Source organism: Onychomys torridus, chromosome 20, assembly GCF_903995425.1.
Source record: "Onychomys torridus chromosome 20, mOncTor1.1, whole genome shotgun sequence".
In the NCBI taxonomy this organism is placed as follows: domain Eukaryota; kingdom Metazoa; phylum Chordata; class Mammalia; order Rodentia; family Cricetidae; genus Onychomys; species Onychomys torridus.
The window spans coordinates 45618669-45687703 of NC_050462.1; the positions used below are offsets into that span (position 1 = coordinate 45618669).

The following is a 69035-nucleotide window of genomic DNA, read 5'->3' on the forward strand; positions in this document are numbered from 1 at the left end:
TGGAGCGACGAGCACCTCAACCTCTGCCTTCCTCTGGGGCTGTGGAGAGTCCTCCACTTTTTTACAGAGAATATTTTAAGCCTTAATGACATTCCCCCCCTCCTCTTCGCGAGGCCTGCCCTCCTACCCTCCCGTTTCTCTACACTAAAGGGTGGGTACCTCTGTCTCCTTCCCTCCCTCATTTATATTGGGATCTTTTTTATACAGCCAAACAAGACAAAGAAATACGGCCTTCTTTTTTCTTTAATGTTTTCCTGGTTGGCTTTGCCTTTGGGAGACTGAGAGCCTGCTTGAAAGGTTCCCTGCCTCATCTGAAGACTCACACAGTTCCTAGACAGGCAGTTCAGCTCTGGCTGACAGGATGGAAAAGGCCCTTTCAATTCCTTTCTGAATACTCAGTTAAAATGGCTTTAGTTTTAAGGTTGCTGCCTCCCTCCAGGTCTTGCCTTGACAAGACTTCTGGGTGGGGCTGGGACTATAGTTCAGTGGTGGAAAACACTTGCCTAGCATGTGTTTCCCTGGGCTGTAGCCCCGGAACCCCCACCCCCGACCCCCAAGAAAGTTGTTTCCCTTTGGTACTTTGTGATCTGTCCTTGGAGCCAGGTTAAGGTGTCAGTCCAAAGGAGGGTAAAGAGTTATGAAAGGCTCCCAGCCCTTGTCCATGCTTCTAGGAGTATATTCTTCTCCTAGGGAGAGGTATAAGGTTCTTCTTTCTAAGTCTTGTCCCATCAAAATATGTAAAGACAAAAAAACCTAACCACTTACTTGATCAGTTTTGGTAAATGAGGCACGCGACCCCCTTTTTTAAAAAACAAAACAAAAACCAGATGTTGGGATTGGGGGGGGGGCTAGGTTTTCAAGAATTTAGGGAATTAAAAAAGCTGGGAGAGCAAAACCAAGTCAGAAGGATCTGGAGACTTGTTGAGTGTGGTGACACACACCTGTAATCACACCACTTGGACACTGTGGCAGGGGGATCCAGAATTCAACGTCATCCTTGGCTACATAGCAAGTTGGAAGCCAGCCTGGGATTCAAAGATCCTATCTGGAAGATCACAAGTCTCATAGGAAGGCACTGGGGTTTGCTCGGGGGTCTTTTTGATTCCGGAATCTCATTGCCAGCCAAACACCAAGGATCTACAGGAAAGAGAGAGAGCAAGTTATTTTTGAGTCTTGGGGTTTAAGGCTTATGGGTGTCTACATGCAGGAAATGGGAATAATTACTTCTGTGAAGCTGAAGAAAAGGCCAACACCACCTAGGATTTTCAGGGCTTTGTCCGAATGTTTAAGGAACTTCTCACCACACAACTGGCATGCAGAACTCCTGGTCTTGCACACCTGAGGATGAATAACAACAATGCAAAGCTGCTAGTCTGCCCCATCCAGGTAGCTACAGTGGATGTCCCCAGGAATTACTAATTGAACAGTTCCGAGGCTGGAGTCCCACTTGGCCCCTATTTCTTTAGCACAGCCCAGTTCAAGACCGACAGCTCACTAAGGCCACGTATTTGGGCATGGCCTTTACCCCATTTCCTCCTAACTATTCTCTGCCCTTCAACTTACTGCACCGCAGGAAGTATCGTCTTGAAGGTATGGCGCTGTAAGGTTGAACAAGCCACAGCAGTCAAAACTTCTCTCCAATTCATGCTGGGTACTGTTGCTCATGACCCACCAGGATGCATTGATGACATCTATCTAGAGCATACAGGCAGAGCAATGTCAGTCTCCCTACATCTTGCTGTCAGTTCACATGCTTCAATATCTCTATTCTAGCAAGGGCAATCAGCATCCCACAGGAACAGGATGGCATGTCAGGATCACAGACAATGTCACCTGTCTCAGATTCTGACTACCTCTTGGGGAATTTATACACGTCAGAGGAAACATCTCTGAAGTAGTGGACCTAGGGATGAAGGGTATGAAAGGGTCAGATTAGTAGAGCTTTAAAGGTACATGGAAGAGCATCATCGCCTTACCTGTTTGTTTCGGTTAATAGCCAGACAGGAGCAAGAGATCCCAAACTGGAAGATGAAGACCAAACCAAGGATGACCATGTACTAATAAGTTAGGGCAAAAAGACCTGGTTCCCATTTAAGATATCTCACCCAGGGAGACAGGCAGGCAGGCCTCAGTATGAGGGCCAGCCTGCTGTGAGTTCCAGGCTAGTCAGGATTATGTAGCATGAGGCCATTTTTCGTTCTTAAAATCTCACCTAGTGAGTTCAAGGCCCTTCTCTGTCCATAAAACTAGTTTTACCAAGTTGAGAACAAAAACATCAACTTCTGTGAGTTACAGAAGAAGAACAAAGCCTGTCCGAGGTCCCCTGCCCTTTTAGGAAAAGCCTGCCCAGGGACCCCAACCCCTCCAGGTCAGGATACAAAGAAGAGCAGCACTTGGTGGTGCTTAACAGCCCCCACGAGCCCAGCCACCGCGATGAGGAGAAGGAAGACCCCCACGGCGATGACTCCTCCAATGATGTGAATGCTGGACACCAGACCCAGGCCCTTGCCCCAGGCGGCCACGCCAATGAGCAGTAAGCCCACAAGCTGCAAGAAAACACAAAGTAGCATCCACTTCAGCCCGATGTGGTTCACACCTGTAATCCCTGCAACCGCAGCACAGCGAAGCTCCAGGCTAGCCTGTGCTCGCTACAAAGACCTTGTCATCGCCAAAGAACTCTAGCATGCAGCACAGCCAAAGGGGACGTGGACTAAACAGGGTAAGCAACGGAGATGTGCTTTCAGAACTAGTCATCCCTGGGAAGAGCTGGCCTCGCGGGGCAATGGCAGTAGCGTCTCAAGATACAAACTCCCTAGGATTGTCCAGCATCTCTATTGTGGGAAGAAACTAGAGCCTAAGTGAAGACTGGAACTCTAGGCCTGCGGTCTTCGACCCACCCCTCCCCACCACTAAACAATCCCCCTCATATCACCGGAAGTCTCCCCTCTTCCACGGAAGGTTCTGGGAAGCTTCCCGGAACCCCCAGTAAACCCCTCTCCCCACCGGAAGTCCCCTAGAAAGTCTCCCCCATTCTTTCCGCCCCGGAGCTTTCCCCACCTCCAAAACCTCACCATATAAACCACGTTGAGAGCGCACAGCGCATTCTTGGAACAGGCAAATCCGCCGCAAACCATCTCCCCAGTTCTGGGGACCCAAATGGTCCCAAGGACTTGAGGGGAGGGTATTGGGGACCGTCTCGTAGGACTCCTAACAGCTTCTATCGCTTTAAATCCAAGCCAGTCAAGCCAAGTCTCTGCGCCTGCACTGTCCCACCCCCGTCTCTGGATTGGCGAGACTCGTGGCTAATCCAGGCCATCCAGTATTTCAGTGCCAATCAATCTGCATTACGTCACCAGCCCGCCTCCCAGTCCTTCCCTCAGTTTCTTCATTGGACAAAACTTAAAAAAAACTGAAGACAGCGTTCTAGACAGTTTCTTAGGGATCAGAGCCTAAACTTCAAAAGCCTGGATTCCTGTGCTCCGAGTTGCGAAATGAGGAATCCGAGGGGAGACTCAGGGGACTCAGGTGAACAGACAAGAAAGGGCTTGTAGGGATGGGAGGAAGGGGCTCCGCCCCTCCAAGGATAACCCTTCCCCGCCGCTTACCCCCTCACCCCCCCCCCCCCGTGTTTCACGATGATCTCATGATGATGCCATCCTTTTTGTTGTTCGTGCGTCATACTCTGGAAAACCAAGAGGAGCCAAATATTGAACTGTGTAGCTCAGCTAGGGAGGATCCAAGCCAGGCGTAGCAACAGCCGGCAGGTCCTCACGCATCTGTTAAATGTGTCTACTAGTACGCATGTTCTGTTCTGCATTCTTTCCTCTGCAGTGTGAACATGCCAGAAAGTCGAGTGCAAACAGTGACTGGAGGCCAGTGCATTCCTGTTTGAGACAAAGCCGCAGGCGCAGACCCCGGTGTACTCTACATCTTTAGAACACACACGTACCTGATCCTGGGCTGGCACAAAAGGACACAAGGTGTGGGGGCGGCCCTGGAATGTGAATAAATAAGAGTATCCATACTTTCTTTTTAAAATTTATTTTTACTTCATGTGCATTGGCGTTTTGCCTGCATGTATGTCTGTGCGAGGGAGTTGGATCCTCTGGGACTGGAGTGGCAGACAGTTGTGAGCTGTCGTGAGGGTGCAGGGGATTGAACCGGGCTCTGTCCTCTGGAAGAGCAGTCAGTGCTCTTAACCACTGAGCCATCTCCCCTGCCCTGACTCTTTATATTTTCACTTCAAATGGGGGAAATGGCCGGGCGGTGGTGGCTCATGCCTTTAATCCCAGCACTTGGGAGGCAGAGGCAAGCGGATCTCTGTGAGTTTGAGGCCAGCCTGGGCTACAGAGTGAGTTCCAGGAAAGGCACAAAGCTACACTGAGAAACCCTGTCTTAAAAAACAAAAAGGGGGGGAGGGGGATGGATGGCTAGTCAATAACGGTATTGCATAAGCGTTTGGACATATGCCCTTTGAATGGGAGTGAGAAATGGCACAATCCTTCCTTTCCTCCTGGACAAAGAAGTGGCCTCAGTAGGAACAAACCCAGAGCCCCTCCCCCTATCGAGTCCACGTGGTGATTTGAGTCTATGTGTTCACATCCCGGGACTGCCCACAGCCTAGTTTTGCTTCTGGAGTCAAACTGCATGGGTTTTAACTGTGTGACTACTATCTGTATGGACCAGGTAGTTAAACCCTTCTGTACTTACTTCTTCAACCATAAAATGGGCATAGATGACAATGCATTTACCTCCAACAATACTTCTCTAACAACTTATGTATTGTTGTGAGCACTGAATGAGCTAGACTATACAAAATGCTTGAGTCCGTACCCAGTACCTAGCAGGACTCAGTTATTACTGTTTAGTCCATTTTCTATGGAGTCCAGTAATAATCCAAATTCAACCCCTTTATCTCCAAATATAAAATTGTTCACGAAGTTACCCTTCATACCAGCCTGGTATACAGAGTGAGATCCAGGACAGGGACCAAAACTACACAGAGAAACCCTGTCTCGAAAAAGTAAAATAAAAACAAAAATTAATGAATGAATAAATAAATAAGTAAATGCTAAAAAAAAAAAAAAAAAAAAAAAAAAAGCTGGGCGGTGGTGGCCACGCCCTTATTCCCAGAACTTGGGAGGCAGAGGCAGGTGGATCTCTGTGAGTTCGAGGCCAGCTTGGGCTACAGAGTGAGATCCAGGAAAGGCACAAAGCTACACAGAGAAACCCTGTCTTGAAAAACCAAAGAAAAAAAATATTTTTGTTTTTGTTTTTTTTAAAGAAGCTATACAAAAGAAGATAATTTGGTATCTCCAGATAGGTCCAATCTGATTTGAAACAAAACAGTTAGGCCAAAGCTGCAGAGACGGGCTTGGGATAAGGTACTTGCTCTGCAATTGTGAGGACCAGAATTTGGACCCCAGAGTGTGCATAAAGGCCAGGCAGGTGTGCTGCTGCCTGTAACCCTAGCACTCTGCAGGTGGAGACAGGAGGTCTGCAAGGCAAGGAGGTCTAGCTAGTTTAGCCTGCCAGAAAGTTCTGGGCTTGCTGAGTAAGCCCTCGATGAGTAAGCGTGGAGAGGAATCAAGGAAGACACACAATGTCAACTCTGGAGTAACCCCCACAAAGGCACAATGTCCACACGCACCCATGCACACATGTTGTGATGGGTGGGTAGTTTTAACTGTCTCGACAGGGTTTAGAATCATCCGGGGAGAGGCTCTCAATGAAAGATTTCTGTCTACATGGGGTTGGCTTGTGGGCATGTCTCTGTAGGGGTGTCTTAATTAAATTAATTGATGTGAAAAGCACCAGTCCACTGTGAGTGGCCCCATTCCCTAGGCAGGAAGTCATGAACTGTGTAAGAGTGGCGGTGGAGGGCTGAACACAAGCAAACAGGTGAGCCTATGACGCTCCCACAGCACCAGGCTATCACGCAGAACTGTAAACTGAGATAATCCTTGTGTTGACTTAAGTTTGGTTTTTTTTGTTTGTTTGTTTTTGTTTTTGGCCAGGGAATTGTATCACAGTGAAAGAAATGAAGCCAGAACACACGGGAGCACACACACCTCTGCACACCATACACACATACACGTGCCAAAAATATAATAATTGAGCCAACTACCCCTTACCTACGACCCCCTCCAACTTAATCTCCATTTTCTCCTTGAAATCCTCATCCCTCTTCTATATCAGGTCATGAATCAAGAGCAGAACCATGGTACCAAGGAACTAGCTGGCAAGTGCCTTCGCTGTGTGTGTGCATTAAATTAAAAGTACAATCAGATCTTTGTTCACCTGTTATGGGCCTTTCTGAGTAACAGTAATATAATCGTGGTAAATTCTCCTACCCTTTGGGCTTGTCATTAATATATATGAAAGCATGTCGTCAATGATTAAGTGTTATACACATGCTAATTACTAGGACAGAAACTGAACTTGGAGCACATAGCTTGATCTGGCTATAGGTTGTTTTCCTCTCCTGTAACCCACTCTTCCCATAACTACTTGGGTCCTCTAAACAGGAGCTGGTTATAGTGAATAACCCACTAAGGGCAGAGAGAGGGGCAAAAAGTGGGACTTGAACTCTTGATGTTCAGAAGTATGAGCCTTAGCTTTAATGGCTGAGCTATCGCTGCAGTCCAAAGTAGTGAATGCCCAACCGTACACTAGCGTGCAGGCCTCTGTGGGGATAGGCCAAGGGCAGGTGGATTTCTTTGTGTGATCCTGAGACAAATTTGCAAATCACCAAGAGTATGGGATCCTACCTGTGATCTCTGCTGGCCACATTCTCCCAGAACCAACGCCCATCTTAATTAGCTCCCACAGAGGCTGTGAGAACCCTTATCACCTGACAGGAATCATACCTGGGGCTGGCTGGCAGAGCTGAAAGACCAACGCTAGAGGGGGCAGGAGGTGTAAGAGGTAGTACTGTGTGGGTTGTGGGTTTGAAACTCACCAGTCAGGAAGTGAGGCCGACAGACGGAAGGGCGGGCGGGCAGGGTTGAGGAGTTCTGGGGCACAGCAGTAGAGGCCTTCTGGAGTCTGGGGGCTGTGGGGTCATGGGCTTCAGGGCCAGAGGTGGTTGTTAGTCTGGGAAGGCAGGTCTTTGCAACATGCATGCCCAGAGGCAGCTGGCTCTCGCCACAGTAAGAGCAGAAATCAGACGACATGAGGTGGCCAAGCAGGCTCTAAGCCGACTCAGGAAGCTGGCGGAGAGAGTGGGTGACCCTGATCTCCGAGATGGGATCCAGGCCTCACTGGACAACATACGAGGTAAGAGCTGCATCTCGGTCCCCAACTTGGCTGTTTTGGGGACCAGCCGGGGACACAGAAAGGCTTAACTGTGTTATAACATAACTGCTTGCTGTTCAAGCAGCCACTTCCTAGTTCTTAAGATGGAACCGAGACCCATGAAAGGACATTGGGGAGGATGGGAAAAGACCTGGAGGAGGGTATTATTTTTATTCCTCTTTCTAAAATCACCTCTAAACAGAATTCCAGTCACTGTGGAGCTGACCTCCTTGGCAGCCGAGTGTGGATAAAGACAGATCTTAACAGACCCATTAGATGCTAGTCCCTGTCTGGGGAGTCCAGAGCAGGAAGCAGTCTGGGGCAGAGGTTCTGGGACTTGATAATGTGTTCATTCCCAGGACCCACTAAAGATCAGTGACCTCTTGTTCTCCAGCTGAGAAACACACACACACACACACACACACACACACACACACACACACGAGGGGGCGTGATATGTCAGGTTCCCAAGCACACTAACCCTTACAACTCCACACTTGCTTTGTATAGCTGCCTTGCAGCAAGGTCCCCAGGTCTTGCCTCAGTCCCCTCCCCTCCTGTGCTCCGGTTCTTGTCTTCCCCCCACCTCCACAGTGCCTTTCCGTTCTACCTCCTTGGTGCCATTAGAGTAAGCAATGGCAACACAGAGAGGAAGTGCTGCCATGGCAACACCATCCGCCACATCCTCCTGGCCCACTGTAGCCTTGGATCCTGTGGTGGGGCCCTGGCAAGCCTGTCCTTCATCCCCGAGGCCCACCACTGAGGAACTGGGGGAGTTGTTACAGTTCATCCATCGGTGGGTGCCCAAGAGACTCACATAAGTAGGCTCCCGTCTTCCCTCGCCCCCTGATCATACCGGTCATCAGTCCTCTCTGCTCTTAGCTACTTCTCCAGGAAGGGAAATGTCAAAAAAGAAAATTTTTCCATCAAGGGCACCTCCTGACACCAGGGCATGATTTAGAGGAAGGATCGGTTGGTTTAGGTTATTAGTAGAATGGTCCCATTGCCTTCCCATGTCCCTCTCTTCTCCTTGCTCCTTCGAGGCTAGTTCTCTTGAGTCCTGCGCCCAACCCTTTGAGAGAAGAACCACAGCAGTGTCTTCCTTGATATCCTAAGTGATGACAATGGGGACTTTGTAGGGAAGAACTCTAGATCCCGTTTTCTGAGTAGAGTGGAGTTGGGACCAAGCAAAGAAACTCCCCTTAGATCTAGAAAGGGGGAGAGAGCTGGTGTGGTGGAGCACACCAGTAATCCTAGCACTATATCCCCACAATTCAGGAGAACGGAGCAGGGTTGAGAGTTCTAGGGCAGCCTGGATCACATAGCAAGTCCTCAACCAGCCTCAGACTCAACTATATAATGAACAGGGTTTTGTTTTTTTTTTTTTTTTAAAGTCTCAAAAAGGAGGGTAAGAAGAGAATGGTTGGAGGCAGAGTAGACCTTTTCTCCATATTTGTGTGTGTGGTGTGTGTTGCTGGAGATGTCGGAACCTAGGGCCTCCAAACCACCTCTGTGCGGGCATGCTCTACCATTCACACCTCAGCCCAATGCTGCTTTGTTGTTGTTGTTTTGAGACTGGGTTTGGAGCCTACTGTCTACCTCAGGCTGGCCTTGAACTCACTGTGTAGCTCAGGCTGGCCTTGAACTTTCAGCAATCCTCCTGCCTCAGCTTCCTCAAAGAGGTGCACCACTTCACCTGGCAAAGCTTTACTCTAAGTAGTTTGTTGTACTCTGAGACAGAATTCTGTTCCCACTGAACACGAAGGAAAACTGAGACAGCCTCTCGGAATATTAAAAAGCTAACAATTCCCCCTTATCAAGAGTGTGTTTCCTGTCCTGATGTGCCATCCTAGTTCTGAAGGGCACTCCCTAAGAAACCACTGACCTCCAAGATAGGATCTGGGAGAGAGTGGGTAGGGGCCTCTGGAAAACAAAGGGCTCACGGCATCCCGGTTCAGCCCCCAACCCTTACCCCCGACCGGGCGGAACACTGCTGGCTCCTGCCTCCAAGAGCCGCCCACGGCCCGCACTTATTATAGTCTCAGCTGCGTCAAGAGGGTGGAAAGCCGAATCAAAGGACCGCCGAGGCTCTCCAAATCCCGGGCAGGGGTCTCCAAGGCTTCAGAGAGACTTTCTTCCTTCCAGCCCACCACCCCCCTCCAAGGGGACTCAGCCTGTCTTCTGCACCGACTTAACTGCTCATGTTTCTCTGCCCCTCTGGAGGACAAAGCCTTGAACTCCAAAGCCCCTAAAGGGGTGGGGACACAGCGCACATCCTGTCCATTCGCTCTTGCCTCTCCCTTTAACCTGCTCTGAGAGCCCAGCTACACAGACCTCAGGAGACTGAAGGGACACACCTAAGAGGCCGGCTCCCGCTGCCTCAACTGAGGGGTTCCTTGTGTCCAGGGAGCCAGACCCCCCGCAGGTGGGTAACCAGGTGTGAGAGTAGTGCTTTCACTAGCCCAGCATCCCCTGATTGGTCCCCCACCCATCCTACACACTGATCCCTCCTCTCCGCTCATCCCCGCCGCAGCTTCTGAGGCACTCTTGGAGCTACGGTTGCTATGGAGACTAGATGCATTTTGGAATAGGGGGGTGTCAATTGGTAGATGTATTTCTTCCACCTTGAGCTGGGGCCTTTGACTCACGCTGTAGCTTGGGCTCAGGAGCTCTCTCCAGTCTCTCTCCTCTAGCGGCAACCCCCCACCCCCACCCTACTAAGTTCCTTGTTTGTCCCCATCCCTGGGGAGCAATTTCCAAGTTCACTTTGGGACAATCAGTCCCAGTCGCTGTGCAGCGAAAGTACTCAGTATGGGGTGGGAGTTGGGGTGGAAGGGGGAGCTGGGTGATGAGAAAGGAAACTCATCCAGGTACCCCGAGAAAGGAAAGAAAAGGGGTCCCGAGAAGGAATGTCAGCTTCTCACATTTCCATTTCAGTTCCCCAGAATTGACAGAGACCAAAAGAGTTCTGTTCCCTGTACCTGTCCAGCCAATAGATCAGTGTTTTGCCTTTGTCCCTAAATGTCACACTCCACATTCGTGGTCCCTAACCTTGGCGTGAGAAAGGAGGGGGGCGCCAGGTAGTTGGCGGAGGTGAATCCAAGCCCCAGGAAATCCAGTCCGGGTTTTGGAAGGGAAATCCGGTCCTGGATTTTGTTCCGCCCTAGCAGACAGCGGTGCTGGTGGAGGGGGGGGGAGATGGACTGGGGGGGCCCGCGGGCCGCCTCCTCCTCAATGTGAGGGGAGCGCCCGGACACAACGCGCATCCGGACCGAGCCGATCCCGGGCGAGGCCCCCCGGACTCTTCGCCAGGATCCACGCCCCTCCCCTCCCAGACCCCAGACCCGTGGGCTCCTACCCCCTCCCGTCCCCTCCTTCCTCCCCCACCGCCTCCAATATCTCCATCCCTAGCATCCTCCCCGTGCTCCTGCGAATCCCCCGCACAGACAGCCCCACTAGTCTCCTACCCTCAAGACCCCCCTTTCCCACTGCATCCGCGGCCTCTGCCCACTGAGTCCGCATTCCCGCCCCTGCCTCCCCCGCTCCCCTGCTTCTCCCCGAGTCCTCTGTCCCCCTTTTCCTGCCCCCTTTCCCTTCTTCCCTACTTGCCCCCACGACTGTCCTCCCCACCCTCCTCCGCCCATCTCAGCGCCCCCACCCAGGCCGGGGTGCACGGTCCGGCGCGCCTCCCTGGAGCAGCACCAAGGTCCCGGGGCTCCAAGGGGGTGGGGGCGCAGGGCGGGGAGCATGGGGAGGGGGCGCCCCATGTGATGGGAGGGGGGCGCAAGAGGAGGCGGCGGAGGCGGCGGCGACAGCGGAGCCGGGCTGGGGGCTCAGCGGGGTCCGGGGGCTGGGGGCAGCGAGCAGGGCGGCCCCATGGCCGGGCCCCCCTGAGGCAGTCCCGGGGAGTCCCCTCCCCTCCCCAGCTCGGGGGTCTCCGGGCCCCATGAGCCGGGGCGCGGGCGCGCTTCAGCGCCGGACAACGACCTACCTCATCTCGCTGACCCTGGTCAAGCTCGAGTCGGTACCTCCGCCGCCGCCTTCTCCGTCTGCAGCCGCGGCCGGCGCCCCCGGGGCCAGAGGCCCCGAGCCCCGAGATCCTGGCAGCCCCCGAGGCGCGGAGGAACCCGGCAAGAAGCGGCACGAGCGTCTCTTTCACCGGCAGGATGCGCTGTGGATCAGCACCAGCAGCGCGGGCGCCGGGGGCGCGGAGCCCCCGACGCTGTCCCCGGCTCCGGCCAGTCCGGCTCGCCCGGTCTCCCCGGCTCCGGGCCGCCGACTGTCCCTCTGGGCCGCCCCTCCGGGACCCCCGCTCTCCGGGGGGCTGAGCCCGGACTCTAAGCCGGGGGGCGCCCCCTCTTCCTCCCGACGCCCTCTACTCAGCAGCCCGAGCTGGGGGGGTCCGGAACCCGAAGGCCGGACGGGAGGCGGCGTCCCGGGCTCGTCCTCCCCGCATCCTGGCACCGGTAGCCGAAGGCTCAAGGTGGCGCCTCCTCCGCCGGCTCCCAAGCCTTTCAAGACCGTGACCACGAGCGGAGCCAAAGCTGGCGGGGGCAAGGGCGCGGGTAGCCGCCTGTCATGGCCCGAAAGCGAGGGCAAGCCCAGGGTCAAGGGGTCAAAGAGCAGCGCCGGGACGGGAGCTTCTGCCACTGCGGCCGGCGGGGGAGGGGGCGCTGCAGTCACGACCTCCGGTGGGGTCGGGGCTGGGGCTGGAGCGAGAGGGAAGCTGTCCCCTCGGAAAGGCAAGAGTAAGACCTTGGACAATAGTGACTTGCACCCAGGACCCACTGCCGGCTCTCCTCCTCCGCTCACCGTGCCAGCAACCCCAGTGCCAGCCACTTCGGTCACCACCGCCTCCACGCAGCCCCTCGGGCCTGCGCCCCCTATCACTCTGGAGCCACCAGCTCCAGGGCTGAAAAGGGGCCGGGAGGGCGGCCGAGCGTCCACTCGTGACCGCAAGATGCTCAAGTTTATCAGCGGTATCTTCACCAAGAGCACAGGGGGGCCTCCTGGCCCCGGTCCCCTTCCCGGACCCCCAGGCTTGTCTTCCAGCAGCGGGTCCAGGGAGCTGCTGGGCGCAGAGCTACGCGCCTCCCCTAGTGAGTAGGGAGGGTCAGGGCCGGAGACACCTGGACAGTTTATTTGGGAGGGTGGGGGACGCTGTGCAAGAACCAGGGAAGCTTTTTCTCTTGGGTGGATGGAGGAGCTAGGCTCGCTCCTCGACCCGGGGCTGGGGCAAAAGAGGTCCTGAGGCCGTGAGACGTGACAGGAGTGTTTTTGGTACTTCCTGGGGAATGGTGGCCTTGGTGGATGCTTTACTGTAGGAAATCATCCCAGAGAAGCCTCAGACCCCAATCTCGGCCCTGGTTGGAGTCTAGAAGCCAGGCGATAGGGGCTTTGCCTTGTGTGGAGGGACCCTGGAGGTGCAGGGGATGGGGAAGCCTCAGTTTCCCCAGAGTAATCGGCACAGGTGGTGGTGTGGCAGTGACCTTGCAGCCGGCTCCTCGCCAGAGACAGGTTTCCTGGGCTGAGAGCCGGCTGGTGGTTTTTCCATGCACTGAAGGGGGATTGGGCGTTCTTGAGTGAGCGGGGGCTGGCACGCGCAGATTTAAATGTGAACTGCGAGGGGGCAGATAGGAAGCCTGGCTTCCCGCACTACCCACCCCCGCCCCACAGCGGCGTCGAAACCCGCTCGGGGCTGACCCCGGAGTGAGTTAGGGGGCGGAACTGCTGGAAAGACAATTCTTAGCCGTGGAGACTTGGGAGGCCATACAGGGAGGGAGCTTTATTTATTTAATTTTTTTTTTTTCCTTCCCGAGGGGTGCTTTTATTATTTGCTAACTGGTAGAGACAGGCGCGCGGGGGTGGGGGGTGGGTAGCGACCCACGACTCGGTTCCGTTCACATTCCCCGGAGGGGAGGCGGGTCTGGAAGCGGGGGCGGCCCCGGGGGGTTTGGCTCCTGAGCGGGTGGGAGCAGATGGCTCCGGATCCCCGAGTTCCCGCCGCAGCTGCGGCGCCCCGGGAACGTCCGGCCGGTGTCAGGCGCGGGGGCTGGACCCGACAGGCGCAAGGAGAACCTTTTCTCCCTAGGCCTGTGGTTTCTCTCTGCCTGGGGATGGAGCCTTATAACCCCGCGGTTCTTTTGGAGGCCATGGTGATCTAGGCAGAGGAAAATCCAAGTTCTGTCCCCCCTGGGCGATGGACAGGAGTTAGAACTACCTGTGCCACTGACCTTGAAAAAGGGCAGGAAAGCCCTGTTCTTTGCTCCTGTAAAATGAAGGTTGAGGAAGACCCACTCCATCCCAGGACTCAGGCCTTCCCCTTTGGCTCTGCCCTGAGAATGTCAGGGGGACCCTCTGTTCTCTGGTGGGAGGACAGTCATTACTAGTTAAGTTCTCCTGATCTGGTCTGGGGCAAGGACCCGTGTTTGAGGATGTGTTTTAAAGGGAGATGCCAACTGAAGTATTTTCGTCTTGCTAGCTCTGTTGCTAAGCAACCACTGAGCGGTGGCAACAGCTGTGGAGAGAGTGGCTGGGATGGGGACTGGGGACCACTCTCCAGGGCAGGCAGGGTCTTACAGGTTAGGTGAACCCCTCAGAAGAGAGTGGCTGAGGGCTGGGAGTCCTCCTAGGCCACATTCTCCCTTCTTACTGCACTTTTCCCTTTGCAGAGGCTGTGGTCAATAGCCAGGAATGGACTTTGAGCCGCTCAATTCCCGAACTGCGCCTGGTAGGTAACCCAGGCCCTTGGCTTGCAGGCAAGCTTTACCTCCCGCCAGCCCGCCCCATTCTCTCCCTTCACCTCTCTCTCCTCTTTGAGAGCCAAGAATGCTCCGGGTTTAGCATCTTAGCGTCATGGCAGGATTGGGGGTGTGTGTGTTGCTCAGTTGTTCTTAGGACTTGAGCCTTCATTCCGTCTCTTTCCATTTGTCCAGGCTTCCCATTTCTAGCATCTTAAGGTTTTATTTTATGTGAATGAACGCTCTACTTGCATGTACTCCTTTATTCCAGAAGAGGGCATCAGATCCCCACTATAGATGGTTGTGAGCCACCATGCCGTTGCTAGGAATTGAACTCACGACCTCTGGAAGAGCAAGCTAGTACTCTTGACCGCTGAGCCATTTTTTAAAAACTCTTGGTGTTCTGTTGCTTAGTATGGTGTAAAACTTTCAACTGATGCCTTGGCCTGTGCTCTACTACACACACAGGTTTAATGTGTTTACTAAACAACACACACACACACACACACAAATGAGCATTACTTACTTTGTGCTCTGTTCCAGCTTTGGGATCATTTCTTACCATACCATGCCCTGCTCCTCCCCTGGAGGACCTTTTTGGGTAGCTTGACACTCCAGTCCCTGTGGGTTCTCTGGCATGAGCAGACCCAGCATCTTGCCCTTTCTTAACTCTTCTATCTCTGCTCACATCTCTCCTTTCTCACATCTCTCCTTTAGGGTGTGCTGGGTGATGTCAGGAGTGGGAAGTCATCCCTCATTCACAGATTCCTCACAGGTTCATACCAGGTGCTGGAGAAGACCGAGAGTGAGTTCCCGGGAGCCACAGTAAGCTAAGACTGGGGGCCAGGGACCCACCAGGAAGATCAGTGCCTGGGCAGGCACCAGGATGGGACTCGGGGCACAAGAGCTAACGTTCAGGGAATGTGGAGAGGTTTGGTGACCTGGCACCTCTGACCTATTAAACTTTTTAACTCTTCTGGACAGGTGAGCAGTACAAAAAAGAGATGTTGGTGGATGGGCAGACTCATCTGGTTCTGATCCGGGAGGAAGCAGGAGCACCCGATGCCAAGGTGAGCAATGGAGGCGGTGCTAGGTTGGCTAGGGTCAGGTCAGTATTGGACATGGAAGCAACCTCTGGCTTGTTCGGACACCCTCTGAATGGTATCCAGAGTGGTGGGGGCCTGTATGACCCTGTCTGCCCTCTCATCCCCTGCAAGTTCTCAGGCTGGGCGGATGCCGTGATCCTCGTCTTCAGCCTGGAGGATGAAAGCAGCTTCCAGGCTGTGAGCCGTCTCCACGGGCAGCTGAGCTCCCTCCGGGGGGAAGGACGAGGAGGTCTGGCCCTGGCTCTGGTTGGGACCCAAGGTAAGGAGGGGATATGGAAGCTTTTAGGGGAGGGTGAAGGGTGCCTATAAGTATTGCCCACTGTGGTTGATAATTTGGCAAGGTGTCGAACTGGCTATTCCGATTCCAGCAACCCTCTAGAGGGAGCCTGATGTCCAAATAAGGAAATAATGAGCCAAACTAACTTCCCAAGGTCTCAGCAGAGGAAAGAGGACAGCCTGGGAGGAAAGGACAGCTGTAATGACCATCTCTGGAGATGTTGGCTACCTTGTGTTCACTCTGCCATTCCTGACGCCACTACTGTAGGAAACACAGAGAATGTCAGGTCCTAGTGTGGATAGAAAGCCTTTCCCTTCAGCTGGGTCAGGCTGACACTGTTAGAGAGGAATTTCCCTACAAACAGAGGAAACGGGGATACTGGAGAAATAAGGAGAGAGCGGAAAACTTCTAGTTCTTCTGGTAGGAGCCCAGAAGCACTGAGACTGTACCGTGACAGGAGGAGATAGTCACTACCATCTTTGTCCAGCTGGCAGGGTGCTCTATGTGGCTGCACATGCTGCTGCAGGTGCAAGCCTCCACCTGTCTTGCCTCCTGGTTTCTCTGACTGTAGAATGAGCAGCCCACCTGTTACATTCCAGGCATTCAACTGTTCCCTACTTCACAGCCCGGGTCTCTTCCCATACACAGCTCTCAGGTTCAGTGAGTTTTCAGGGTTTTTTTTTTTTTTTTGTCATCAGGGAGTCACAGCCATTGTCAGGAACCTCCACTCAACTTCGGGAGTATTGCCTGAAAACACAGACAGACAGACAGACAGACACACACACAGATAGACACAGAGACAGACACACACAGACAGACACACACACGCTCGGAGACAGACACAGAGAGGCAGACAGAAACATACAGACAGACAGACACACACACACACAAAGACAGACACAGGCAAACAGACAGACACACAGAGAGGCAGACGGACAGAAACATACAGACAGACACAGAGAGGCAGATAGTCAGAAACAGACAGACAGACACACAGAGAGGCAGACAGACAGAAACAGACAGACAGACACACACACAAAGACAGACACAGACAGACACACACACAGACTTCACTGGGCCCAGTACTCACAAAGGGGCCTATACAGCCAACAGTCCACTTGAGGACAGATATTCTCCCATACTCCAGGAGGTCTAGCCTGGGCTCCAAACACGCGGTAACGGGAATCGTGGAACACTGGAGGAAGGGCACCCCTCCAGGCCTGCCCCTTTCCTGTGCCCTCAGACAGGATCAGTGCTTCCTCTCCTCGGGTGGTGGGCGATGCTCGAGCCAGGGCGCTGTGCGCAGAGATGAGACGCTGCAGCTACTATGAAACCTGTGCTACATATGGGCTCAATGTGGACCGGGTCTTCCAGGAGGGTGAGTGTGGCAGCCCCCAGCAGGCAGAAAGCCAGAGGTCCTATGAAACTGGCCTCTGGGAGGGAGGAGGGGTCTGGGAGCCTCTGGAAGGTTTGGTTAATTCAGGTGGTTTCTGGGCTGCCGGATCTGGCTAGGCCATAGGTGGCCTGGAGGCTCTGGTGACGAGGAAGTTGGGGCTTTATTATCTCCGGGGGCTCCTCAGAATAGGTCTTGGGTATCTTTCCTGCTCCTGACTCCTCCAACTCCCCTTCCCTCCAGTGGCCCAGAAAGTGGTGACTTTACGCAAACAGCAGCAACTCTTGGCTGCCTGCAAGTCCCTGCCCAGCTCACCTAGCCATTCGGCCGCTTCTACTCCCGTAGCCGGGCAGGTGAGTTTGGGGTGTCAGAGACTGATGTCCGGCTCATCGGGAGGGGATTAGAAAGCAGTGTTGAGGCCGGGCGGCGGTGGTGGCGGTGGTGGTGGTGGTGGTGCAGGCCTTTAATCCCAGCACTCTGGAGGCAGAGGCAGGCGGATCTCTGAGTTCGAGGACAGCCTGGTTTACAGGGTGAGTTCCAGGACAGGCAGGGCTACACAAGAAAAAAAAAAAGAGAGAAAGAAAGTAACCTCGAAGTGGAAATTGGCCAGGCATGAGGTGGCATTTGTAATGTCTCTAAGCAGGTTACCTTCCCTCCTTGCACTGCCGTATGGCCGTCGGTCCTCAGGGAGTCAAACTTGGGAAAACTTAAAGCATCTGGGGGCAGAGTGCTAGGGGAGACTTGGGTTGCTGATGGCAATGAACGAATAATAATAACAGTAGGGAATGTCCCATCCTGGATGTCAGCCTAGCTTGCTGGGTGTCGATGCTGAGCTCTGCTGACTCCTCTGTATGCCTCCAGGCTAGTAACGGGGGCCACACTAGTGACTACTCTTCCTCCCTTCCATCTTCACCCAACGTCGGACACCGGGAGCTCCGAGCTGAGGCGGCCGCCGTGGCTGGGTTAAGCACCCCAGGGTCCCTACACCGGGCAGCCAAGCGAAGGACCAGCCTTTTTGCGGTATGGGACACACCGGCCCCCTTTTTCTCCTGTCCTGTGGCCTGCCTGTCGTCCTTAGTCCCTAGACTTCTCTGTGGGGCTCTTCCTCTGTCTTTTCACTATTTCCCATCATTCTATCCTACTGGTCCTCTGGCTAATTCCAACAATCATTCCAGAACCGACGTGGCAGTGATTCTGAGAAGCGGAGCTTAGACAGTCGGGCAGAGACAACGGGGAGTGGCCGAGCCATCCCCATTAAACAGGTAAGGGGCTCAGGAGCTGAAGAAAGGTCTGCAGTGGCTTTCTTAGCTGACTTTTCCTCCCACACATTTTCCTGATCTTCCAGAGCTTCCTGCTAAAGAGAAGTGGTAACTCATTGAACAAAGAATGGAAGAAAAAATATGTGACTCTTTCCAGCAATGGCTTTCTACTGTACCACCCCAGCATTAATGTGAGTAGCAGAGATGGTCCACTCTGAAAAACCTTGGACATCCTTCTCTCTCTCTTTTTTTTTTTCCCCTTGTCTCCGACAAAGTCCTGGCATCATTTCTGGGGAGCTTTAGTCCTTTTCTCTTAGGCTGATGAAGTTTGTCTGTCCTGGGGACAGGAAGGTATCCCTTGCCCCAGGAACCTGCAGTACCATGGATGGGCCTGTCCCCGGCCTGCCTCTCGGGGAATGCTTCTTGGCCAACTCTGGCAGGTCTGCTCCCTACAGGGTCTTCCCAGTCCAGTCAGCTCTCAGGACCCCTCTGTATCCTGTTATTACTGCCTACTTCTCAGCACTCTCAAAGACCAGAGGGCCCCTCCTGCCCCCCCACACCCATTCTCTCAACCCTGTACTTCTACAGGATTACATCCACAGTACACATGGCAAAGAGATGGACTTGTTACGAACCACTGTCAAAGTCCCAGGCAAGCGGCCCCCAAGGGCTATCTCTGCTTTTGGCCCCTCAGCCAGCATCAATGGGTTGGTCAAGGACATGAGCACCGTCCAGATGGGTGAAGGCCCTGGTAAGTGGGCAGGGAAGGAGACCGGGATAGAGGAAAGGGCTGAGGAGAGGAAGGAGTTGGTGCTACCCTGGCTGTGTGGGGATGGGGGCTGATAAAGAGAGGACTGGAGATGGACTCCCTGATACCTCTCCCTCTCCTTCCTACAGAAGCCACTACTCCTATGCCCAGCCCCAGCCCCAGCCCCAGCTCCCTTCAGCTTCCGCCAGACCAGACATCCAAGCACCTGCTGAAGCCAGACCGGAATTTGGCCCGGGCCCTCAGCACTGGTTAGCGGGGCTACCCTCCATCTCCTGGCTTCCAGACCCAAATGGGATATGGGTGGGAAGTGTAAGAAAGCAGAGGCTTGCAGCAGGAACAGATGTCTGAGGGAACACAGGGGTGTCTGCTGGTGACTGGCACCGAGCTCCTATGCTGTGTCTGCAGTGAAGACAGCTAGACTCCAGAGCCAATCTGTCTGCCTGAGCCAGGATTCTAGCGTGCCTTGCAACATGGGCAAGTGACTTGTCCTCTCTATGCCTCAGTTTCCACCCTATAGGAAATTTCTCCAAGATTTAATTTAACAAGCTGGGGGCCTTGACCAGCACACCGTCAACAACCATCAGTGTTTGAAATGTTTGGCTATATAAAAATTATGTCATTTATATATTACACAGACATACACATGAACAGAAAGTAACACTGTAATAGATGCTCTGACAACAACTTACCAGGTCAAGATTATTATCCCCACTTTAGGGCTGGAAAAAAAAAAAATGAGGCTCAGAAAAGAAATCAGCTTGCTCAAGGTCTCCAGGCCAGAAAGTTGCAGAGACCAGAGCTGAGTAGAGATCTGGATTCTAAAGCCCTCCTCTGCCCACTTCCCAGGAATGATCCAGGGGTGCCTTTTAGACAGGGACAGCTAAGGAGGGATACCCTAGAATGTCAGTTAGTTCAGGGCAGGGTGCAAGTCATAAGGAGTCTATGGAAGGGCAACTGAGGCACCATGTACCCCTCCCTAAGACTGTACCCCATCTGGAGACCTGAGTCCCCTGAGTCGGGAACCCCCACCTTCTCCCATGGTGAAGAAGCAGAGGAGGAAAAAGTTGACCACACCATCCAAGACGGAAGGCTCAACTGTGCAGGCTGAAGGTGAGGCTGTGGTGGGGGTTCCACTCCCACTCCAGACCCTCACCCCCTGTATCCCAACCCCTGACTAGCTCTCAAAGAGCAGGGTACGTGCCTGAACTGAGTGTTTGACCGTCATCCCCACTGCACATAACCAAGTGGGGGAATGGATGGCCACCACCCAGCTCCAGTCCCTCCCTCGTTCCCAGCCCCTGTTCTCAAAAGTCTGTAGCTCCTGTTCTTTTCTCCTGGTTCCTGCCCTTATCTGCACTTCTGACCCCATCCTCTGCACCCATATCTAGCACCGCAGACCCTGAACTCGGTGTCCCCATCGACGCCCCAGCCCCTGCTCTTGGTAACCTATGATTGGCAGGTTCCTCCAAGAGCCCTTGACCACTGATTCCTATATCTGCCCCCCCACCCCACCCCATAGCAATCCCTACTCCCAGTTCTGACTTCTGAGCCCCAGGGCCCTCATCCCAGCCTCTTGCCCCTTTCCTACTGTGTTCTGACACCCCTCCCCCCCACAGAGACCAGGTTTCTCTCTGGTCATACCTGCCCACCCCACCCCCGCCCCCCACTCCCACCCCCCCACTGCCCCATTCTTTGCCTGGTGCTCAGACCCGGGTTCCAGATCTGCCGACGACTCTCATGGCTCTTGGCTTCCGCTCCACGCTGCTCCGGGGCCACTGACTTTAGTTCTGCTTTCTCTCCCCATCTGTCTGTCCTGCTTTGTCTCTGGTACTCTCTGTCACTGTCTCTCTCTCTCTCCATCTGCCTCTTTCTCTTTCCTCGGTCTCTCCTTTCTCTCTCTGTCGTACTTTTCATTCTGTCTCTATCTCCTTCGCTTCGGGAAACCAGCCAAGCGCAAAATGTGGAAACTAAAATCCTTTGGTAGTTTAAGAAATATTTATAAAGCAGGTAACAAGCGGGAGCCGGGAGGGGTGCTAAGCTGGGGTGCAGAAGGGGTGGGGGTGCCCTGCTTCTCCCTGCATGTGCTCGGGCTTCCTGCTGTTTCCCACCTTCTGCTTCCCCTCTCCCACTATCCCACTCCTAGGGACTCCAAGGACATCAGGGAGGAAGGGTTTGGGGAAGGCCTTCCGGCTTGAACTCTGTCCCTCATGACCTCTCCCATCCACCCACCCAGAGGAAAACTTTGAGTTCCTGATCGTGTCCAGCACTGGTCAGACGTGGCACTTTGAGGCGGCCAGCTTCGAGGAGCGGGATGCCTGGGTCCAGGCCATCGAGAGTCAGATCCTGGCCAGTCTGCAGTGCTGTGAGAGCAGCAAGGTCAAGGTAAAGGTTTGGAGGCTGTTGGCGGAGGCCAGAAAGCGTGGCTGAGGGTCCGAGGTGCAGCTCTGACCCTCACTTCTGTCTGCAGCTGCGCACTGACAGCCAAAGCGAAGCCGTGGCCATCCAGGCAATCCGAAACGCCAAGGGAAACTCTACCTGCGTGGACTGTGGAGCTCCCAGTGAGTGCAGGGGCGCTGCTGCGGGATCTGGGGAGCAGGATCCCAAACTAGGGAGTTAGCTGGATGGAGTCTGGAGAAAAGTGGAGTGCCTTATTGATGTGCTGCCAACCTCAGCTTACCGCTCACTGTTTCACCCCGTCCCCAGACCCCACGTGGGCCAGCTTGAATCTGGGTGCACTCATCTGCATCGAGTGTTCTGGCATCCACCGGAACCTGGGCACACACCTGTCCCGCGTGCGTTCACTGGACTTGGACGACTGGCCGCGGGAGCTGACCCTGGTGCTGACGGCTATAGGCAACGACACGGCCAACCGCGTGTGGGAGAGCGACACTCGGGGCCGTGCCAAGCCCACGCGGGACTCTTCGCGGTAAGGATGGAGGATCAGTGGGGAGGCTGTACGGTTTCTGGGAGGTCTTGATTAGAGGTCCCCTACAACTCTTCCTCTTGGTCCCTGGTACTGCAGGGAGGAGCGTGAGTCGTGGATTCGCGCCAAGTACGAGCAGCTGCTGTTCCTGGCGCCTCTGGGTACCACGGAGGAGCCATTGGGCCACCAGCTGTGGGCCGCTGTGCAGGCCCAGGACGTGGCCACCGTCCTGCTGCTTCTGGCCCACGCGCGACATGGGCCACTCGACACCAGCGTGGAGGACCCGCAGCTCCGCTCGCCGCTGCACTTGGCGGCCGAGCTCGCCCACGTTGTCATCACGCAGCTGCTGTTGTGGGTACGTGAGCGGAGAGGTAGGGGGAGGGAGCCCAGAGGTGGGCTTTGGAGGCATAGAGTGGTAGGTGTGCGGGTGGAGGTCCCCTGGATGGCGCTTGGTCGGTCACACGGCCTGTCCCTCCTGCAGTACGGCGCAGACGTAGCGGCCCGGGACGCGCAGGGCCGCACGGCACTGTTCTACGCTCGCCAGGCAGGCAGCCAGTTGTGTGCAGACATCCTCCTCCAGCACGGCTGCCCGGGAGAGGGCGGCAGCACAGCCACCACACCGAGCGCAGCCACCACCCCCAGCATTACCGCCACGCCCAGTCCGAGGCGCCGGAGCAGCGCTGCCAGTTTGGGCCGCGTGGACACCACGATCGCGCTGGTATAGTTGCCCAGCAGCGGGAGAGAGACACCCCCTCCTACCCCCCTGCGCGGGCCGGGCACGACCACACCGGGTGGACCGCTGGACTGATGCACCCACTCACCTCTCCAGTCCGCACCCCATCCCGCGGGAGCACCTCCTACCCTCACGAGGGCACAGCCCCACACGCCTCCCAGGAGACACAGACTCACCTCCCTCTCCCCAGCGAGTCACGGAGACCCTAGCTCCACACGCCCCTACTCCACTGTTTGCATACTTGGATTGCCCTGGGTCTGTCTACCCGCTGCCCTTGCAGCTAGCTGTACCGGCTCCAGGGCGCTCGGACTTGCTGGCTCGTGCCCGCTAGGGGCAGGTAAAAGATCCAGTCCTGCCTGCGTTCTACAATCTGGTGGCCGGAGCCCAAACCCAGGCTGGCTCCTGGGGCAACGCCACGCCAGCAGGAGGGGTTAGTAGTTGGAGGACTAGCCCTGGGGCTTGGGACCAATATGGGGACCCCACCCCTTCCATGCTGACCTCACTGCCCGGTGAGGGGGAAGGGCAGCGAGGGGCAGGACCCCTGCTGCCCATGGAGGTGGAGGGGTCCCCAACCCTTTCCGTGAAAGGGTCCGTGAGAAGTGGAACTCAGCTATCCCCCTCTACCTGTCTGTGAATGGAAGCTGAAGAGCCAGGGGGAGCCGAGAGCCTGGGTCCTTCCCCTTGGGATCCTGGGATGGGGGAGGATGGGAACAGGAGAGGGCTAGAGAGGGGTCTTGTAATTTATTGCTTTGTTCCCCAACATGGGGATGGGGTGGGTAGGGGCGAGGGGAGGGCATTTCAGGGTAGGGGAAGCCAAGGGTGGGCAGGGGTGGGGTGGGGTGGGGGTGCTCTCGGGTTGTGTCTGTGACCGTGACTGCGTACCTGTGACTGTGCAGCGCCCGTGGTGATCTGGGGTAGGGGGGCACCCCTACAATGGGGCCCCTCCCCCATAATCCTTTCTGTCCAGCTCCTCTCTCACTGGAGCAGCTCCAGATCCGTTTCTCTATCCTTTGCTCCCTCCCAGCCAGGGCTGAGAGGGTGTGCAGTGGCTGGGAGGGTGTCAGGGTCCTAGCCCCATCCCCAGAAAGGGGAGGTGGAATGGACTGACCTAGCCCAACCCTGCCTCCTTTAGTCAACCCAGGCATTGGGCCGTCTGTGTCAGTGGTTTCTGGTTTTTATTTTGGTTTTTTGTTTGTTTGTTTTTGTTTTTGTTTTTCCTGGCTAAAATATTTTGCAAAAGACCAGGTAATCGGGGAGTGGGGTGAGGAGGGGGCAGGGGTTGCCCCCCTCACCTCCAAAGCAGGCGATGTGAATCTTAACAGCAATTAAAGAGGAAGTGATTTTTGTCTAGGGGGTGAGCCAATGGTCTGTTATTGAAGAGGCAGGAGAGGGTGTGGTCTTGGTGGACGTTGGGGAACTGGAGATGGGAAAGGGCCAGGCAGAGGTCCTTTCTGGGCTGGAGTTAGGACAGTACCCACAGGCACAGAGGTAGTCTCAGCTTTGTGCGACAGTCCGGGGTTCTGTGAACGGAGTCAGGTGCACGATTGGTGCCTGCCAAAGAGTTGGAGCATGGTGTTTGGAGAGACAGACAGGCCTGGAGAGTTAAGGGCTGGAAAGGTGGGGTGGTTGTGGTTCAAGAATGAAATTTAGTTTTGAAACCCGGCCCACTGTTCCCTGGCTGGGGGACATTGGGCAAGTGACCCCAGAGACATGCGTTAAAAGGGCATCTGTGATCCTAGGAGAGGTGCTGGCCTGGGTTACCTTAGTTAGTCACTAGGTGGCAGAGCTAAGGGGGGGCGGTACTAGGGACTGCAGGGACCAAGCTTTCCCAACCATACCCAGTTTCCTGGTGTCCACAAGATCCATGCCAGCGGATGTAGGCATTTGCCCACTCCTATTATGGGGTCACCTCAGGTCATGGTGGCCTGAGCCACAGTACTCAGCTTACTGTGCAGTCAGCCCTGCTGTTTTTGTGTGTAGAAGCTATAAGCATCAGGCCTGATCAAGCCTAGGTTAGTAGTAGCTAATGCAGGTTGGCCCCCACATGCTGTTGTCTATGTTACAGAGTCAGTTGGTGCTGTTAGCGTCTTTGGGTAGAGTTGATTCTAACTCCTGGTGTCCTCTAAAATTCTCATCTGTAGATGTGTCAGGGAACTGATAGGGTCTGGTCAGAGCTCTGGAGGCTGTTCTGCAGAGCTCCACGCTGGGTAATCACCTCACACATCAGCGTGGCCCAGAGGGGAATGGACATGAGGGCAGGGACAGACAGATGGACTTGTGTGGTCTGGGGCAAAGGCAGGAAGGCTGGCCGATCTCATTGCCTATCAGCCGAGATCCTTGGTCTGCTTTCATCATCTATCTATCTCCACCTTCCTTCCTCCTAGCAAAAACTCACACCCTTCCTCAGAAGCTCAGGGTGTTAGATATGGAGAGGAACAAGGACCCTCGACACAATGAAGTCACTTGTTGAGGGATCCATCCGCAGGCCAGTGAAAAATGGTCAGGGTGTCGGCAAACTCTACTGCCAAGTAATTGATTTCTTTTAATGGGTTACATTAGTCTTGAGGGATGAAAGGTGGCGTGACAAAGCGCTCCAGGCTGTGGCGGAATGGGAAGGACACCCCTGGGTGGGCACAGGCAAGTGGGCTGCTCCACCCCTTCTGCCCATGCAGCCCCACAACCAGCCATGAACTTCTACACTTGGGTTCTTCTTGTCCCCGAACTTGCCCACCCTCTTCTGGATGCCATCTGCCACACACCTGCTGTTCTGGTCCTTTTGTTTGCCTTAGCACAGCTGAGACGGACTGACCTTCATGGGAACTCTGCCAAAAGGCAGAAGAAAGGACAAGGGAACTAGGTTCAGATTGGTTCAGTGCAGTGAGGGTTCTGTGGTTTCTGACCAAGCTGAGGTGCCAAAGGTAACCTGCCCAGCTTCTTCCTTCTCAGTCCAAGGGTGTCTCCTGTAACCCGACAGAAGCTTTTAGGATCCCCTAAGACTTTCCATATCCTCATCCCTTCAGAGCTCAGGCTGGGACAACCCCCCCCCCACACACACACCCTCATTACTGCCCCCTGGAGGCCAGTGCTTGGTCAGCATCAGAAAGGAAATCACTTAAGGGTCTACTGATGAAGGGGGTGCTGGATTGAATGCAGTGTCCTGCCTATGGCCACTCAAGACAACTCCTAAGTTCTCACACAGCTGCAGCATCTACCCCCTCAAGACATTCACAGGGATATGGGAAGCCGGACTTGTCTACATTTCAAAACAATTTAAGCGTAACACGTACAATCGGCACTCATCCACATTCAGAAGAGGGCCAGCTCCATGAGTTCCTTCAATAACCTGAGCTCTCACTTGCCACTTCCAGAGAGGGCAATGTCCTCTGACCCTTTCCTATCATGAACCTCCTTTGTCTCCAGCATGGGCTGCAAGGTCCCCTCTTGGCTGGGGACCCAAAGGGGAGACTTGACCATTATTGTCCTGAGGGTCCTCTACCCTGGGAGAGGAAACGGGGCAAGAGGTACCCACAGCTGTCCGTGGCAATCGGGAAGAGATGAAGACACCAGGCCCACCTGTCTCTGGAATACTCTGAAGCTGGCATGTGGGCAGCAGCCCTGTCATGGTTGTAGGTGGAGTTTTCCAGGAAACGGTAAATAACAAGGTGGGGAGGGCTGGCAGGCAAGTGGAATGTGGAGCATGCTGCAGGAAGGAAGATGCCCTGTGTGGACGTGGGAGAGTCTCTGTGGTACACATTTTGACTTTCAGGATGTAAAGAGGGAGAGGAGAAGATTGTAAGGCTCAACTGAAGCAATGGCTGGCTGCAGGTCGGCAGCTCACCTAGACGTGGGACCCTGGGTTGGTTCCCTAATAGTGGCCTTTTTTTATTTTCTAGAAATAAAGGATAGGAATAGACTGAAAGGAGGCATGGAAAGTCTCCTGTAGCTTTGCCGCAGCTTCTAGGATCCTCTAGGACTTGCCTCCAAATCCTCATCCTTCAGAGCTCTGTGTATGTACACTGGTGTATAAGTGCTGTCCTTTGCAAAGACTGACACCCAGGGGCTCCTTCGGTCCGCTGGAGGCCCATGCCTGGTCAGTTTACCCAGAAGAGAACAGCATTTCTCTCCAGGCTGGTGGGCTTTGTCAGCTGGCCTAACCTCTGCCTGTGTACCCCAGGCACACTGATGCTCTCTGGGGGTGGGGGAGGTAGAGCAAACAGGACCAGAGGACAGGTCTCCCATCCTGAAAAGACACCAGACCTCCCCTACAAAGGACGATGCACTGATGGTCCAGTTCTTTATTTAGAAACCTGAAGGACATGGTGGGTAGCTCCACATCCAACCCTTTTTGCTGGGACTGTGTGTGAGGTGAGACGTAAGGTCTCCTATTCCCTCAGTGAGAGGTAAGGGCTCCTGACTCAGAAGCACAGATATCGGGACAGGAAGGAGGAAATCCAAGGGAGGGGGCGAGCAGCTCTCAACAGCAACAGGGCATCGAGGTAGGGTGGGGTCTGCTTTCCTGGAGTCTGATAAACTGCTTTTCCCACCATGCCCCGCTCACAAGATCTTCTCACATCTCTGGGTAAAATGGGGTAAGAGCTAAGAAGTCAGGGGACAGGAAAAGCCAAAGAGGCAAAGGAAGGCATGTTTGGGGCCTGGAGCCCATAGGCCTGGCTGAGGCCTTAGGGTGGCTCTCCCTTGTTGGGCCCACACACACCCTCACAACCCTCTGGGCTGGGCCCGTGAAGTCCAGAGCCCAGAGCGTGGCGCCAACCTGCCCGTTTGCCTCCGGGGCCCCAAGGAGGGAGATGAGGAGGAGGCAGAGCCCATCAGGACGATTCTGAAATCCTTGGAGGGCCTGGCAGTGCTGGTCTCAGAAGTCCAACTCCTCCAGATCCCCAGTGTCCTCGCCGCCTGGAGAGCCCCACACGCGGCGGTAGTTGGTCTCCAGCTCTTTCTGTCGCTGGCGCTCTTTATTGGCCTCTTCGGCTCCCTGCACCTGGGAGGAAAGGGGGGCTGAGCCGGAAGTGCTGCCTACAGCCGAGGGAAGTCCTGTGCTGTCGGATCTGGGGGGCGGGTCCCCGAGACTTCGGTGGGAGGCAGGGGCTGGGGATGCAACCTCCTACGGGGTGAGTGAGGCTTAGCTTCACCTCGACATCGGGATGCTAGCCATGGACGGCTGGTGTAACCAGACCTTGATCTCAGCTGCACAGTGGGGTGAGCTGGGGGCCCGGGACGTGGTGGGTGGGGTGGGGCTCACCAAGATATTGAAGAAGATCTCCTTAAGGTTTTTCGTGTCTTCGTCTGTCAGCCAACGCGTGTCCTCCTCGTTACCTTCAGCCCCAGGTCGTACAATTTTGATTTCAATCTTGCCTGGAAGGCGCAATACGGGTAGTGAGGAGGGGAAGGCTGGGCGCTTTAGAGGCTCCCCTGCCCTCCAGGTCCCAAGCCGGAGGGCACCAGTCCGCCTTGACCCAGCCCTGCCACTCCTGTGGCAAGCCCTTCCGACAGCTCTGAGCCCCTCCCTCAGGGCCCACCTTCGGCGGCGAGCCCCTCCCTCTCCAGCACGTCAGTCACCAGCCCCTCGATCTGTTTCTGCTGTGGGTTTTCCCGGTTCATCTCCAGGACAGTCAGATCCTGATTGGGGCCTCCATGACGGAGCTTGGTGATTCGGACCCGGATTCTGTGCTCAGGCTCCTCCTCTTAGAGGGGAAGACACAGGGAGACACAAAGCAGAGCTGTGACTCCAGGGTGGAGGGCTGGGGGCGTTGCCCTCTCTAAGCCACGGGCTGGTGTGGGTCGATGCTCTATCTCCCATGAGTGTGATCCAGGGTTAAAAAACATGCCTTTCCCGACAGCAGCCTCCTCACATGGCCCCCTGTAACTCTCCCATCCTCTCTAGGAAAACAGTGTTTTGCTTTAAGGAGCGGGTTGGAAAGCCATGGCTTGGTTTTCCGCATGCTGAGACTTAATCTTTTAGTGTTTACCAAAAAGGTGGGATGGAAGGTTTGAAACTGGAATGGCCTGTTTGGAAGGCCTTCTCTCTCCACACCAGTAGAATTCCATGAAATGCAAGAAGGAATAACTGAAGTGTGTCCGGGCTGGTGGCTGGTGCCAATGGGCTTGCCTATTCACACCAAGAGCTGGATCCTTTCTTGGTGCTACCACACACGCCATTGTTTGTCCACCCCCACCATGTTCGCTATGGGAACCCCCAAACTGCCTGTCTCCTTTTCCCCAACCTCCACCGACAGGGAGGTGGGTGAAGAGCCCCTTCCTCATGAATGAGGCTTTTCAGAAGCTTCTAGGCTCACAGTCACTTAGTTACTGCCTATGTGCCAGGCAGGACGCTAGACAGTGGGCACCAGAGCAAAGCAGAGACCAAGGCAGCGTCTTCTGGAGGACACCTCAGAGGTGTCCGTGCAGAGAGGACCGTGGAGGGAGAACAGAGCTCCCATAGGTGGGAGCGCTGAAGGCTGTGCCCTCTCTCACCTGTAGGGGGAGGTGACGGAGGAGGCTTCTGAGGGACAACTCTCTTTTTCTTGTGTTTCTGCACCAGATCTGGGCTGTGGTTTTCCTGCAACCTCTTGATGAGTTTGTCGAGGGTAGATGTCAGAGCCAGTATCACCTGCTCCCGGTCTGACTCCTTCCTCGACCCGTCTGGGTCCAGTTCCTTCTCTGTCTGGAAGGCCCAAAGAAGGTGCCAATTAATGGTCTGGGGACAGAGATCGGGGGCGTGCTCTGCAGGAGAGCCCCTTCCGTCATCCCCCCTTTTCACCTTGGGAGGTCCTGCCCTGCACCGCAGACACCGGAGCGGGAGCTGCTCACCTCCTGGATGATGTTCTCCAGCTCCCGCTCCATGCCGGCCTTGACCTCCGAGCGGAGCTGCTCACGGTCCGAGGGGAGCAGCATCCCTTCCAGCTCCTTCTCGAACTCTCCTAATAACTGCCGCTCGTCCTCCTCTTCCTCCTCCTCCTCCTCCTCATCCTCCTCCTCCTCGTCTTCCCCAGCAGCCTGAGGCTCATCAGCCTTTTCCTTCAGCTCTGCTTCCCTCTGAGGGGTCTCCGTGGTATCGTCTCCAGGCTGCTCCTGGCCTGCGCTTGGCTTCCCCTGGGCCAGGGGTGGGGAGGAGATGGATAGTTTGGAGGCTTCAGTGGTAACACGTGTGTGTGTGTGTGTGTGTGTGTGTGTGTGTGTGTGTGTGTGACAACTAAACGGTGGCAGAACATGGTAGTGGCGGCCACAGGAAGGGCGGGATGGGAGCCAGCTCTCCTGGGCCCAGCCTGACCCGGGGAAAGCTATCTCTTCCAATGCACCCAGGCGGGAGACAGGTCCCACTCGCCTTGAGTGGGTCCTTACCTTCTTCGCTCCACCTTTCAGTTCCTCGATCAATCGAATCAAGTCTGCAGGGCTCCGAATGACTTTGACCTGCACATTGTTCTGGAAATCTGAGACGGGGGAGAGAGGGGGTGTGGGCCTTTTGCATTTAAGTCTGCTCTTGATGCCCGAGGAGAGGCACTCCAGGCGGGGACCATGGTCTCCGCCTCAGGGGGCTGGCTGGCAGCTGAGAGAAGGCGAACAAGCCCTCAGGTGGCTCAGGGTAGCCACACGGATGCCAAAGCACTAAGTTCCCTCCTTCACAAACACCTGAATCTTTTTGGAGGGACAAAACTCTAGTTTTTAGGACTGTAGAGGAGATTTAGGGTTAAGGGCTCCTTTTTAGTGGATTCTGCTTTCTTTTCGTTTTTTTTTTTGAGACAGGGTTTCTCTGTGTGGTTTTGGTGCCTGTCCTGGAACTCACTCTGTAGACCAGGCTGGCCTCGAACTCAGAGATCTGCCTGGCTCGGCCTCCTGGCGGATCCTGCTTTCTATAGACACTTGGCATCTTCTCAGTTCTAGGCATTCTACTGTGAAGCACAGATCCATTCCCATTTACCTTCCCAACTCTCTAAGGCGTGGCTTCACCCACATTTTACAGGTGGGCAAACTGACATTACATGATATCGCCTGGGAGTGCGCGGTGGAGCCCCAGTGCCCTTTGACCTCCTTACACGGTCCTGCTGCTACTCAGGAAAAGGCTAACACAGTAAAAGTGAGCTCACGAGGGCAGGGGGATGGCTAAGTGGTAGAGCATCGATGTGCAAGAATCTGGTTTCAGATTCTTGAGAAACGGAGGGAGGGAGGGAGGGAGGGAGGGATGGAGGAGGGAGGGATGGAGGAGGGAGGGAGGGAGGGAGGAGGGAGGGATGGAGGAGGGAGGGAGGGATGGAGGAGGGAGGGATGGAGGAGGGAGGGAGGGATGGAGGAGGGAGGGATGGAGGAGGGAGGGAGGGATGGAGGAGGGAGGGATGGAGGAGGGAGGGAGGGATGGAGGAGGGAGGGAGGGAGGAGGGAGGGAGGCTGACCTCCGAGTGGGAGTGTTTAGCGTCTTTACCCCACCTGAGGACTAAAGGAGACAGTTGACTGACCATTAGGAGGGTTGGGAGCTGAATCTGCTGCAGCCTCGGGGTCCGGGTCCTGCTCCTGGTGAGAAGAAAGGGCAGGCTCAGGCAGGAAGACTTGTTTACATCCTCCATACTCCTCAAGCAATGTCCCTTCGTCCCTAGACACAGAGGTCGCTTCGTAGACCTTGGCTTGAGGGACCCTACCCATCCAAAGCCGGAGTCCAGGCTCCTCAGAGCTGGCTGAGAGGCCGTTCTCACCCCTGCCCGTGCCTCCTCCCCTCCGGCAGCCTGCTCTTCTGGCTGGTGTAGCGTCTTCCAGAACTCTGACTCCTTATCTTCCTTGGTTGGGCTGGCATCTGGGGCACAGACCACAGAGGGGATGTGGTAAAAGAGGAGAGAAGGGAGGAAGGAGGAGAGGAACTCGAGGAACGCTCCCTCTTTGGTTGCCAATGGGCTGGAGCCTACCCACACTGTCAGCATGGGACAGTAAGATGGGGGAAGAAGGTGGGGGTGGCAAGTTCATGGGACGGTCAAAAGCACACCCTACCTTCTTTCTTTGGGGGTACCCCAGCAGACTTGGTCTCACTCCACACTTGGTGACTTGTGTCTTGAACTTCGTCTGTGATTTTCTCTTCACGCTGCTTGGACTCTACCAGGAAAAGTGTGCCAACAGAATAGGGATCTATTCCAGCGCTGCCATGCCCGCCTGCTCCATGCCCGCCTGCCCCATGCCCACCTGCCCCATGCCCGCCTGCTCCATGCCCGCCTGCCCCATGCCCACCTGCCCCATGCCCGTCTCTCAGTCCTTTCCTCATGCCTGCACATGCTTACCAGCTTGCTTCTGGAGGTAGGCCATGTACTCATCGGGCTGCAGGGCTGGGTGACAAAGGATGGCCTGTGGAGCGGCGCTGGCTGGGGGCCGGAGGAGAGGGTGAGGGCAGAGCCGAGACGTCCGGATGGTTAGGACGTAGGAGCAGGACAAGGGCTCGTCTACGCGATCAATGTAGTCCCCAGATAAACCTGCATCCTCATCACAGAGGAACTGCGGCAGGGCGGGAAGGAGAGTCAGTCGTAAAAACCACCAGGCGACCTTTGGTTCCGGGAGCAGCTACCTTCTGCTAAGCAGTTCTTATGCCAGACACAGGGCACACACTGGGCATGTGACGTGCTACATAGATTTGATTATTTGGTTGTCACAAAGACCCAGGAAGAGAGGCATTAGCATTGCCAGGCAGTGGTGGCGCATGCCTATAATCCCAGCACTCAGGAGGCAGAGGCAGGTGGATCTGAGTTCCAGGCCAGCCTGGTATACAGAGCAAGTTCAGGACATCCGGGGCTACACAGAGAAACCCTGACTCAAAAAAACAAAAAACCAAAACAACAGTGAAAGGCATTAGCACCCCAGCTTTGTGGCCCAAGACTTATCAAATGATGCAATTAAGACATCTGCTCAGGTGACCAGCTGGTAAGAGGCGAAAAACGGAAGAGCAATTAGGCAACTTAACTGTAGACAGGCAATCAATGTATCTCTTCCTTGCTTTGTATAAACATGGCGTGTGGGGGCTGGTGAGGTGGCGGGTGGGTCAAGGTGTTTGCAATCAAGCCCAGCAATTTGAGTTTGATCCCCAGTGTCCCACACAGGAGAGGGAGAGAACCAGTTCCTGCAAACTGTCCTCTGACACCCATGTATGTGCTGTGGCATGGACTCTCACTCACATAATAGTAAATGAAAAAAACAGTGGTACTCAGCAGCACACACACTAAGGATTGAAACGATACAGAGTTAGCATGGCCCCTGAGCAAGGATGATATGCATATTCATGAAGTGTTCCTCTTTTTTTTTTTTTTTTTTTTTTTTATTAAGTGTGTTTAAACATGGTAGAGCAAACCTATAATCCCATCACTCAGGAAACTAATGCAGGACAATTGCTGTGAACTCAAGGCCAGCCTGGGCTACAGTTTGAAAAACCAACCAACCAAGTGAGTTCAGAGACAGGAGCTATGTGAGCTGGCTGCTGTATTCACAGCACTGGGGAGGCTGAAGCAGGAGAATTGAAGGTTCAGGGCCAGCCTGGGCTACAGTCACAAAAAGGAAAAAGAGAAGGGAAGAAGGAACATTTACACTCTAGTAATAAAAGATAAAAAATCCAATTTGAACATGTTAAAAGAGTTAAACACATTGCTTCAGGGAAGATAAATCATCAACAAACAGATGAAAACACACTATCCAGGATGTGCCGATCAAAACCCCAAGGAGATGACACTCCACATTCACTACAAGGGCTCTGGTGAGGAAGGTCACATCAAGCCCTGACCAGGATACAGAAACTGAAAATCTTATGAACCTCTGGTGGGATTGGAAAATGGTTAAACCTGGGAAGGTTAAACAGGGTAGCATGTAGTAGTTCTTGGGAGAACACCAGCCGGCAAGCACGGGGCCAATGTTCAGTCCTGAGCAGGGAGAGAAAGTCCCAACACTTAAAGACACTGTCAGGGCTGGGTGGTGGCGCACACCTGTAATCCCAGCACTCGGGAGGCAGAGCCAGGCGGATCTTTGTGAGTTCAAGGCCAGCCTGATGTACAGAGGGAGATCCAGAACAGCCAAGAATATACGCAAAGAAACCCTGTCTTAAAAAAAAACAAACAACAACAACAACAAAAAAAAAAAACAAAGACACTGTCAGACTAATTAAAACAAAAGATGAACAATATACTTCTCAAAGAACACATTTAAAACATAAAGAACAGTTACGAGCTTGGGGTGCGTGGGTGAAAGATGAGGATAAAGTAATAGTGACTCAAAGCTACTGTCCTGTATCAATATCATATAGATAAAATGCAACAGAATGTCACTCTACAACACAAGCCTTTGGGGATGAAATTAATTTTAACATCCTACATTCTTTATCTTGCCATTGCCTGTCTCTCACAACTGACTGGATGAATTATCTGTTCTTTACTGAAATATCACTAGCAACTAGCAAAGTCCACGGCACAGAGGGCTTCATAAATATTAGTGAACTAGATGACTAAAGAGCCCATAGATCAGAGACTAATTAGAAATAATAAACAAATGGATACTTACAGCTGGAGACAAATCAATACGGATACAAAATATCAGAAGAACACATCTGAAAATCCTGACCTAAAATAGTAGGCAGCATGACCACGTGTCCTCTGCGTGTGTCCAGACACTGATGTATACTAAACCACAGAACCAGACTCAACAGACCTAAGAGGACTCAAAATTAAACAGTGTGCTTTTCTGACTGCAATGTATGAAACTAGAAATCGATAAAAGATAAGCCACACCTGTAATCCCAGAGCTTAGGAAGTGGCAGGAGGGTCAGGAGATCCAGGATAGTTTGGGCTACAGGAGAAGTGTCTGGAAAAGCTCTCCACATCCCCCAAAACAGATATATCGTAAACCTAGATATTAGAAGAAGAACCTTCTGGCAGAGCTGGGCATAACTCAGAGGTAGGATTTGGCCTACCATGCACAAGGCCCTGGTTTAATTCCTAGAACAAGAAAGGAAGGCTGGTGTGTGTGCACACACGCAGCAGGAGAAGAGGGGGAAGGAAGAAGGGAAGAGAAGCCTCCTTAGGAAGACATTAAAAAATGGTGGTGTAGTAGACCATGGTGACGTGTGCCTTCAATCCCAGCACTCAAAGAGGCAGAGGCAGGAGGATCTCTGTGAGTTCAGGGCCAGCCTGGTCTATGTAGTAAGTTCCAGGCCAGCCAGAGCTACACAGTGAGACCCTGTTTCAAAAATAATAAATAATCAAAAAATTAAATAAGTCAGATCATACTTAAGTAGTTATAGGAAACGTACACATGAAATAATTTTTTGTCCTAACAAAGGTTGGGGGCAAACAGTTTCGTTTAGCACGGTGATGGAGGTGAGAGACAATGGACACATGTGCACTGGGGTATTTACTACATAACTGCCAACACATGGAACACTGGTTACATTGCCGTGGAAAGAGCTGTAAGGAAGAGTCAGGCGTGGGCTCACACACCTGCGAATCCATCAGGACAGGGACCAGAGGGTCCAGAATTCCAAGCCAGCCTGTCTCAAAAAACAAGCCAACCAACCAACAAGTATCCTGAACAAAACACATCAAAACAAGGGACTAGGGATTCCCTTACTGAACCGTGTGGGCAGAGAAAGGGGAAAGGCGGGAATCTTCACAACTGAAAAGGAGGAGGAAGATGGAAAGGGATTCCCACGGGGGGGGGGGGGGGGGGGGGGCAGAATGCCGTCTGAGCAGGGGAGGGTGAGGACGGCTCAGCAGGCGAGCGGTGCTGCCCAGGTGTGAGAATGTGAGTTCAAATCCCCCGAAAACCTGCAACAGGCTAGAGCCTCTGCTGAGAACTACAGAGACGCACCCAGGAGGGAGGGAGGGATGAGCTGGATCACAGAAGTCAAGAAGGTGGCAAACAACCCCCGTTACCCCAGCACCTGAGCTGGGGGTGGAGGTCAGAGGATCAGGAGTTAAGGCCATCTCCTCTTACACAGTGAGTTTAAGGAAGGCAGGAGCAACATGAGATCTTGTCTCAAACACCAAACTAAAACAAAATGGGAGTATATAGTTAACAAGTGTACATTAACAAATCCAAAAAATCTCATGAAATGGAAAAATATCAAAAACATATCAGTAAAACTAGCAGCCGGGTGGTGGCGGCGGCGCACACCTTTAATCCCAGCACTCAGGAGGCAGAGGCAGCCGGATCTCTGAGTTCGAGGCCAGCCTGGGCTACCAGGAAAGGCGCCAAAGCTACACAGAGAAATTCTGTCTCGAAAAACCAAACCAAACCAAACCAAACCAACCAAACAAAAAAAACTAGCCCAAGTTGAAGTAGAAAATTTAAATATTCCTAGAACTAGTAAAGAAAACGAATCAGGAGCTAAGTGTGGAGGCATACACATATAATCCCAGGACTCAGAAGGATGAGGCAGGAGGACTATAGTGAGCTCAAGGCCAGCCTGGGCTGCATATCTAGACCCTATGTAAAAAACAAAAGAAAGTGAATCAAGGGCTGGAGGCATTACTCAGAAGTAAAGCATTTGCTTGGTCTGCAAGCATGCATACTCAGAACCTGGGTTCAATTCCCAGCTCAGGGTGGTTAAGTCTACCAACAAAGAAAACCTCAAAGAACACATCACAAACACCATTAGTCTCATCAGGAGGCAGATCTCTGTGAGTTTGAGGCCAGCCTGGTCTACACTGCAAGTCCCAGGCAGCCAGCACTAAATAGTGAAACCCAATTTCAAAAAAAACCCACAAAATAACAAAATCCTAGGTCAAGACTTTACAGATTAATTCTAGAAAACATTCAAAGACTAAAAATTTCGAATCATACATGGTCTTTAGAGTATAGAAAAAGTGAGACTATTTGAGTTTGTTAAAAAAAATGTAATTAAAAAATTTTAATTTTTTTTACTGTGTGTGTGTGCATAATGTATGCATGTGGGTGGGTATGTGGAGGTCAGAAGGCAGACTGTGGGAGTTGATTTTCTCCTTTATCATGCCTTGGGGACTGAACCCAGCCTGTCAGGTTGGCAGCAAGAACTTTTTTTTTTAATTAAATTTTCTATTCATTTTACGTACCAACCATAGATCCCCCTCTCCTCCCTCCTCCCACCCCCCAGCTTCCCCTCCCCCAACTCATCTCCCATTCCCACCTCCTCCAAGACAAGGTCTCCCATGGGAAGTCAGCAGAGCCTGGTACATTCGGTTGAGGCAGGTCAGAGCCCTCCTCCATAGGCAGGCACTGGACACTGAACCATCTCACATCCCTGGCCTTCTCGTTTTGTTTTTAACTTTTCTGGAGTTAGCATAATTTTATCAACGGAATGGTAGAAGGACACCTGGAAACTTGCAAGGTCACCAGAAAGGACCACTCTAGGTCAGAATTGCTTGTAAGCAAACCTACCAAAGTCTTAGGAGACAGCTCAGTGGGGAAAACATTTGCCATACAAGGGTGAGCACCTCAACTGGAAATCCCCAAACCCATACAAAGCTCCTACAGCAAGATGGGAGGTGGAGAGTCCTGGAAGCCTGTGAGCCAGCTGGCTCCACATGCAACGCACCAGTCAAAGGTAGCCTGTTGTGAAACAGAATCTGAAGTAGGCAAAGATTTGTTACATTTGTTTATATTGCCTTTGTTAATGATGTAAAGATGTGATACATTTGTTTATGCTGCCTTTGTTAAGTACATAGGGATGTGATACATTTGTTTATGCCTCCTTTGTTAAAGACTTAAAGATGTGATATATTTGTTTCACCTTGCCTGTCTAAGGCATCTGATAGGGCTAATAAAAACCTGAATGGGGCGGGGGGGGGGGGGGGGGGGAGGGGCTGGAGAGATGGCTCAGAGGTTAAGAGCACTGACTGCTCTTCCAGAGGTCCTGAGTTCAATTCCCAGCAACCACATGGTGGCTCACAACCATCTGTAATGAGATCTGGCGCCCTCTTCTGGCCTGCAGGGATACATGCTGATACATAATAAATAAATAAGTCTTAAAAAAACAAAACCTGAATGGCCAATAGCTAGGCAGGGGATAGGCGGGGTTGGCGGGCAGAGGGAATAACTAGGAGGAGACCAAGAGAGACAGAAAGGAACATCCAGGGGCCAGAAGCCAGGTAGGAAAGGTTAAAAAATCCCCAGGCAAAACGTGATGAAGAGAAACAGGATAATTGAAGTTATAAGAGCTAGCAAGAAATAAGAGCTATGATTAGACTGAGTATTCAATAGCAGTAAGTCTCCATGTCATGATCTGGGAGCTGGTTGGTGGCTCAAAAGAGAGCCTGTTACAATACCCTATTTCAAACAAGATGAAAGATGAGGACCAAGACCTGAACTTGTCCTCTGACCTCTACACACACCCCATGGCAAGTGCACACCCACAATCAGATTAACAAACTGAGATGCATGTCCGTCATCACAGCCTTTGGGAGGCTGAGGTTGGTTCAAGGCCAGTATCAGAGAGAGAGAGAGAGATTCTGGAATGTGGGGACAATGCATGACCAAATTGACTGTCTCAAGAATGAGAGGTTGGTTCAGTATTGGAAACCTATAAATCATGTAAGTTCAAACTAAAATAGCCTTAAGACATTAAGAAGGACGGATCACAATGACCAAATCTGATACTGTGTGGGAATTTTCCCCTTGGAATAATGTTTGGCTAACTTGGGATGAAATTAGAAAATGTGAACGATGTGAGTGGAGCTTTGTTTTGAGATGGTAACTTAGGCTAGGGATGTGGCCAGTGACTTGCCTAGCATGGGTTCGGTCTCCAACACTGCATGACATCTCATTATGTTCCCAGTCTGGCCTTGAACTCCGAGGCTCAGTGATCTTCCCGCCTCAGCCTTCCAAACAGTGAAGCTTACAGGTGTGTGTGGTCACTATGCCCAGCACTGGTGAGAATGCCAAGTGAGAAACCAGAGAAACCACACTTCAAACACAAACGTCCTCTAAAGAGCAAGCGTGTGCTGGTACACACTTACAATCCCAGCACGAGAGTAGGAGGGAGATCAGGAGTCCAAGGTCATGTCTAGCTTTTTTTTTTTTTTTAAGACTTATTTATTTATTATGTATACAGCATGTATGACTGCAGGCCAGAAGAGGGCAGCAGAGCAGATCTCATTACAGATGGTTGTGAGCCACCACATGGGTGCTGGGAATTGAACTCAGGACCTCTGGAAGAGCAGTCAGTGCTCTTAACCTATGAGCCATCTCTCCAGCCCATGTCTAGCTTCATAACAAGTTCAAGACCAGCCTAAGCTACACGAGATCCTATGCTAAAACCCCCAAAGAACCAGCAGCCACTGCATGGGGTCGTCCAGGAAGTCTGGATGCCCAGGGCATCCACTGTGTCTCGGGTCTCACACCGAAGTGAGTGTGCCTGTCCACTTAACCTAAAACTCAAGCTTGTGCTGTCTGGTGTGGCCTTAGGTTCTTTAGTGAGGCCTCAGTGCGCAAGCCTGGTCTCGGTTTGCACAAGGAGGGTCCCTGCTGGGCTAGCCTGGTAATTCACCAAAATGGCAAACACAGCAGGACAGGCACCCAGTATGAGTCCTCCAGACCTTTTAGAACACATAGAGTTGGTTTTTGGCCACATATATGTGAACCTACAAGAAGGGTATAGATACAAAGGGAACAAGTGGTGTTCAGCAAGGAACACCCCAGCAGGTCCCCACGGCGAACCTGGATCTACTGTGTCACCCGGCATGCTGTTGGTGCTGTAGACAAAGCCAGGCAAGCTTCTTGCCAAGAGTATGAACCTGCAGACTGAGCACATGAAACGTGATTGGCAGCTTCCTGAACAGGAAGGAAGACGGAGAAAAGAAGGCCAAAGAATAAGACACCTGGTTCAACAGCAGCGCTGGGCAGCACCCAAAGCAGCTCCTGGACTGACAGGAAGTGGCCAGTTCCTTGTCACTGTGGCTCACTGCAGGGAACAAAAAGCCCATATTGTAAGCAAAGGGAAGCAAAAGACCATGGCCAACCCCACACAAATACCAAAAGAGTCTCGACAGAAAAAGCCATTCACTGGGAGCTCATCGGTTAAGAGCACTGGCTACTACTCTCCCAGAGGACCTGGGTTCAATTCCCAGCACCTTCATGGCAGCCCACAACTGTCTCTAACTCCAGTCCCAGGGGATCTGACACCTTCATACCAACACACATAAAATTTTTAAAAAATTTTTTAAAAAAGAAAAAGAAGGGCTGGAGAGATGGCTCGGAGGTTAAGAGCACTGACTGCTCTTCCAAAGGTCCTGAGTTCAATACCCAGCAACCACATGGTGGCTCACAACCATCTGTAATAAGATCTGGCGCCCTCTTCTGGCCTGCAGGAATATAGGCAGGCAGGACACTGTATACATGATAAATAAATCTTTAAAAAGAAAAAGAAAAAGCCATTCACATTGCAGAGAACATCGATCTTGCCTACAACAGCCTCTTAAACCAAGGCAAAGACATCAAAAGCAAAACACTCGTGTTTAGACAGACACTAAGAACCGAGTTCCTAAACGACGTAGAAACTGAAAATGCTTTTCGACAAGATGGCGCCGAAGGTTGGGAAGGAAGCTCCTGACCTTCCCAAGGCCAAAGCGAAGGCCTTGGAAGTGAAGAAGGGGGTGCTGAAAGGCGTCCACAGCCACAAAAAGAAGATCCGCATGTCACCCACGTTCCGGCGGCCCAGGAGAAACAAGCTTGACCGCTGTGGCATCATCAGATTGCCCTGACCACTGAGTCAGCCAGGAAGAAGACAGAAGATAACGACACACTTGTGTTCATTGTGGATGTCAAGGCCAACAAGCACCAGATCAAACAGGCTGGGAAGAGACTCTGTGACACCGATGTGGCCAAAGTCAACACCCTCATAAGGCCTGATAGAGAGAAGAAGGCGTGTGTATTCGGTTGGCTCCTGATCATGATGTTGCCAGCAAAACTGGGATCATCTAAACTGAGTCCAGCTGGCTAATTCTAAATATACTTTTTCACCATAAAAAATTAAAACAATAAAGAAAAAGAAAAGAAGGAAAAGGAATTATACTGAAAGTGTACGTATCTCACATTGAAACTGGAGGGATGCAGCCAAACAGTATTCTGGCCAAAGTGAATAGCTGTAAGAGCACAGTTAGGAAAGAAGAGCCTGGCGGTTAGCGAGGGAGACGTTCTGCTCAGGAAGTTACAGGCGGACCGGAAGTCGAAGCCACAGATTCAGGCCTCAGGACCACAGTGGGGGAAAGTTCTAAAGCTAACAGGATGGTCGCTGACACACACAGACCAGTCACAGGCAAAGAAGAAAAGTGTAAAGGAGCAGGGCGGTGGTGGCGCACGCCTTTAACCCCAGCACTCGAGACAGAGGCAGACTATGAATCTCTGAGTTCGAGGCCAGCCTGGTCTACTGAGTGAATTCCAGGGCAGCCAGAGCTACACAGAGAGACCCTGTCTTGAAAAACAAAAACAAAGCCGGGTGGTGGTGGCGCACGCCTTTAACCCCAGCACTTCGAGGCAGAGCCAAGCGGATCTCTGTGAGTTCAAGGCCAGCCTGGTCTCCAAAGCGAGTTCCAGGAAAGATGCAAAGCTACACAGAGAAACCCTGTCTCAAAAAACCAAAACAAACAAACAAACAAACAAAGTGTAAAGGGGATACAAGACACTTATTCGCTTGTTTTAAGATATAGCCCTGGCTGTCCTGGAACTCTTAATTTAAACCACTGATCTTCCTGCCTCTGCCTCCTAAGTGACTCTTAGACAAGAGACTTTTTGTTGTTGTTGTTGTTGTTGTTTGTTTTCTGAGACAGGGTTTCTCTGTGTAGTTTTGGCACCTTTCCTGGATCTCACTCTGTAGACCAGGCTGGCCTCAAACTCACAGAGATCCGCCTGCCTCTGCCTCCCAATTAAAGGCGTGCGCCACCACCGCCCGGCTGACAAGAAACTCTTGAAGACAAATAAACTTACATATCTTTTCTTAGGAGAAATGCAAAATGAAACCATTCTAAGAAAGAATTCTTTATCTGATGCATAGTCAATGATTAGCCAACTTCCAAAGGTTTAAAAATACAGCAGGCTGGCAGCAGGGCTGTGTAGACAGACACTGACGTTCTTACACACTGAGGAGAGTGTGCTCCTAAGTAGGGTAATTTGGCAGCACATATCCAAATCACACAAGTCTCCTTCCAGGAATACAATCTGCATATACTCTATAGGTACAAGAACACTGTTCACTGCAGCAACTCTGGGTTAATAAAAGATTGAAGACAACCTACAAATCCATCCATAGGGAACCGTTTAAATGATGGTGCAGATGTGTAACAAAAAAAAAAAATGTGTGGAGAGAGTCGCAGATACATGCCTACACACACATTTTAAAAGTCTCTGTGGGCTGGCAGGATGGCTCAGAGGGTCAAAGTTCTTGCTGTGCAAGTCTGGCGACTTGAATTTGATCCCTGAAACTCATGGTGGAAGGAATGAACAGCTTTTCAAAAGTCCCCTGACTTCCACACTCGCACTGTGGCACGTGTGTGTGTGTGTGTGTGTGTGTGTGTGTGTGTGTGTACCCTCACACACGCTCTCTGTCTGATAAATAAAAAGGTTTAAAAAGATTTTTTATTCTACATGTATGTTTTGACAGTGTTTGTGTATGTGTGCCACATGAGTGCCTAGTGCCTGTGGAGGCCAGAAGAGGGCGCCAGTCTCTCTGGAACTGGAGTTACAGGTGGTTGTGGGCAGCTGCGTGGGAGCAGTAATCAAATCCAGTCCCCTGCAAAAGCAGTAAAGCCCTTGACCACTGAGCCATCTCTCCAGCCCCCAACAAAAAGGTGTTGTTGTTTTTAACCCTCAAAGCCCTGTTTTGTTTTTTAATGATTTATTTTTGTGTCAGGCCCCTTGGAATTGGAGTAACAATGGCCATGAGTCACCATGTGGGTGCTAGGACCTGCATCTGGGCCCTCTGCAAGAGCAGCAAGTGCTCTTAACCCATGAGCCATCTCCCCAGCCCCAACTGCAATTGATGAAAGCCTCACTGTGCAGCAAACTCAGTCTCCTGCTTGCACCAGGGTGTGGTTCTGCGACAGGTACTTACTAGCCCCTGGAAAACTCTGGGTTTAGTCCCAGCACTGGAGGGAAAATGTCCTACATTCACAAAATAAGGGTGCTGGAGAGATGGCTCAGTGGTTAAGAGCACTGGCTGCTCTTCCAGAGGATCATTTAGAACCCAGCATCCACATGGCACCTCACAACTCCAGTTCCAGGGTATCTGACCCCTCTTACAGCCTTTTTGGGCACTGCACACATGTGGTGCACAGACTTACACACAAAACATCCATACACATAAAATAAAAATGAAGCTGGGCGGTGGTGGCGCACGCCTTTAATCCCAGCACTCAGGAGGCAGAGGCAGGTGGATCTCTGTGAGTTCGAGGCCAGCCTGGTCTACAGAGCCTAGTTCCAGAACAGCCAGAGCTATACAAAGAAACCCTGTCTCAAAAGAAAAAAAAAATCTTTAAACAGGAACTTAAAAAAAAAAACTCATAAAATAAGCACTATATATATATATACACATATATATCTCCTGGGGCCAGAGAGATGGCCCAGCGGTGAAGAGCACTTACTGCTCTATCAGAGAACTGGAGTTCAGATCTAGCACTCACAGCAGGGTAGCTCAGACATCAGTAACTCTAGCTCCAGGCTGTCTCCGTGGGCATCTGCACACACATGTGCATATACACACATAAATAAATTTTTTAAAAAAGGAAGTAAAAAATTATCCCTATAGGTTTTGTTGTACATTTGTTGAAGGGAGGGGGCTGCTTTACAGGATTCCATTCTTTAAGAATATCTAACAAACTGTTCCAGAGAATCAAAGAAAGGGGGGCGGGGTTACTCAGACTGGAGAAGAAGCCCTACAGGAGAACTGGACCAGCTAACCTAGAACAGCAGCAAAGCAACAGGGAGAGGTGGGGGACAGGAGAGAGGGAGGGAGGGAGGGAGGGAGAGAGAGACAGAGAGAGGGAGGGAGGGAGAGAGAGAGAGAGAGAGAGAGAGACTGCCTCAAGAAGGTGGACAAGAGCCAACTCCCAAAGCTGTCCTCTGACACCCACATGCATGCATACTCTAGATCAATCAATTAATTTGTTTTTTTTTAAATCAGGTGTGTTCCTCAAAAGAGTTTATGAAATTAACATACATGGATGCCAAAACAAAACAAGGACGATACAAAAAAGAAAACTAAAGACCAATTTACTCATGACAGCTACACAAAGTCAATTAAAATACATCATGACATCAGACGGAAGTGTCTGCCCGGTGAGAGGACACGTGATCCAGGCCCGACCCCCTGAGTTCACTCCCGGGGGATCCACAGGAGCGGGAGTTGGCCTCTCATCTCCACATGTGGCACACACATAAGTACACACACACAATAAATAAAACATAGAGCTGGGCGGTGATGGTGCACGCCTTTGATCCCAGTACTCGGGAGGCAGAGACAGGCAGATCTCTGAGTTTGAGGCCAGCCTGGCCTACAAATCGAGTTCCAGGCCAGCCAGGGCTGCAAGAGAAATCTTGTCTTTAAAATAAAAAAAAAAGTGAAAAGATGACCCTCGGAGTAGGATCTGTCAAGAGGTTATTATCCTGATATACAAGGAACTCACACAACACAACATCCAGAACCAGATGACTTGGTTAAAAATGAGCAACAAATCCAGCAGCATCCCTGATCTAAAAAAGAAGGAAAAGGGCAACAGACCAATTGACTATTTCACAAAAGCAGATAAACAAACCACCAACAAATGTTTTTTAAAATGTTCATCGTCTCTAGTTATCAGGGACATGCAAACTGAAACCACCACGAGATGTCACCTCACTCCAGATGGAACCGTTTTAACAAAAGAAAAGATGCCAACAGCTGGCCAGCTGTGGAGAACAGGCATCCTTACTGCTGATGGGATCGTAAATTACTGCAGCCATTACTAGTGTGGAGATTCCTGAACAAATTAAGAAATAAGACTGTCGTATGATCCTGAAGGGAAGATGTGCTGCCGACGGGTTGCAGACGTACCACAGGTGGTAGACTGTGTGCCTAGCACCACAGAGCTGTACTTTGAATGCCCAGGCCCACATAAACAGGGCATGATGGTTCACACACTTGGGAGGTAAATGCAGGAGAATTCGGAGTTCAAGGCCATCCTCAGCTATATAGTAAGTCTGAGGCCACCCTATGCTACATGAAACCTGTCTCAAATAAATATATATATAGAGAAAAAGCATGCTGAAGAGACATACTACAACACAGTTTTAACAGTCACGATATGGGGCTAGTCTAAGTGTCTATCAAATGATAGATGGACAAAATGTCTGGCGTAAGGGGCTGGGGAGATGGCTCATTTGGAAAGGTGCCCACACCCTGGCTGTTTGATGGCCAGCCAGGACAGCTGAACTGATGAGCTACAGAGTCAGTGGGAGACCTGTCTCAAAAAATAAGGTGCGGAGGGCTGACGAGAAAGCTCAACAGATAAAGGCGCCTGTTACCAAGCCTGACCATCTAAGCCCGGGCCCCAGGACCCCAACAGAGGAAGGAGAGAACTGACTCCTGAAAGTTGTCCCGACTCTCACATGCACACTGTGGCGGAGGACCTGGGTTCGGCTCCCAGCACCCACATGGTGGTTACAAGCATCTGTAACTCCAGTCCCAGGGGATCTGATGCCCTCTTCTGACCTCCTTGGGTACTAGGCACACATGGTACAAAGACATAGTGTAAGCCAAAACATATACATAAAAATAAAAATAAACGTTTTTTAAAAAATGGTACAGAGTGATAGAATAAGACACTCAATATGGAAGCCAGATGGTGGTGACAAACACACCTTTAATCCCAGCACTCGGGAGGCAGAGGCAGGCGGATCTCTGTGAGTTTGAGGCCAGCCTGGGCTACAGAGTGAGTCTAGGACAGCTGCACAAAGAAACTCTGTCTCAAAAATCCAAAAAAAAAAAAGACACCCTACAAATACACTCACACACACAAAAGCGCATGTGCACACACATACAAGAATATGTACATATGTATCTACCATACACACAATGTAGCTTAATTGTACAACAGAATGCTATCCTGCCATAAAAGGATAAAATCTTGTTGCTTGTAACATTGTGGATGGACTGGAGTTATTCTCCTAAGTAAAAGAAACCAGACACAGAAAGACAGGTACCTCATGATCTCACTCACATGTTTAAAACTGAAAAAACAACAACAAACAACTGAAAACACTGTAAACTGGCCTTACAGAGGTGAGCGTGTTAAAAGTGGTTTTTCAGGGGCAGGGGAGAGTAGGTCAGAGGCAGGGAGAGAAGCTGAGTAACTGCCATGGCTCTACCGTCAGGAGAGCCGAGGCCTGTGGTCCCACCGTGCAGCAGGCGATACAGGCAGCGGCCATGTCCTGCGCTTGCTTCTGTTCTCTTATTTTGAGACAGGGTTTTCACTGTGTGAATCACATGTCTACGTCTAATTTCCTCACTCAGACACCAGGCATGAGCATGCACAGAGCTACACGTGCAAGCAGGACACCCGTACGAATAATAGACAAGTAAATAAGTCCCAGAGGCCCACCTGCATCTTAGAAGTCTGCACAGCCAAGGAAACAGTGAGTGAACATCCACCCTGGCAGCCTTGGGGAGCTGCAAATCAAACCCCACAAGACTCCATCCGACCCTACCCTGAACGGTGGCCATAAACAAGTGTCTGCAGATGCCGCAAGGAATGGAGACATCCAGCCACCAGACATCAGAACAGAGGCTCCTCAAACTCTAAAAGCAGCCGGGCGTGGTGGCACACGCCTTGAGCCCCAGCACGCCGGAGGCAGAGACAGGCGGATCTGTGTGAGTTTGAGGCCAGCTTGGTCTACAGAGTGTGTTCTGGGTCATCAAGGGTACACACTGAGGCCCTATCTCAACAAACAAAATGTGTAAGTAAAAAATATATTATCTATGCCCTAACCACACCACTCCTGGGCATTCACCAGGACTCTAAGCCAACACACACTGAGATCCTTGCAGATCAATGCTTGCTTCAGCTCTATGCACTACAGCTAAGTCTAAGTGAAAAAAAAAAAAAAAAAAGACCCAGAGGAATGGATAAAGAAAATGTGGTTTGTACACACACGATTGAATTACTTCTCAGCCATAGAAAAACAAAGATATGGGCTGGAGAGATGGCTCAGAGGTTAAGAGCACCGGCTGCTCTTCCAGAGGTCCTGAGTTCAATTCCCAGCAACCACATAATGGCTCACAACCATCTGTAATGGGATCTGATGCCCTCTTCTGGCCTGCAGGTATACATGCAGACAGAACACCATGTAAATAAATAAATCTTAAAAAACAACAACAACAACAACAAAACAACTGGTGCACACTTTTAATCCCAACACTCGGGAGGCAGAGCCAGGCGGATCTCTGTGAGTTCGAGGCCAGCCTGGGCTACAGAGTGAGATCCAGGAAAGGCGCAAAGCTACACGGAGAAACCCTGTCTCAAAAAACAAAACCAAACCAAACAAAACCCACCACCAACAAAGATATGCTGTGTCTTAGTCAGTGTTCTGTTGCTGTGCAGAGATGCCATGATCAACAAAACTCTTATTACAGAAAGCATTTACTGGAGGCTTGTTTACAGTTCAGAGGCTCAGTCCATCATGGTGGGGAGCATGGTGGTGTGCTGGAGCAGTGGTTAGGAGCTTTACATCCTGATGCACAGGCAGTGAGAGCTTGGGCCTGGTGTGGGCTTTTGAAACCCCCAAATCCATCCCCACTCCCTCCAACAAGGCCACACCTCCTAGACCTTCTAACCCTCCCAAGTAGTTCTACCTCCCGGTGACTAAGCTTCAAGTACACGAGACTTTGGGGACCATTCTTCCCTTTCATACCCCGACCCAGACAGGGTTTCTCTGTGTAGCCCAGGCTGTCCTGCATCTCGCTCTGTAGACCAGGCTGGCCTCGAACTCACAGAGATCCTCCTGTCTCTGCCTCCCGAGTGCTGGGATTAAAGGTGTGCACCACCACCACCGTCCGGCCCTTTATTTAAACATGATTGTGACCATACATTACTACAGAAATGTAGCGAATAGACAAAGAGCTTTAGGATACAACTCAACTCACTATATAAAAGAATCAAAGATGGGAATTCCATACCACCCATCACGAAAATGACCAGCCAACTGGAACACCATTAAACTTCACTCTCCCGATAAAGGGCAGCTTAAAAACCAAACCCAAACAGCAAAAAACACCTGCAGGAAAACATGCTAGAATGAAAGGTCCCCTATAGTGGGGACGGGGTTAGAGAGGTGCTCAGCAGTTACAGGCACCTGTTCTTGCAGGGAACCTGGATTTTGCTCCGGCAGCCACGTGGCAGCTCATAGCCATAACTTCACCTCCAGGGGAGCCAGTGTCCTCTTCCTCCCGGGCATGCATGTGGTGTACACATACACACACACACACACAGCATTCATATATATAAAAAAAGACAAGTAAATCTAACAAAGTCAGGGGAGAGCTGGGAGATGGCTCTACAAGCATCGGTGCCCGAGTGCAGACCCCCATCTTCCACACGAGGCTCTGGCACAGCAGCATGCACCTGTAATCCCAGCCCTGGGGATGGAGAGACAGGTAGATAGATCCCTGGAGCACTGGCCAGTCAAATCAGTGAGCTCTGGGTTCGGTGTGAGACCCTGCTCAAAAGATTAAGGCGGGCAGTGATAGAGAAAGACAGCAACCTCCAGCCTCTCTGCCTGTGCCTACACATACACACAAACATGTGCATACAACACACAACACACACAGACACAAATGTACAAAAATATTAAATCAGGAACAAGTCAAGGATGCCCCCCAGGGCCAGCTCTATTACTCCAGAGGCATACAAAAATGAAATGTGTAAGGGTTAAAAAGAAACCCAGGCCAGGTATTGTGGTGCATGCCTTTAATCCCAGTAGCCCAGAGACGGAGGCAGATAGATAGATATCCATGCATCTGAGGCTAGCCTGGTCTACATAGTAAGTTCTGGGTCTTTTAGGGGTTCATCGTGAGACCTGATTCAATTTTTAAAAAATTCACAAGACAGAAATGAGACCCATTTAGGTGTGGTAGACACGCCTATATCCCAGCACTCAGTAGGCTGAGGCAGGAGGATCATGGGCACAAGGCCAGCTCAACTACATAGCAAGACTATCTCAACAAAGAGGTGGGCTGGAGAGATGGCTCAGCGGTTAAGCACACTGGCTGCTCTTACAGCGGACCCAGGTTTGGTTCCCAGCACCCACAGGGGGGTTCACAACCATCTGTAATACCAGTTCCCGGGGATCCGACGCCCTCTTTGGCTTCTGTGGGCACTGCATGCATGTGGCACACAGATACACAAAAAGAAAGAAAACTAATAACTGGGCTTGGAGAGACAGCTCAGAGGGTGTGGTGGTTTGAACAAGAACAGCTCCCGAAGGCCCATGTGTGTGAATGCTTAGTACAGGGAGTGAGCCGTTAGAAAGAACTAGAAGGATTAGGAGGTGTGGCCTTGCTGAAGGAAGCCTGGCACTGCAACTGTAAGCCAGACCACCAACGAGAAGCTTTCCTGTACAAAGTTGCCTGGTCAGGGTATCTTCACAGCGAGAGAACACTAAGATACTGGGCAAACACTTGAAGTACAAGCCTGGCGGCCTGAGCTACCTGGGACTCCTCCAAGTGTCCATTGGCCTCCAAACACTCACTATGGCTGCCTGCCCCCCCCCCCCCCCCGCCATACTGCCCCCGGCCATAGGCACACACGTATCTTACACACATACACATACAATCATAATAGTCTTTGTTTTGTTTTCTTTTCTTTTTTTGAGACAGGGTTTCTTTTGTGTCACAGCCTTGGTGGTTGGTCCTCAAACTCACTTTGCAGACCAGGCTGGCTTCACACAATGTTTTCAATTAAAAAAGTGTCACAGAAAGTGTAGGGAAGTCCGGCCCCTCAGGATCGCCAGAGGGATGGGAAACACAGCAGCAGATCCTTAAACACTGACCAACTGCAGCAGTCCAATTCCACTCCTAGGTGGGGACCAATCAAACCCTGAAAACACAGTCAGACGGGCATGTGTGCACCCACATCGCTCACAACAGCTCAAAGGTGGTGACACTCAAGTGTACATCCACATCAGTCACAACAGCTCAAAGGTGGTGACACTCAGGTGTGCATCCACATCACTCACAACAACTCAAAGGTGGTGACACTCAGGTGTACATCCACATCGCTCAAAACAACTCAAAGGTGGTGACACTCAGGTGTGCACCCAGTGATAAATGAACGAGCAGACACGTGGGATGTTTATAGAAGGTGGAACATGAAGCCACCGAAGGAACAGATCTCCATAAATACTACATCATGGTTGAAAACAATACACTGGAACAAATACTTTATAATCCTACTTGTATGATGTGCTGGCGAGTTTTATGTCAACTTGACATAAGCTAGAATCGCCAGAGGAGGGAACCTCAATTGAGAAAACACCTCAATTGGAGGTAAGCCTGTAGGGCATCTTCTTCATTAGTGATTGATGGCGGAGGATCTAGGCCCTTGTGGGAGGTGCCATTCCTGGGCTGAGGAAGCCGTGGTGAGCAAGCCAGTAAACAGCCCTCCTCCACGGCCTCTGTATCAGCTCCTGCCTCCAGGGTCCCGCCCTGCTTGAGTCCTGCCCTGACTTCCTTTAGTGATGAACAGTGCTGTGGAAGTGTGAGCCAGATAAACCCTTTCTGCCCCAGCTCGCTTTTGGTCATGATGTTTCGTGGCAGCAACAGGAACCCTGACTAAGGCACATGAGGTACTTAGAATTGGCATATCCATCCAGGGAAAAGCAGAAGGAAGCTGGGAAGTGAGGAACGGGGAATGACCACTTATGGAGAAGTACTTCTGTTGGGAATGATGCAAAGGTTCTGGAAACAGTAACAATGGGTATACAACATTGGGAATATACCCAGTGCCACCACGCTGTGCACCTGAGTGTAAGATTGGTAACTTGGGTAGTATGAATTCTTTCCCACAATAAAAATAATAAGACACTAAAAGGATGCCTCTGCATCCAAAAGGCAGGTCACCGAATAAAGGGGCAATGGCTCTGACTCATTCATAGGACAGGTGTTCCTATAAGACACGGTTCTGTGTCTTGTTTCCCCAGGGAACCTGTACCTTGCCCAGTGACCCCCACGGCAGCAATGAGCATCAGAACATCAACTAAGGGCACTTGCGAGGCAGAGGCAGGCAGATCTCTGTGAGTTCAAGGCCAGCCTGGGCTACAGAGTTCCAGGACAGCCAGGGCTACACAGAGAGTCCCTATCTTGAAACAAAACAAACAAAAAGCCCAAACCCAAGAATGTATATTTTCTGTGATGTATGTATATTTATAATAAAAATACATAGAAAAGGTCAATTGCACTCTCTAGAAGGAGGGGGAGGTTAGGTTTTTACTGTGCATTGGCATCTTAACTCCCCTCTCCAAACAGAACATAGACTGGATGTAGAGGTGCATTTCTGTAATTCCAGAACCCAGGAGGCAGAGACTGGAGGATCACATGTTTGAGGTTGGGCTTGGCTATATAGCAAGGCCCTATTTCAAAAACCCTCTTCCCAAGGCCAAAACATTGACAACAGCAAGAGAGATTTCAAAGCAAATATGGCAAAATAGCAACATCAATCCTCTTGGAAGTAGCCTGCTTTGTTTGAGGCTTGTCATAATTAAGAAGAAGAAAAAACAGCCTGTGATATTGCTAGAATCATAAATATCTGATAGGGATCCATTTTCATTTAATCCCATATTGCTAAACCAGATCTCAAGCTCCACAGAGACTACATCATCATCATCATCATCATCATCATCATCATCATCATCATCATTTACTTTTAAGATAGAGTCTCACTCCATAGCCTGGGCACACACCCTTGAAACTGCTTCAGGAGAGACCACCAATGACCATTCTCACACTCCAGGGTGCCGGTCAGGGTGACAGGGAGCAAAGGACTCACACTTTCACCCAGTGCCCTTCATACCACGTGCCTGCCTGGATCTTACTAAATGCCTATGACCACCCACAGCTGTTGAGTCTTCTTCCTCTTTGAAAGTTAAGATGTAGTCAACAGCATGGCCCTGTCCTTCCTTGAAATCTGTCCTTCCTGGGTCCTGTGTCACAGTATCACTTTCTGAGGCCACTTCTTAGGAAAGTTTCTCTCTCTGCTTGCTCTTTAGAATGCTATGATGGCTTCCTCAGACATCTGGTCCAGGCTTGTCTCCAACTCTCAATCCTCCTGCCTCAGCTTTAGGGTTAGGTTTGGATTACAGGTGCAAGTCAACACGTCCAGCTTTTATCCTACTTTCTCAACTATTTCATCAGTGTGTTTTACCCACACCCATGGCTTCTACATCTACAGATGAGGATCACTCCCTGGCTGTGATGTGATCTCTCCAGATCTACAGATCTTCCTTCTCTTGGAAATCTCCGCTCCCACCCATGCCTGAAAGTCACTAAAGTATCATGGAAAACCAAACTCACCACTTCCCTTTGCCACACTCCTCCTCCGCCCACCATCTACCCAAGAATCACTCTCAAATCTTTTCTCCTATGCTGTTGACTTTTCTCTAACCCCCTCTCCAGAAGTCCGCTTTTCACCCCTGGGTCATCTTTATTTCTCATCTGGATTACCATATTACCTAACTGATTGCTCAATCGTTGGTTATAAGCCAGAGCAAACATGTCTCGTCACTCTATTTGTTACCCACTTCCCACTGTCTTGTGGGCATCCAGGCTCAGCCCAAGAACAGAGCTGGCACTGCCATATCTGATGGGAATGGCAGAAACCATGAGGCCAGCTCAGCTGTCTGACAACAATCCGGCAAAGCTGAGTCACATGATGGCTGCCATGGCACCTTTGGTTTTCCACCTGTTGCATACTTGGGAGACTTTTAATATTTGTACAATTTGGAGATATTGGATTGATGGAAAATGTCTTCTATATCATTTATGCCTTCTCCAAGGATTATTGCTTTTAAATTTCCCCAGGAAAGTCCTGAGCATACTACCTCTCCTGCTTTGTTTTGTTTTGTTTTGTTTTTGTTTTTGTTTTTTGTTTTTCAAGACAGGGTTTCTCTGTATAGCTTTGCGCCTTTCCTGGAACTCACTCTGTAGCCCAGGCTGGCCTTGAACTCACAGAGATCCTCCTGCCTCTGCCTCCCAAGTGCTTGGATTAAAGGCTTGTGCCACCACCACCGGGCCCTCTCCACTTTTAGGGAGATATCCTTATCTACTTGAAGATCTTCCTTACACCTTGGAAGTTGTGGCACACATAAAGAAGCCAGAGGTCTCTTTATGAGGCTATGAGACGACACTCTTGAAACATCTGTCCCTGTACTTACTTAGGAACAACATAATCAAAACAAAGTAAACTTAAAAAGGTCAACAAGATTCAGTGCGCTAGAGGAGTTGGCCACAGATCAGATTGCAAGCCTCTTCCCGCTGTCCACTCAGGCAATTACATGACATGTACAACAACCAAGTTAGATTGGCTGGAGTTACCTTTTCCCTACACAGAGACCTATATTAAAGTATGAAATGGAAAATTGATAAACAAATGAGATGTCAAGGTCTCCCTTTCTTAGAAAAGTTAGCACAAGCTGAACCACTCTGTTGCCATATGTCCAAAGAACAGAATGCCAGGATCAGACATATAAACAAAGTCTATAAGGATATAAAATATAAACATTGTATTATGCCAGAATTTAAATAATAACTGCAGCAGCTTTGGCCTGAGGATTTTTCTTGGGCACTCTGATCATTAAGAGTTAATAATATTACAGGTGGTAGCAGCGGCGGCACATGCCTTTCATCCCAGCACTTGGGAGGCAAAGCCAGGTGGATTTCTGTGAGTTCGAGGCCAGCCTGGTCTATAGAGCGAGTTCCAGGACAGGCACCAAAACTACACAGAGAAACTCTGTCTCAAAAAACAACAACAACAACAACAACAACAACAAAAAAAAAAGAGTTAATAATGCACTGCTTGGGACAATGGCAATCTGCCTGGGCTGGCCTGGAAATGTTTTTTTTTTTTTTTTTTGTCTAGCATCCTTGAAGCAACCAGAGTTATTGGCCTGAGAACAGGCTGTCATATGCCTCTAGATTCTTTAAAATTGGGTTATTGGGTTAATGAGTAAAAATAATCTGTTTATCAAAGATGTCCAAACTTGAGGGAAAACGATTGGAAAAGATAACTCTGCTCTGTCATAATTTATCAATGATGACTAAAAATGAGCAAGAGGAAGTGAAACACATGTCCAAAAACAAAAATGGTATGACCTATGTTTTGGAACAACATGAATATAACCCTGCTTACCGAATTTTGCATCAATAAAGAAACACTGGCTGTTAGTCAGTCAGTCCGGCTGCAAGATTCTCCTCACCACTGTGCCTGGCTCACTCCTTCCCTTGCCGACTCCTTACATCCTCTCTGGACCTGTCACCTGGCTCTGGCTCCCAGCACGAAGCCGCTCGAAACCTAAGTCCTGTCTCCTAACAGAACCCACTTCCATCCCATATCCTTCCTCAGGATGAACGCTTCCCATCACTGTGACTCAGTTCCCGGATCACACCATTGCCTTTGACTCCAAAGCCTTCTTTCTGCACCTGACAGCCCTTCCCGCCCGCCAGGGCCGCCTCCTCGCTCCCTCTCTGCTACACCTGCTGCCGACACTTGTGTTAATTATCAGTTCAAAGGTCACTTTCTTAGTAGGCCTTCCTTCTACCTCCCACTCAGCTCCCCTGCCTGCCTTCCTGTGGTGCACATCTCACCTGGAATGGTACTGATCCTGCTTCACCCTGTTCAGTGAACACCGGTCTCCTAAGGACATAGACTATGACTCAGCCACCTTTCTATCCCAAGGTACAGGGCGTGTGTTCAGTGGACAGGGGAAGATGCCATACAGCCAAATGTTAGGATACAATCAAGTGTGAATCACTGAAGGAACAAAACAGACTTTTGGGGTGAGTCAGCCAAGGTAACATTTGAGGCATCAAGGTAACATCAGGCATGGTGGCGCAGGCCTTTAATCCCAGCACTTGAGAGGCAGAGGCAAGAAAATCTATGAGTTCGAGGCCAGCCTGGTCTACACAGAGTGTTCCAGGACAGCCAAAGCTACATAGTGACCCTGTCTCAAAAAGGAAAAAGGAAGGAAGGAAAGAAAGAAACATTTGAACTCGCTGTGATTCATTCTGTTCACTGAGTGAATACTTGGGCACCATCCCAGGAACTGGGAGAAACCGGACAGGCATGGACCCCCCTTCTTGGGGCTCTTTTTAGTGTAGATATTACACAGGAGCATCTCAGGCCATACATGCTCCTTTGTTTCTGAGACAGGCTTTCATTCTGTAACCCAGAATGGCCTAGAACTCACGATGGAGCCCAGGCTGACCCCAAACTTGGCAGTCATCCCCTGTCTCAGACTCCTAAGTGCTGGGATTATAGGACTGAGCCCTCCCATGGCCAATTTATGATACTGATATTGAAGACTATAAAACACTATAAATGCTTACCAGGATGAAAGGGGACCTGTGTTTGTGTATCTGTACAAGGTATCATTCAAGTACAACCTGAATGGAGAAACAGAGCCAGCCATTCAAAGAACGCTACACCGTTCCCGGCAGAGGGACAAGGCCACTGTGACAGAAACACTACGCATATTTTTATCTCCAGCCTAGATTTTGCTTTGAATCACAGAGCTAATTGCAACTGCAGATCACCAGTGGGATGTCTGACAGGCCTCTGACCTCCATATGCACAAGCCCAACCCATCTTCCTTCTTCAACCTGCTCCTTCACACTGTAATAAATGACAATTCTACCATTTGCAGCGGCTGACGACAAAATGGTCACAACCATCCTTAACTCTGCCCCATGTCCAACTCAACAACACATCTCATTGTTCCACCACCAGACTATATCTACAGCATGGTGGGGAGCCGATATAAGCAAAATACAATGATACACACATCTGAAAATGTCATGAGGGGCTTGAGAGACGGCTTGGTGGTTAAGAGAACATACTGCTCTTGCAGAAGACCCAGATTCGGTTTCCAGGACCCATAATGGGGGGCTCACTACTGCCTGCAACTCCAGTCCCAGGGGATCTGACTCCCTCTGGCCTCTGAGGGTGGGTACCTGCACACATGGTGCACATAAACTCATTCAGGAGCACACACACATATGCCTACATATTTTTTAAAAAGCTTTAAAACAGAAGCTGGAGAGATGGCTCAGTGGTTAAGACCACTGGCTGCTCTTCCAGAGGACCTGGGTTCAAGTTCCAGCACCCATATGGCAGAAACTCCAGTTCCAGGGGATCTGAAATCCTCACAGACATATACACAGGTAAAACACCAATGCACATTTAAAAAAAAAAAGTTTAAAAGCAGTTTCTTTTTTAAGTGTTATAATAAGACCTACTCTTTTATATAAAATTAATTTAAAATTTTAAAGAACAAAATAAATCCAGAATTTGACTGTTTCCTATCCCTTCCCAGCACCACTCAGTCTCTGCGGAAGCACTGGGAGTTTCGGTGACGCAGAGGCACTGCCTGGTTTCCGGGACCAGGCAGGGGTGGCAGCAGATGTGGACAGCAGCACAGCAGAGCCAGCTCACCCCACCTCACAGGGAGCCAGACGGTCCACGTCACACTGAGAGCTTGACTCAGGCATGGAGGGAGTAATTCATGCAATGATAACTGCTAACATCGAACGCTTCTTCCCACTCTTGGGGTTGGGTGTCAATACTAGCGCACAATTGATTGTGCAAATCTATTTTACATAAAGCCAGTGCTGGTAGGTGTCTACGATGGTGTAGACTGAGAAGCTTTTCTACACGCATCCGCCTCTGCCTCCTGCCTGCCTGCCTCCACTCAGCGATCGGCCAGGAGGTAAGGACCACTGGTTAGGAGGCTATTGGCCAAGATGGTGAGAATTAAGAGTCCCAACCACAGGACACAAGAGGGTTTTCTTTTGTTTGTTAGTACAATATTTTGTCATGTAGTTCATGCAAGCCTTGAGCTCACAATGCTCCCACCTCAGCCTCCCAAATTACCGAGATTGCAGGTATATGCTAGCATACCCAACTGAAGAGAGGTTTTTGTTTTTGTGAAGCTATCTAGGAACTCACTAGGTAGATCAGGCTTGACCTCAAACTCAGGGATCGCCTGCCTCTGTCTCCACAGTGCTAGGATTAAAGGCCTGCACCACCACGCCACGCCCTGAAGAGTTAAGACCAGTGGCTCAATGCTACACCCAGAGCATGAAGAGTCAAAGCCAGACACTAACATTAGCAGCTCAGGTGATTGTAAGGAGGAATGCTGGGAAGATTAAATATGGCTGGAGGCACTGAGGGAAGCATATGGGAAATGCAGAATTAAATTACCTCTGAAAACCCAGACAATGGCATCTTGCTGCCAACTAGATCTGGGCCTGAAACCTGACTGCAGGGCCTGACTGCCTCCCTCCCAGAGATGTGAGACTGCTCTTCTTTTGAGTCTTACCCGAACTTCGGCCTCTCGGGGCCTCCCGTTGAGATCACATTTGGACCCGTTGCCGTAGGTCTGGCTGTGGTAGCGTTTCAACCGATGCTGCTTGGAGACCTGCAGGAAACATCAGGGAGGGTATGAGAAAAAGAAGTGACACAGAGGAGCGGCACCGGCCTCCCACAGGAACCTGGAGATCCCAGGACTCCAGATGCCAGGGGCCTTGGCCTTGATGGGCACCACACCCCAGGAAGCACACTAGCTAAATCTGGACTCCCCCCCCCCCCCATTGTGGCCTGAGCTCTCGGTCTGCAGCTCGGCCTGACCCCACACCCCTGTTACCTTGGCGGTTTCATCATCCCAGTTGAAGGCTGACTGATAGTAGCCGAGGTAGAGGACGTCACCTTTGATCTCTGAGTCTGTAAGAGAAGCCACGGTACAGCACATTATTCTCACTAAGAAGTCTAGAAGGAAGAGGACTGGCAGGGAGGTCACCTTCCACATCTGATGGTGAAGGCTTGGGGAAAATGTAAGAGCGAGTCACCTTCCATATGGTACTGCTGGATATGGCGTCCGTAACAGAATTCATACGTCCACCAGTCCTTGGTCTGACAATTGGAAAACAAAAACAACCAGGGGGCATGAAAATCCTTCTTTTTGAAACCACAGTCTCCTGGCTCCAAAACATATAAATTGCCATTTAGTTCCTATCCCCTCTGTCCTCTCTCATTCATTCTCCAGACTCTGTGAGCAGGGACAGCTGTCTTCCTTCCATGGCTGCAGATGCACAGCTAAAGTATGACTGCTTTCCACACCTGCCCTTCCTTTCTCTTTCTTTCTTTCTTTCTTTCTTTTTTTTTCTTTTTTTCTTTTTTTTTTTTGGTCAGGGCAGGGATGAGACAGGACCATGCTATGTGGTCCAGCCTGGGGTCACAGACAAGAGTCCCTCCCCGCCCTCCACAAAGGTAAGAAATCATGGTATCCTTGAAGCTCTCGGATGAAGAATCCCACAAGTTCAAGTAGTAATTGAACTTCTTCAACTACAGTGGAATCCTGAGATGAAGAGCGACAGGGGCAGATGCTGACATTCTGGGTGGGCCCCTGCTTCTCCGGTTCCACCTCCTCTAACCCCACCACGGCCCCTCTTTATTACTTTGATCTTGGTCCAACCTGTTTTGAGATCTTTTTTTGTAACCCTTCCCTACATCCAGCAAAGGGTCATTTGTGGATGCAAGAGTCTTTGCTCCTCCCGCTTCCTGTCTGTAAATATATCTAGTACACCAGTGGCCCCTTAACTTCCACAGCGGCCCCTCCTCGCCCCCCAGGACACGCTCCTTCCCTAGCACTCCAGTTCAAGACTACCTTCCACCCACCCCGGGTCCTTTCACCTTCAACAGACAGGGAGCATCTCGCATTGGGCTCAACAACTCTGGAACCCCGGGCCCTTGGTAAGCGGGTGCCTCTTCCTCCCTCTCACGCTGGAAGTGAATAGCTCCATCTGGTAGGCGGCACTCATAGCGCTGCTTATACTTGGAAGACACAACCACCACGTCTGAAGCCTGGCTCTGGGAAAGAAGGGTCGGGGAGGGGGGCAGGGAGGCAGAGGCTGGGATCGAGAACAACGAGATCCCTCTTCAGACCCTGGGGAAGTGCCCAGTCGGAAGAGAGAGTAAGCCGCACGCCCTCCAGCTGCGCGCGGGGAGCGGAGTCCAGGGCGCTCTCACTTCCCCACCGGGCAGCCTGGGTGCTTTCACCGCGACCGTCCATCCACCGCGGGAAGCCCCACCCCTGCCGGTGCCTGGTTCCCCCAGGGAACGGGTCTGCCTGCCTGCGATTCCCAGCAGTGCTGGAAGAACACCACCTACCCCTCTCCATCCCCTTATCTCCGGTGCCGGGCTCGCAGCTGCCCTTCCTCCTTTACCGTGCGCCAGCCCCTTCCTCTTGCACAGGACCCTCGCCCCGACACCCCTCACCTGCCCTCCCATGACAGGCAACGGCAGGATCTGGATCCCATAACGCATCTCACTCAGCTCCTCCAAATTCAGGCTCCCGACACCCCCCGCCAGAGGCGCAGGTAACAGGAGCCCCAGCAAAAGCAACCCCAACAGGCTGGACAGCAGCGTTTCCGCCGCCATCTTTCGTCCCGTCTTAGCTGGAGACGTTCCTTCCGCCCCGAACCTGGCAGCGGCCTCACCCGCCCATTAGCGCCCCGAGCTCTCATTGGCTGCTCGGCCCATCTCTCTTACGTAACCTATCCTCATTTGTAAACGTGGCGTCAAAGCCTCCAGGGAGGCGGATCACCACGGTGAGTGAAAAAAATCAGTCGCTGCTCATGATTGGCCAGAGATAACAGCCAATCATCAACGAGATTAAACCCCCTCCCCTCGCTCTTTATTCCCAGAGAGGCGTGGTCTTCTTCAGCCCGTTGTCTCTGCTCTCGCCTAGCCTAGCGCATCTGATTGCTTTTTCAGGTTATTTTTTGCAATGTGTGCCGCCCCCGTCGGGCAGAGTATTGAGGCGGATGGTGGGGAGGGGGATATCTTTGGAAGTAACTTAATTCCCTTTGCAAAACAATTACTATACAGAAGCATGCCATACGGAAGCATACTATACAGAAGCAAGTATATATACACGCATACTACTTTTAGGGCAACGAAATAATCCGTATCAAAACCGGAATTTGTCCGACAATAAAATTATCTTAAGGGGGCTGAGTGTGGTAGTGCATGCCTGCAATCTCAGCTCTAAGGAGAATTCAGGGTCATCCTCCTCCATATGGTGAGTTCCAGGCCAGCCTGGGATATATGAGAGCCTGTCTCAAATACAGACACGATGGTAGATGACTTGTTTAGCATGTGTGAATCCCTGGATGCAACACTCCCCACCCACCCACAGTATAAACCAAACATGCTGGTGTACACCTGGAATCCAAGTAGTCATCCTTGGCTACATGGAGTTTGGTCCAAGCCTGGAATACACAAGGCTCCGTCTCAAAAGAAGAGAGAATAATGGAGCCAAGAGTGGAGGCGGATGCCTATAATTACAGGCTGAGGCAAAAAGATGGACAGTTGGAGGCCAGCCCAGCTTATACATAGCAAAATCTTGAAGAAACAAAAAAACAAAACAAAACGGGTATGGGAGAGGAAGGAGAGCAGGGAGAGGAGAAAGGAGAAAAATAAAGGGGCTTCTAGTTAAAATTGGGGTAGGGCCTGGGATCTTGGGGAAATCATTTTTTTTTTTTTTTTTGGTCCACATCGTAAGGGAGAAAACTGTAAGAGCAATGAAAAGAGGGAATGAAACGGTGGTAGGAGCATTTGGAAGGTGAAAAGCAAACAGAATAGTGGCTGGTTTAGCAACCCTGAGAATATTAATTCCTAAATATTGTCAAATAAGAGCAATAGTATACCTTTGAGGGGGAAATATCAAAGATACTCTCATCAGGCTTCTGTTAAATGACATAGACACGAATCCTGCTATTACAATCCATGAGGCTGTCCTGGAACTCACTCTGCTCACTCTGTAGACCAGGCTGGGCTTGAACTCACAGAGATCCGCCTGCCTCATGGTGTGCACCACCATGCCCAGCTAAGACTTCACTCTTAAATACACAGAAGGTCAAGCATTATCTACTTAAGGAAAACCTTTTACTATACAAGAAAGAAACAAACCATCGAGTAAGAAAGGAAGAGCAAATGGGAGACTAGGGAGCTGACTGGGAGTCAGGGGCAGATGGGAAAGTGTTTCCGTATAAGCGTGAGGACCTGAGTTCAAGACCCAGCACTCAGAAAAGTCAGGCTCAGCCCACGGAGTCTGTAACTTCAGCTCAGCAGAGCAGAGTGCTGGCTGGTTTTACCTCAACAGGACACAAGCTAGAGCCATCAGAGGAGGGGACCTCAGCTGAGGAAATGCCTCCACAAGATCCAGCTGTGGGCAAGCCTGTAGGGCATTTTCTTAATTAGTGATTAATGGGGGCAGGCCCAGCCCATGGTGGGTGGTGCCATCCCTGGGCTGGTGGTCCTGGGTTCTATAAGAAAGCAGGCTAAGCAAGTCATGGGGAGAAACCAGTAAGCAGCTTCCCTCTGTGGTCTCTGAATTAACACCTGCTACCAGGGTCCTGGTGTGCACCACTACCACCCAGCTTAGTTTTATTTATTTTTATGGGCTTATTTCTTTTTCAAGAATTTCTAAATTATAAAATATCACACAACCAGGCATGGTGCATGTCTGTTACCCACTACTCTCACGGGATCAGAAGTTCAAAATCATCCTGAGCTACTGTGGTAGTTTGAATGTAATTGGCCCCCATAATCTCGTAGGGAGTGGCACTTTTAGGAGGTGTGGCTTTGTTGGAGGAAGTGTGTCACTGTGGGAGTGGGCTTTGAGGTTTCCTATGCTCAGGATACCACCTAGTGTCTCAGTCGATTTCTTGTTGTCTGCAAGATGTAGGACTCTCAGCTCTCATCTGCCTGCATGCCACCATGCTCTCCACCATGATGATAATGGACTGAACCTCTGAAAATGCAATTGAGACACCCCAATTAAAGTTTTTTCTTTATAAGAATTGCTGGGAGCTGGAGAGATGGCTCAGAGGTTAAGAACACTGACTGCTCTTCCAGGGGTCCTGAGTTCAATTCCCAGCAACCACATGGTGGCTCCCAACCATCTGTAATGAGATCTGGCGCCCTCTTCTGGCCTGCAGCTATACTTGCAGACAGAACACTGCATAATAAATAAATTTTTTTAAAAATTGCCATGGTTGTGGTGTCTTTTCACAGCAATAGAAACCCTAAGACGGAAGTTGATACCATGGACTGGGGTATTGCTGTGGTAGGCCTGACCATGTTTTGTTTAGAGGAATTTGGATTTTGCTACTTTGGGTTATGAAACCAGTGGAGGGCTTTGTGCACTGCTTAATAGGCCATAGTAGTAGGAGCATGGAAGACAGAGATGCTGAGAGTTACTTGAACTATTAGGGGCTCACTCAAGGGGTTGCAGAGAAGAATTTTTGTATGTTGCCTAGAGATCGTTCTTGTAATATTTTGGTGAAGAAAGTGGCTGCCTTTTGCCCTCACCTGAAGAGTCTGCCTGAGGTTAAAGTGAAGACTTTTGGATTAATTCTGTTGCCAGAAGAAATCTCAAAACAGCCTAATATAGACTCTGTCATGTGGTTATTAGTGTTCATGTTTATGAAGATTTATAACAAAAAGGCACAAGCTAAGCAGGGCAAATTACAAAATGTAAATTTTGAGGAGAAAAAGAGCATGGAACATTAAAAAAGGGCATTAAGAAATGGAATACAGGCAAGCTGAGCGGTGGTGGTGGTGGCAGCGGCGGCGGCAGCAGCGGCGGCACATGCCTTTAATCCCAGCACTTGGGAGGCAGAGCCTGGCAGATCTCTGTGAGTTCAAGGCCAGCCTGGTTTACAGAGTGAGACCCAGGACAGGCACCAAAACTACATAGAGAAACCCTGTCTTGAAAACCAAACAACAAACAAAAAAATGGAGTGCAGGGAATGGTGACCTCAATGTAAGATCCCACCCGGCTAAGTTTCCAACTTGTGAAAAGGAACTAAAGAAAAGCTTAGAGCCTGGTGTGGTGGGTCACATCTTTAATCTCAGTACCAGGAAGGCAGAGGCAGGAAGATCTCTGAGTTTGAGGCCAGCCTGATCTACAGAGCAAGTTTCAGGACATCCAAGCTTAGGCAGTGAAGGACAGAAAGCTGGTGAAGATGTAATTGAATGAGGTGGGATGTTCCAGCCCCAGTAAGCAGCAGAACTTGGCTGCTTCGAGCCATGTGATGCTGGCTTTAGAGTTAAGAATAGAAGAATGTATTATGGAATTTGCCTCCATGCTTAAAGAAAGCTGCTGAGCCTAGGCATGTATCAGGGGTGTCCCTGACTGGAGGCTTAATAAAGAGGCCATTGCATGAAGCCTGGATTGCCTTGGAGAACCCAAGATATTAGAGATGCCAGAGTTGTGGGATACCTGCTGAGGAGAGCTGCTAACAGGGAGTGGAACCAGCCCAAGAGAAAGAAGTATATTGCAGTCAACAAAGCTGGAGTTTGTCCAGCTGGTTTTTGGTCTTGCTTTGGTCCTTTTTTTTTAGCTGAGGATCGAACCCAGAGCCTTGCACTTGCTAGGCAAGCACTCTACCACTGAGCTAAATCCCTAACCTGGCCCAGTATTTCTTTACTATGCTCCCTTCCCTGCATTTTGGAATGGTAATGTATATCCTGGGCCATTATATGTTGGAAGTATGTGATCTGTTTTTTGATTTTGATTTCATAAGGGGATTACAAAGTTAAGAGATTGCATGAATCTCAGAAGAGACTTTGGACTTTTAAACATTGTTGAGACTGTGATAGACTATGGGGACTTGTGAAGTTGGACTAAATGCATTTTGCATTATAATATTGCTACAAGCTTATGAAGGCAATGGAGTGGAATGTGGTAGTGTGAATGTAATTGACCCTCATAATTTCATAGGGAGTAGCACTATTAGGGGGTGTGGCTTTGTTGGAGTGGGCATGGCCCTGTTGGAGGAAGTGTGTCACTGGGGAGATGGGCTTTGAGGTTTCCTATGCTCAGAATACTGCCCGGTGTCTCAGTTGACTTCTGTTGCCTGAAAGATGTAGGAAGGTCAGCAATTCCTCCAGCAACACATGCTGCCATGCTCCCTGCCATGATGATAATGGACTGAACCTCTGAAACTGTAAGCCACCACCTCAAGTGAATGTTTTCTTTATAAGAGTTGCTGTGATTATGGTGTCTTTTCATAGCAATAAAAACCCTAAATAAGCCGGACAGTGGTGGTGTACAACCTTAATCCCAGCACTCAGGAGGCAGAGGCAGGCAGATCTCTGAGTTTGAGGCCAGCCTGGTCTACAGAGTGAGTTCCAGGACAGGCACCAAAACTACACAGAGAAGACTGGCTTAAGTAACTATTAGCTTCTTAAGAGTTATCATTTCCCTAGGAAAGGGGTATGTACAGGCAATTACAGACAAAACAGTAATGTATGAGCTGAGTGTCCCTTATCTGAAATGCTTGGGAATAGATGTATTACAGATTTCAGATGTTGAAATGCTTGAAAATATATAATGGGATATTTTGGGCATGAGATCAGAGTCGAAAGATGAAATTCACTATGTATTACATATGCTTTACTTACATGTCTCAAGGTAATTTTCAACAACATATTTCTGCGCCTGTGTTTTGTTTTCTTACTTTTTAAAGATGTTTTGGGCTTTGTTTAGAATGTCTTTTAGTATTTTTAATTATGTGTATGTGTGTGAGTATGTGCTCATCTGTGCTGGGACCCAAGGAGGCTAGAAGAAGCAGGAGATCTCCTGGAGATGGAACTGTTGGTTTCGAGCTGTCTGATGTGGGTGCTGGAAATGGAACTCTGCTGTGTGTTCTTAACTGCTGAGCCATTTCCCCAGCACCCTGTGAAGGACTCTAACAGGCCCTTACACGCTGAGGGCAGGTCCTGCCCTTCCCTTCTCTCTTGGGCTAAACCACTAGAATCCTGTTTGGCCATTTCCTCATGCCTGACTCATTCCTGAGGTCCAGCATCAAAATCCCCCATTTGGCTACCTAATTAGCATACCCAATCAAAGCCCCTCATCTGGCTACCCTAATTAACATGCCCAATCAAAACCTACTAACCTGTCCTTGCCTGGATTTTTCTCCTAAAAAAATCTCTCCTGCTGAGCCATGTGCTGCTGTTTCTGCCAATTTCAGGTCCAGCCACGAAGTCTATCTTGCTTAGTAGATAAATAATCTTTCTGTTGAAAATTTGGTGTCTGGGTGTGGTCTGTGCCAACTCCAAGGCCACTTCACCCCGTTTTTTATTTATTTATTTTTAAATTATGTGTATATGTGTGCCTATGTGTGTGTCTGCATATATCAGCCCATGTGCCCAAAAGCACAGGTCCCTGTAACAAGTTTAAAAAGTGGTGCTGGTTACCATGCAGAATGGTCATGAGGTACGAAACACAAAACCCAGTATCAGAGCTTTATTGGGGGGGGGGGGGCAGACAAAAGAACCATGCCTGGGGAAGAAGCACATGCAGAGAGAGGGAGAGGTAGTGGGGAGGTGAACAGGGAGAGAGGAGGAGTCTGTGCCTGGCTTTTTAAAGATTCCTGTGAACATGCGCAGGTGGGCTTATGGAGTTACATCACGCATGCGTTGATTGCATGACCTTGTTTTGCGCATTTGCACGATCATGCAGCACACTAATGACATAAGACCCTTTACTTAGTTGTTTAACTGCGCATATGCGGTCGAGAGGCAGATCCTAACAGCAGCTTCTTAAAATGATTCTTTGAGCTGGGCGGTGGTGGCACGTCTTTAATCCCATCACTCGAGAGGCAGAGTCAGACCGATCTCTGTGAGTGCGAGGCCAGCCTGGTCTACAGAGCGAGATCCAGGACAGGCACCAAAACTACATGGAGAAACCTTGTCTCAAAAAACCACCACAACAAAAATTATTTGGGAAAAAAAAAAAAATTCCCACCACTGTGGAATTACATGGGGTGATAATTCTGCCTACTCCCATACAAGTCAATGCCAAGCTGGTAGAAAATTTAGAGAAGTTGCATATACTTGATAGATAAGGTATATTTGATAATTAAGATTTATAAATCTGTAAGGTCTACTCAGGTTCACACTATATTTATCTCACTTTGTCTTTGCTCACTTTAAGCTTTAGCTATTTGGATAAACTAAGCCATGCAAGAAACCACAATATTCCATAATGGAATGTCTGATCCCATAAGAAAGTCCTTTCCCCAAGGTCAGACATTTAAACAAAAGTCCCCATTCCCTCAGGGGCTTGAAGAAAATTCCCGTGAGCTAAAAAGCCCCCCACCTACCCCCACCACCCTGTGGCCCTTCATTAACATATGACTGGTGCCTATTAACTTGTCAAGGTCAATGCCTCCTCAATCCCGAATCTCAAAGGCACTCCAGCTCCTTTCTCCCATGCAATCCTATGTGCAACCGTAGAGTACAAAATGTGTCTTCTTTTTCCAATAAACTCCGTAAGCACCCATCCCGATTCACCCCCAGCTTGTGTCAGGCTCCCCTCTCTCCCCATGACTCCACACATCCTCTTTGGGATATTTGTACACTGTGTGAAGGCAGGAGGTGTAGACAGGGTGTCCAGGGAGAGAAAGGAAGAGGAGGTGGAATCTAGGCTTGTAGGAAACACCAGGAGACACGGAGAGGAAGCAGGACATGCAAGATGGAACAGAGGTAAAGCCACGTGATAGAGCGCAAACTAATAGAAGTGGGTAATTGGTTATAAGAGCTAGTTAGGAACAAGCCTAAGCTATAGGCTGAGCTTTCATAATTAATAATAAGTCTCTGGGTTATTATTTGGGAGCTAGCTGTAGTACAGAAAAAGACTTGTATTATCATTTTTATTGGACTTACAACTGCCCGCTCCAATTTTTTCATTTGCCCAGCTGCCAGGACCGCTACACACAACACACCGGCAGCCAAGACTGCTACACACAACACACCGGCAGCCAGGACCGCTACACACAACACACCGGCAGCCAGGACCGCTACACACAACACACCGGCAGCCAGGACCGCTACACACAACACACCGGCAGCCAAGACTGCTACACACAACACACCGGCAGCCAAGACTGGTGAATTTTCCCCTTTCCGATCCCTCTCCATTTCCTGCGACTGTAGCCTGAGATATATTCCTCGAGCCAGACCCCAGGGGGTGGGGAGGGGGCGTCCTTGACTGCGTACCATGACACCTCTCTTGAGGAAGTATTGAATGCTGTCTGGACTCCAGGGGAGTCCTCCGGTACATAGGCCCCCCAGCCCTTGCCCCTTCCATGACTATGGTTCGGGTAACTTGTGCTGATAATTTATGCCAGTCCACAGATTGTCCATCCTTGGGGATGCTTGAGATGGGGGTCTGGGGTCTCGTTTGTTATTTTAATTTTTTTATTTTTCTCTCGGCTGCAGTCATGGGACATGGAGGCTTCCTCCTCTTGGTTCCTCTCCTCCTCTGACAAATGCCTTAAATATCCCCAGGTACCAGTAAATTTGTCTGCATAAGAGCTCCTTGAACCCTGATATTTCACAGGCATTATCTGTGAATATTATTAATTATTCTGATTCTCTCTCCTGCCCACGTGCATTCCCGAACCTAAGGAACCTCTGACTCCAAAGAACCTGATCTGTTCTCCACTCTGTTCTCCAGTACCGGATGGGCTGCTAAGCGTGGACAGGTCTGGAAGCAGGCTTGGATACATGCAAATAAGTTTATGATCAGGACCCACATTGGGATCGTAATAATCCAGATGGCTCTTTAGCCAGGGATCAGTTTACAGCCTGCTTCCTGGCAGGTCTTCCTAAAGATGTCCTCAAGCCAGCAAACTATCAAAAAACAAAAACAAAAAACCCTCAAGACCCAGAGTGAAATCTGTCTCTTGTCTCCCAGAGCGCCCTGACATTAGGACCCAAACTTAAGCATCTGGAGAGCAAGGCTCCTGACCCCACAGACAGAAGTTTCAGCCGTGGCATTTAAGGAACCATAGGAGAGATGAGAAAGCCTGTGAACAGAATTGCCAAATGCTAGCACACGCCATCCGAGCGGCTGCATAAGGCCTTCCAGGCCCCTGTTTTAGAAAGCCACACGGGCCCTGCCAGGCCATCAACTGAGCCTTGTTCAAAGTGCCACCTAGAGAGATAACTGGTCAGCTGACCACTCCCATGCACCCAGTGGCATGGGGACATCAAATTAAGACCTCTAAGGCCTAGCCACGGGCTCACAGGGAACCCAGGATGCAGCTTGGGGGTGGTCCGTTTCCTTCCTTTGGATACCAAGCCACTTAGTCAGTCCTGAGGGAGTTTTGGGGTACCACCTTTCCTCATTTCCCTATTGTCAGGGTAGAGGGACAGCCTTACCCACCTCACTAGATTTAATTGTACCTTCAGGGTTTCTTAACAGGAAGAGAGTTTCCAGCTAAGGTAGGAGCTTTCTTTTCATTGCTCCCTCCATGGGCCTCACTCCAGACCACTGAGCAGTGCTTCTTCCCCTCCCCATGCACAGGGACACAGACAGAGCCCTGCTCTCCCTCAAGTTCCAGAGGACACCAGGATCCACTGCCTTGTCGCCAATTCCAGAAGAGATCTCACCCCACAAGCTTTTCTCTTCCTGGTTCCCTCTTTTAATTAACTACTCAGCTAATTGTTACAGGTTCACCATAGAGCTGGAGTCCAAGGACCATCAGATATACCCAGGGGGTAAGGAACCGTAACAGTTAAAAGGTATTTATACCCCCAGACCAAAAAGGGTCTGGGCTCTGCAAAAAAAAAAAATAGACTTTAATGTAACAATTCATTACTGTTAAATGCTCTCAACAATTGATCACCTGTGTCTCCTAGATGCTGAACTAATAAAGGAAACAGATGCCTTAAAATAATCTGTGTCTGATAAGACTTATCTCAGGTAAAAATGAAAAACATCTCTCTCTCTCTCTCTCTCTCTCTCTCTCTCTCTCTCTCTCTCTGTCACTAACACTAATCAATAAAAGCAGAGTACTAAACTACAATGGTCACTAGCTCAAGACTTTAATTTTCTCATGGCTGCTTCTTAATATCTTCAAATTTTTTCCAAGCTCTAGAAAATTCCACTTGGACACGTCATCAAGCTCCGGAACCAGCTTGAATCCACCTGGACAGCACCCAAAAGCAGCAGAGGACCCCAGGACGGCTGGCTACCTCAGTGGCCCCCTTCTCTACTCCCCCAAGAGTCAACCAATGCCCACCAGGTCAGCTGGAAGCAGTTTTTCCAGGAGAAATGATGCCCCTATTCCTGTTCGCCCGCTTTTTTATAATAAGCAAAAAGCCTGAAATGTTAGGATTCTGCCACCACCCCAGATGCATGACCGCACATGCGCAGTTCAGCAGCTAAGTAAGAGTCTTAGGTCTTGCAGCATTAGTGTCCTGCATGATCACTCAAATGCGTGCAGCG

The 69035-nt window shown here is 50.7% G+C and overlaps 4 protein-coding genes, 1 long non-coding RNA gene, 1 other non-coding gene and 1 pseudogene across 10 annotated transcripts in view; 5 read left to right on the forward strand and 2 right to left on the reverse strand.

The window, feature by feature from the left end:
• Positions 1-247, forward strand: part of Cdk4 (cyclin dependent kinase 4) — a 3502-nt gene extending 3255 nt beyond the window's left edge. Inside the window, exon 8 of the mRNA XM_036170027.1 lies at positions 1-247. This exon is cut by the window's left edge and continues 127 nt beyond it. The gene's annotated coding sequence lies outside the window, so the exon portion shown is untranslated.
• On the reverse strand, positions 226-3265 carry Tspan31 (tetraspanin 31). Its single transcript, XM_036170028.1, has 6 exons — positions 3072-3265; positions 2379-2546; positions 1977-2057; positions 1564-1695; positions 1225-1338; positions 226-1137 (listed from the first exon to the last, which is right to left on the reverse strand). Exons 1-6 carry the CDS (start codon positions 3132-3134, stop codon positions 1063-1065), a joined length of 633 nt encoding a protein of 210 aa, XP_036025921.1. The 5' UTR covers positions 3135-3265; the 3' UTR covers positions 226-1062.
• A 29-nt stretch (positions 3266-3294) lies between these two features.
• LOC118571115 lies at positions 3295-4024 on the forward strand. The gene is made up of 2 exons (XR_004943289.1): positions 3295-3525; positions 3832-4024. It is a non-coding gene; the product is annotated as an uncharacterized LOC118571115 (long non-coding RNA).
• Positions 4025-10477: 6453 nt separating this feature from the next.
• Positions 10478-23846, forward strand: Agap2 (ArfGAP with GTPase domain, ankyrin repeat and PH domain 2). Of its 2 annotated transcripts, XM_036169756.1 has the most exons (19): positions 10478-12395; positions 13968-14026; positions 14754-14841; positions 15021-15106; positions 15254-15401; positions 16663-16797; positions 17056-17165; positions 17674-17832; positions 17988-18074; positions 18158-18262; positions 18660-18822; positions 18969-19088; positions 19822-19950; positions 20788-20847; positions 21074-21222; positions 21308-21398; positions 21544-21766; positions 21863-22118; positions 22245-23846. In XM_036169756.1, exons 1-19 carry the CDS (start codon positions 11243-11245, stop codon positions 22485-22487), a joined length of 3564 nt encoding a protein of 1187 aa, XP_036025649.1. In that variant the 5' UTR covers positions 10478-11242; the 3' UTR covers positions 22488-23846. The 2 variants fall into 2 exon arrangements, with proteins under 2 accessions (XP_036025649.1, XP_036025650.1); XM_036169757.1 differs by lacking the exon at positions 20788-20847.
• A 2930-nt stretch (positions 23847-26776) lies between these two features.
• Positions 26777-59224, reverse strand: Os9 (OS9 endoplasmic reticulum lectin). Of its 4 annotated transcripts, none has more exons than XM_036169760.1 (15): positions 59003-59224; positions 58418-58594; positions 57574-57637; positions 57372-57448; positions 57048-57146; positions 31769-31979; positions 31485-31586; positions 31196-31293; positions 30962-31016; positions 29853-29941; positions 29322-29603; positions 28986-29175; positions 28031-28195; positions 27754-27866; positions 26777-27492 (listed from the first exon to the last, which is right to left on the reverse strand). In XM_036169760.1, exons 1-15 carry the CDS (start codon positions 59162-59164, stop codon positions 27367-27369), a joined length of 2010 nt encoding a protein of 669 aa, XP_036025653.1. In that variant the 5' UTR covers positions 59165-59224; the 3' UTR covers positions 26777-27366. The 4 variants fall into 4 exon arrangements, with proteins under 4 accessions (XP_036025653.1, XP_036025651.1, XP_036025655.1 ...); XM_036169758.1 differs by having other exon boundaries at positions 31142-31293; XM_036169762.1 differs by lacking the exon at positions 28031-28195.
• LOC118571290 lies at positions 32676-32777 on the forward strand. Its single transcript, XR_004943328.1, has one exon. It is a non-coding gene; the product is annotated as a U6 spliceosomal RNA (small nuclear RNA).
• LOC118570968 lies at positions 40013-40463 on the forward strand (annotated as a pseudogene).
• Positions 59225-69035: the final 9811 nt, after the last annotated feature.

Excerpts from the sequence above, each read along its gene's own strand:
- Tspan31 (XM_036170028.1), bottom strand. The coding sequence starts at position 3,134 with ATGGTTTGCGGCGGATTTGCCTGTTCCAAGAATGCGCTGTGCGCTCTC. Across the intron at positions 2,547-3,071 it reads CTCTCAACGTGGTTTATATG|CTTGTGGGCTTACTGCTCAT; the intron begins GTGAGGTTTTGG and ends GTTTTCTTGCAG. Across the intron at positions 1,138-1,224 it reads TTTTCTTCAGCTTCACAGAA|ATCCTTGGTGTTTGGCTGGC; the intron begins GTAATTATTCCC and ends TCTTTCCTGTAG.
- Agap2 (XM_036169756.1), top strand. The coding sequence starts at position 11,243 with ATGAGCCGGGGCGCGGGCGCGCTTCAGCGCCGGACAACGACCTACCTC. Across the intron at positions 15,107-15,253 it reads CAGGAGCACCCGATGCCAAG|TTCTCAGGCTGGGCGGATGC; the intron begins GTGAGCAATGGA and ends ATCCCCTGCAAG. Across the intron at positions 21,223-21,307 it reads GTGAGAGCAGCAAGGTCAAG|CTGCGCACTGACAGCCAAAG; the intron begins GTAAAGGTTTGG and ends TTCTGTCTGCAG.
- Os9 (XM_036169758.1), bottom strand. The coding sequence starts at position 59,164 with ATGGCGGCGGAAACGCTGCTGTCCAGCCTGTTGGGGTTGCTTTTGCTG. Across the intron at positions 57,147-57,371 it reads GGGATGATGAAACCGCCAAG|GTCTCCAAGCAGCATCGGTT; the intron begins GTAACAGGGGTG and ends TGTTTCCTGCAG. Across the intron at positions 27,493-27,753 it reads AGATCTTCTTCAATATCTTG|GTGCAGGGAGCCGAAGAGGC; the intron begins GTGAGCCCCACC and ends CTTTCCTCCCAG.